The 71,211-nt window shown below is 37.4% G+C and overlaps 4 protein-coding genes across 4 annotated transcripts; 3 read left to right on the top strand and 1 right to left on the bottom strand.

Moving 5' to 3' along the window:
* The first annotated feature begins 2,217 nt into the window (after nt 1–2,217).
* On the top strand, nt 2,218–15,995 carry LOC108990003. Its single transcript, XM_018963830.2, has 9 exons — nt 2,218–2,819; nt 4,132–4,317; nt 11,729–11,821; nt 12,323–12,505; nt 12,581–12,683; nt 12,762–12,947; nt 13,444–14,633; nt 15,009–15,421; nt 15,515–15,995. Exons 1-9 carry the CDS (start codon nt 2,565–2,567, stop codon nt 15,573–15,575), a joined length of 2,670 nt encoding a protein of 889 aa, XP_018819375.2. The 5' UTR covers nt 2,218–2,564; the 3' UTR covers nt 15,576–15,995.
* A 13,633-nt stretch (nt 15,996–29,628) lies between these two features.
* On the bottom strand, nt 29,629–31,170 carry LOC108989954 (transcription repressor OFP1). Its single transcript, XM_018963741.2, has one exon. It carries the CDS (start codon nt 31,007–31,009, stop codon nt 29,816–29,818), a length of 1,194 nt encoding a protein of 397 aa, XP_018819286.1. The 5' UTR covers nt 31,010–31,170; the 3' UTR covers nt 29,629–29,815.
* Nucleotides 31,171–56,438: 25,268 nt separating this feature from the next.
* On the top strand, nt 56,439–56,777 carry LOC108989964. The gene has a single exon (XM_018963753.1). It carries the CDS (start codon nt 56,439–56,441, stop codon nt 56,775–56,777), a length of 339 nt encoding a protein of 112 aa, XP_018819298.1.
* A 12,003-nt stretch (nt 56,778–68,780) lies between these two features.
* LOC108989952 (CBL-interacting serine/threonine-protein kinase 14-like) lies at nt 68,781–70,669 on the top strand. Its single transcript, XM_018963738.2, has one exon. The coding sequence runs from the start codon at nt 69,172–69,174 to the stop codon at nt 70,528–70,530; it is 1,359 nt and encodes a 452-aa protein (XP_018819283.1). The 5' UTR covers nt 68,781–69,171; the 3' UTR covers nt 70,531–70,669.
* Nucleotides 70,670–71,211: the final 542 nt, after the last annotated feature.

The following is a 71,211-nucleotide window of genomic DNA, read 5'->3' on the forward strand; positions in this document are numbered from 1 at the left end:
TAGCCAACCACCACCTGTGAGTCGGCCCTCACTTCGACCTCGATAGCTCCCAATGACCTGGCTACCGTTATTCCTGCCAGTAGCGCCTCATACTTAGCCTCGTTATTGGTAGTTTTGAAACTGAGCTTGATTATGTAGTTATGCTTCTCCCCAAACTCTCTGACGATGTGCACCCCTACACCCTCTAACCTGGTAGGATGAGCCGTCGATGTAGACCTGCTAGGGCTTGCCTTGGGGTGCGATGGGAATTTCTGCGGGAAAGTTTGAGAACTCGGCTACGAAATTTACCAGGACTTGCCCTTGAATCATTGTGTAGGAGAGATACTCAATGTCCAATTTGTTCAACTCAATTGTCCAATTTGTCATTCAGCCGAACACATCGGGCTTCTGCAGTATTTTCCTGAGGGGAACATCTGTGAGTACTTTCAACGGGTGGGCTTGGAAATATGGCATTAGTCGTCTTGCGGCGATGACAAAAGCAAACACCAGCATCTCCATTCGGGGGTGCCTAGTCTCGGCTCCTTGAAAAGCATGGCTTGTGTAATAGACGGGTCGGTTGCACTCATCATCCCACTCCCGTGCCTTTCTGAGGACCTTGAAAAAGGGAAGGCAGCGATTGGTCGACCTTGCGATGAAGCGGCTTAGGGCAGCCACTCTCCCAGCCAGCCTCTAGACCTCATTGATCATTTGTAGTGGAGGCATGTCCACTATTGCCTTGACCTTCTCGGGATTGGCCTCAATTCTGCGCTCTGAGACCATGAAGCCTAAGAACTTCCCCGACTCGACACTGAAGGCATACTTCAGTGGGTTAAGCTCCATCTTATACTTCCTCAGTACTATGAAGGCTTCCCGAAGATCGACGAGATGTTGCTCAGGCTTCTTGCTTTTAACCAAGAGGTCATCCACATAGACCTCCATATTTTGTCTGATATGCTCTTTGAACATCTGGTTAACCAGCTGCTGATAAGTTACACCGGCATTCTTAAAGCTGAACGGCATGACTTTGTAATAGTATAAATTTTCACTATTAACTATTACTTAATTGTTACATGCTTGCATAAACCCTAAATATATGTGGATAGAGCTTTGTTTTCACAAACTTTGACTTGCATAACAGGTCTAGTCAGGAAGGTAAGTAACAATTAAGTCAAAATTTGAGAGAGTACATAATAGTGATAGAAATCTAGAAATCACGATTTTGGTGAATTACCTTAAGCCGTTCGGTTTAGATTTAGACTTCTTATAACATCTAAATACCTAACTCTCAAATCACTAAACTCATCTAAACTCAAAACCTCTTTATACGTGGGACACAACTTTTTTCAACTCAACACCTCTTTATACGTGAGACCCACAACTTTTTTTTTTACTTCCCATAAATACATCTAAACTCATCTTAACATCCAAACACATCTAAACTCATATTAGGTGGGCCCCACATAACCCACTTCACCATCTTAACTCACTATTATTCATAGATAATTCAATATGCTCAATTCAGCTCAACATCCAAACGCAACCTTAGATTGTACTGCAAATAATAATAAAGGAATAAAATCATGTTATTATGCTATATATTAGTTTGACAGAGACATCAGAAGTAGACTCAGATAAGGTGAGGAATTATGCACAAACTAATAACAAGTAATTATTTAGAATTTATTGGATTTAATATTTATATGAATAATTTTAATAACATAATATTTTATGATCATATATATATATAAAGAAATCTAATTTTTCTCTAGAAAAAAAAAAAAAAACCTAATTAGTCACTAAGTCATTTTACCCTAAAAATTAAGAAGGGAATGGTGGATAGGGTAAATCCCTAAAAGAAGGAAATAAAAAGAAAGGGAGACAGGACAGAGGTGTTAAAAATCTAACTATTGATCCAAAAGTCATAAGATTGTGGGATATTAATTTGGTTAAACATTTAATACTCACGTTCATAATATTCTGTCACGTTTCTAAATTCGACATTCATGGAGGCCCGCTCTATCAACACTGACTCAATGGTAACTATTTTTCTTTTTATTAGCTTTACTCGAACATAAGATCAAAGAATTTTAATCCAATCTACAAATAGCCCCTTAGTAACTTTAACTCGTGACGTGATCTATACTCTGATACCAATTATTAAATAACCAACCATTAATTCAAATCAAGATATATACAATCGACGATTTCAAAGGAACAAAAAAGACATACAATCGACAAACATAAATTCCCACTCTTTTTAACTTCTCTACACCACTTTCGATCTTTTTTTCCCCGGCCATCGCCAGCCCTTTCCAAATTCTCGCTCCTCCCTCCCCCCCTCCCTCCCGTCGTTTTATTCCAATTCCTCGGTCGTTTCGTCACTTTCCTTCTCACCCTTTTGATCGCCCGAGATCAAGTCTCATCTCAGATCAACAACGACGATTTGCGTTTGATTTCTCCGTGAATTTCAACCGCCGCGATGGTTGCACCGTCGATTCTGCGCCGTCGGGTTCCGTAACAGTCGCTGGGGTGTCGTGTCTCTAAGGGTTTAATTTGGTAATTTTCTCGGAATTTTGGATTATTTCATGGGCGACATTAACGTTCGGTCGCCTGAACCAAACGGCGCCGTTTTGGAGGAGATGCCGTCGTCATCTTCTTCATCACAGTCGTCTTTCTTCTCTTCGAATCAAACGGAAATTAGTGCCGAGTACTGGCAAAGAGCCGAAGACGCGACGCAGGGGGTCATAGCCCAGGTTCAGCCCACTGTCCTCTCTGAAAACAGGAGGAAAGCGGTTATTGATTACGTGCAGAGGCTCATTAGAAGTTGTCTTGGCTGTGAGGTGAGCTACCGATGTATACATGTATATCTGTGTGTGCATATATTGATCCGTATATATGTTTAATCCGTAAAGATATGCGTAGATGTTTACCATAAGTAATGGGCAATTGTTCAAATTCGATACTAAAAATATTCCACTAAGATTTACTTATGGATATTTTTGCTGCAGCCACTTCCTGATCCCAATTCGAGCTTGTTCAGTTAGCATGCAAAAGAAAAGTAATTTTACAGTGGGTTTTTAGTAGTTTTCTTAATGGGTACAATGAGTTTGAGTAGTGATTACTGTTTGAATAAAGAATCATCAGGCTGCACGGCTCTTTTAGATAGCAAGATCAAAATAAAAAATTTGCTGCACAGCTGTAGGGGTTGGAGACTTGGAATTTGCGTCTAATGATTAAGAGCATGCTAATTAGATCAACACCTAGAGCAGAGGCCTCTCTATTTATGTGCGAAGAAAATATATAAAGATACTGTCTGAGAGAAATTAGCTGAACGGCAAGGAGTATCTCTTCAATCAGAAAACAATTGTCATAAACTACTACCATATGTTGAAGCAAGTATTTCTGCCGTTCAAAAGGCCAGAAGAGATGATTGAGAAGTTTATTTATGTGTCTATGGTTTGGGTATTTGGGGCATATGTTTGCTTTTTGCCGAACTATAGACGAATCTTGGCAACCATGATTCCTATTTAATTGATTTTTTAACGCAGATTGGCATCAATTGAGAACTACAGATCACCCTTCATATGATTCTTGTGTAATGGGTGGTTGCTAGGGTAACGTGATGTGGCTGTCATTTGCAATAATTTTCCCTTTTGTTTGGAGATAATATGAATTAATTTCCTAGATGTTGGTGTTACATGGGGGAACCAATTGTGAGCATGATAAGTTAACAATGTCATTTGCAATAATTTTCCTTTTTGTTTGGAGGCATATGATATTAATGGAATGGGTTCAATTCCTTTTGTTAACTTCCTGGATGTGGGTTTTTTATGTGGGAACCAATTATAATTATGATAAGTCGTACGAGTTTTACATTGCGCTTATTTGACATAGACGGAGGGAGGGGTGGTACGGTCCAGGTTTTTCCCTGGGGTCTGCTCATGAGTGGGAGGGCCTAGGGATATTCAATTCAGCAAATTTTTTGCTTCTAAATTTCTCCATCTAAAGTTTTTTCTACCGTTTATTTTTCCCCATTTTCCTATTATGGTAGCTTCTATATCCTTTTAGAGACTAAAACTCGTGTTATGGACTTTGTTCTGCGTGAGACCTATTCTTAAATGTAGATTCCTTTCTAAATCATCTTTGTTTCAGGTATTTTCCTTTGGGTCTGTGCCACTAAAGACCTATCTGCCTGATGGAGATATTGATTTGACTGCCTTTGGTGGTATAAATGTTGAGGAGGCTTTGGCCAATGATGTTTTTTCTGTCCTGGAACGAGAAGATCAGAACAGGGCTGCAGAGTTTGTCATAAAGGATGTCCAGTTAATCCGCGCTGAGGTTTCTAACTTAATTCCATATTCTTACTAGATATCTTTTCTGATCTATAATTTCACTCTCCTCGATTGAGTCGGACTAAGTTGAGATTCATTTGCTTTAAACTATTCCATGTGTTCGTTGTATAATACCGGTGTACTTAGGGAATGCCTTTTATCAATAAAATTTTACTTTTACCTATAAAAAAAATGATAATGATATTCTTACACCTCATTTACTACTGCCTTACTATCTAGCTATTTTTTTTTTCTTCTTTTTGCTATTTGAATCTTGATTAAAAATCCCAAAATATGACCTTCTTGCATAATCTATAAGAACATAAATTCAATCAACCAACGTAATTATGGAAATTAATTCAAAATAAATTCAATTTTATAAAAATTGACCTTCTTTATTCAAAATAAATTCAATTTTATAAAAATTGACTTAAAGAGCAAAAGAAAGTCAATTTTTATAAAATTGAATTTATTTTGAATTAAATTATGATTACATTTAGTTGATTGGATTCTTTTTTTTCTAGATTATGCAAGAAGACCATGTTTTGAGATTTTTAATTCAGATTCAAAGAGCAAAAGAAAAAAAAAAACTAAGTAGGAAATGAGGTATAAGGGTATCATTACCCTAAAAAAAACTATTCCATGTGCAAAATTTCTGTTAAGTTTTTTTTTTTTTTCCTCTCTTTTCATAATTTTCTAGTTTAGCTTGTATGTATCTAGGAGGTAGCATTTTTAATTGTTAACTAATATTAAGTAAGAAACTTTTATATTTCTCACGTATTCCCCCTTCCTCCAAAGAAAAAGCAAAGATTGTGTAATCTTTGCACTATTGAACTCCATGCCATAGTATCCCCAGGTTCATTTTCTAATTTAAAGGATTTTTCCCCATAAAGGCATGGTTTGATTGTAAAATTTGCTCACCTTGTCGTTTGACATTTATGAATGTGGTTTAGTGATCATTTTGTCATTTGACTCGGATGATAGTAGCTGTAGGATACATTTTCTTGTGTTAGCATCCGCATATGTGCAAAGGTTGGATAAAAAATTGCAATCCTGCATGTCATGGTTGGTTTTATAATGCAGGTAATGTTGAAGAGTGAGGCACTAGCATTTTAGTAGCTTTAGTCTATTTTATTCTTGGATATGGAAAGGTAATATCTATTACCACCATAATTGGTGTTCCCTCCCTCTACCCCCTCCCCCTCCCCCTAAAACTCTGGATGACTTTACGCAGCAAGATGGATCTACAAGTATCAAAACCTGAGTCCTCTGTGTCAAAATGCTTATTGCTGATTGTTGCTGGCAGGGAGTCCTTAAGTTTATCGGCTGGCATGCTTATAAACTTGTATATCTTTATGCTTCTCTGCATGGTCATCAAGTTACTATTCAGCGTAGATCCTTTGCTCTAGCCACTTTATACACCATAGCATTGGCCTAAATTTGTGCTTTAATGCAATTTTTGACAGCATGGCATGAGCTTTACTATATCGAATTGAGTACTGCTTATTTAGTCTGTAGAATCTATTGTACGTACAATCTCTTATTACATTTATGTACCTTTGCTTTTCCAGTAAAGTCACGGCCACCCCGTTGGCAGGTCATGGGCATGCTTGGGCAAGCTCAAATTCTAAGGGGTCCTATGTACAAATTCATGTGTTTCATTTAATCATTTCCTTTCTTTTTATGTTAAAGGTATTATCAATAACGTATTACTGGCCCTTATTTCAGGATGTTCCTTTTTCTCTCCGTACACTTTAGACATTTCTTGTTGTCAATGGTGCTTGGTGGTTGTTGACGGGGATTATCTGTTAGAAAAATGAACTCTTTTAGTTGTTTAGCTATAGAGTCTAAGGTTTTTGAGGTGAGAAGACTTGGGGGTAGGGTGTCCATTACTGAGAAAGGATGGAAAGGAGTGAGCTGCATATGGTTGGGTTTAGAGACTATCAGTTGGGTGGCTAACTCACTGGAGGCTTGTTTAAAGGCTGAGAACAAAGGCTACTACTCAGCTCGGCGGGAAGGTGACAGAGGCCTTACAGCCCAGCATTGCTCTAACTCTCGTGGCTCATATATGGCTTTGGCTGTGTATGGGGGGGGAGGGCGCAGGAGCTACATTCTTATACCTGAAGACAAGGCAGGAATGGGGTGGAGGAAGATGGTGGCAGTGTTGAAGGATATGGGCAGAGTAGCTGTCCAGGGGAGAAACCCATCGCCTGAGATGGTGGAAACTTGGCCATCCAAGTCGTACAAGGAGGCTCTGGAGGTGCCTCGAGCTGTGCAGCGCAATGTGATGGGAGGCCTGCAAAAGGGATTACCTCCTCTTTCGGCAGATACTCAGTGTGGAGTTGGTGTTGGCAGAGGGGTGATGTGACCGAAATAAGAAAAAATTCTGATGGAGTTACGTGAAGTGCAGGAATCGTTGGGGGAGCTAACTAATAGAGTTGGGGAGTTAATACGGTGCGTTGAGGGTTATGATCTGGAAGGAATGGGCTCAGGTTGCCATGTGGGCCTTGGGGACACGGATGGTGGGCTTAAGGGCCAAGGGAAGGGCTTAAGGGCCTTGGGGAAACGGGTTGCCATCTGGAGGAAGAAGAAGCAGGCCACAGGTGGCCCGTCGACGAGTGGGCCTGAGCCACCGTCGCCGGAAACGACGCAATCGACTTCGTCGAAGGTCGCAGAGGCAACGATGGACGTTGCATCGCCGGTGGGTACGGAACCAGAGCAAGTAGAAGAGATTTACGACGGCCTCTGTGCTCACGATGGACTGAATGCTGCATAGACTGTCACGATGAAGGGTATCGGTGCACAGACTACGTCGCTGATGTCAGAGGAGCCGTCGGCGAGCAGCGACAAGGTCATAGAAGGTTCGGGACTTATACGTGAAGTTGCTCTGGCTACTGTATTCGAGCCTATGCCTTCAAACCAGACACAGACAGCCCCGATGATGTGTTTGGAGCATGCTGAACCAGACACAGGTAGCCCCGATGATGTGGTTGAATCAGACTCAGTTATGGGTGGGTCAAGACTCACTATCTTGGCAGGAGCTGATTCTGTCGGTGGAAAGGAGATGGGTACCAGTCAGCTGAGCATTTATGGGGACTCTAGGGGCAGAGAAGAGGAGGAGATGGGTAGCCCAATACCCTTACAGATGCTCCCACCTCATATTGCACCTCGAGCATCAGATTGGGTACTAAAAAAAGTAGAGGAGCTTCATGGTTGGGTGGGGATTTCCTGTGAAGGATACGAAGACCAATTCATGGCTCTCCTAGTAGCCATGGAAGCTGGTCGCTCCACGGTACTGAAGTCGGCTGCTAAAAAGGAGAGAGAATTGAAAAGATTGCAATGCTCTATTAACTATGATAATAAGGAGGGAACCTCGGGGAGAGATAGAGCAAAAGGGAGGGACGTCTCTCTTGTTAATGAAGCCTAAAATCTTATCTTGGAACGTGAGAGGGATCAATGACGTGAATAAACGACTACTTATTAGGTCCCTTCTCCGTAGTTGGAAAGTAGACATTGTTTGCCTACAAGAAACTAAACTGGCACTTATTTCTCTTCGTACTATTAGGAGTTTGTGGGGCGGTTTGCATGTGGGATGGCTGTATTTACCGTCAAATGGAGCTTCCGGGGGCATACTAGTTATGTGGGACAAAAGGGTGGTGGAAAAAATGGAAGATTGCATGGGGGATTATGTGGTGGCATGCTCTTTTAAGAACATAAGGGATGGTTATCAGTGGGCTTTTGCAGGCGTCTATGGGCCTAATCTTGACCGGTCTCGAAGGCTACTATGGGATGAGTTGGCCGGTATTAACAGTTTATGGGACTTACCTTGGTGTATTGGAGGTGATTTTAACGTCACCCGTTTCCCGAGCGAGAGATCAGGTGGCTCGGGTTTCAACTCACCAATGGTAGATTTTTCTAACTTCATTTCCGAACAGAATTTACTAGATATTCCTCTTGGAGGTGGTTCATTCACTTGGTCTAACAACCGAGAACTTCCATCTTGGTCGAGGATAGATAGATTTTTAATCTCTCCGGAATGGGAGGCACAATATCCGGATCTCATTCAGAAGAGACTTCCCAGGTTGTATTCAGATCATTTCCCCATTCTTGTGAATTGTGGGGGCATCAGAAGAGGCTCAAGGTATTTCAAATTTGAGAACATGTGGTTGAAGTCAGAGCGTTTTCTGGACAGAATTAGACAATGGTGGTCTTCTTACCATTTTAATGGTAATGCTAGCCATAAGATGGCTTGCAAGTTAAAGTCTTTGAAAAAGGACCTGAAGGAGTGGAATATACAAGAGTTTGGTAATGTGGACAGTCAGAAATCTGTTCTAATGGAGGAGCTTAAGAATATGGAGGGTGTGGAAGAGGAGAGGGTTTGCACTGAAACCGAGCGGGCCTGCAAATCCCAAGTGATTGCGGACATTGAACGGTTGTCTCTTTTGGAAGAAATATCGTGGCGTCAGAAATCACGAGCTTTATGGTTAAAGGAAGGGGATAGATGTACCAAGTTTTTTCACCAAGTGGCCAACTCACATAGGCGGTACAATACTATAGATACTTTGTTGATAGATGGGGCGGTCTCTTCCAACCATACCGAGATCTCAGACCACATTGTCAATTACTATGATAAGTTGTTTTCGGAACAATTTGAGTGGAGACCGAGACTTGACGGGTTGGTGTTTGATGTTCTTGACCCGCAGGTTGCGGAACGACTCGAGAGGCCATTTGATGAGGTAGAGGTCAGGTCGGTGATTAAGGGTATGGCGGGTGATAAAGCCCCAGGTCCCGATGGCTTCTCCATGGCTTTCTTCCAAACATGTTGGGATGTGCTTAAAGATGACATTATGGAGGTTTTTCATGAATTTCACAGAAGCGGGCGGTTTGAGAGAAGCCTTAATAGTACATTCTTAGCACTCATTCCTAAAAAGCCCGGTGTTGTAGAAGTGAAAGATTTTCGTCCCATTAGTTTGGTGGGTGGGCTATACAAAATTTTATCCAAAGTATTGGCGAACAGACTGAGTAAGGTGATGGAAGGCTTGATTTCGAAGCCTCAAAATGCATTTGTTCAAGGTAGACAAATCCTTGACTCGGTGCTTATAGCCAACGAATGTCTGGAGAGTCGTATTAAATCGGGAGAGCCGGGACTCCTTTGTATGCTGGAAAGATGCGGTTTTGGCTCTAAATGGTGTTCTTGGATCCTGCATTGTATTTCCACGCCTTGTTTCTCTGTTTTGGTGAATGGCACATCCAAAGGTTTTTTTAAGAGCTCCCGAGGTTTGCGACAAGGAGACCCTCTTTCTCCTCTTCTCTTTGTTTTTGTAATGGAAGCTTTTAGCAAGATGATTTCAGGGGCGGTAGAGGGAGGATTCATATCAGGATTCTCAGTGGGAGAGGCAAGGTCAGGTTTGCTTAACATCACTCACCTTTTGTTTGCTGATGATACACTAATCTTTTGTGAGGCCAGACGGGAGCAAATCCGAGCTTTGAGAGCTCTTTTATTATGCTTTGAAGCCGTGTCAGGTTTGAAGGTGAACTTGGCTAAATCAAAGGTAGTGCCAGTGGGACATGTACCCAATGTGGAGAGTCTGGCATCCATCTTGGAGGGTAAGATAACTCAGCTGCCCATGATATATCTTGGCCTTCCATTAGGTGTGGCGTTCAAATCGAAATCTATTTGGGATGTTGTAATAGAAAAAATGGAGAGGAAACTAGCTGGTTGGAAGAGGATGTACTTATCTAAAGGGGGCCGGGTGACTCTCATAAAAAGTACTCTGTCTAACTTACCAACATATTTCCTTTCCTTATTTCTGCTCCCTGCTAAGGTGGCTCATCGCATGGAGAAAATTCAACGGGATTTCCTATGGGGAGGGATCAAAGATGAGTTTAAATTTCACTTGGTGAAATGGGCCACAATTTGTTCCCCTATCAAAGAAGGAGGTTTGGGTATACGGAATTTGAGAACTTTCAATCAAGCCTTGCTTGGCAAATGGTTATGGAGATATCACCAAGAACGGGAGGCCTTGTGGCGAACCGTTATTGCTTTGAAGCACGGGGAATCTTGGGGAGGGTGGTGTTCTAATGCGGTGAGTGGACCTCATGGAGTTGGGCTTTGAAAACACATTAGAAGAGGGTGGGACACATATGCAGCACTTACTTGCTTCAAAGTTGGCAACGAATCTAAGGTAAAGTTTTGGCATGACTTATGGTGTGGTGATCGGGCGCTCAAGGATGTTTATCCACAAGTTTATAGCCTAGCAAGAAGGAAAGAAGCTTCTATCGCAGATCTGATTATCTCTTCCAATGGCTCTTCCCAATGGAACCTCACTTTTCATAGAGATGCACAAGATTGGGAGATGGACGACCTTTCGGCCTTTTTTTATTTTGTGTATTCCACTAGTGTGTCGGGGGAAGGAGAAGACAAGATATGTTGGCGTCCATCTAAAAAGGGAGTGTTCACGGCTCGCTCTTTCTACCATTCCTTAAACTTGCACAACTCAATCCCGTTCCCATGGAAAAGCATTTGGAAGACAAAGGCACCTCTAAAGGCAGCTTTTTTTGTATGGACATCATCTTTGGGGAAGATTCTTACCATAGATAACCTAAGGAAACGTGGCATTATCGCTATAAATTGGTGTTACATGTGTAAGAAGAGTGGTGAGTCCGTTGACCATCTATTACTACATTGTGAGGTTGCCATGACTTTATGGACAGATGTCTTAGCACGGGTGGGGTTAGCGTGGGTGATACCGGAAAGGGTGTGTGATTTTTTAGCCTCTTGGAGAGGTATTAGGGGCAACACTCAAATTGCATCCATATGGAAGATGTTACCTATTTGTCTATGGTGGTGCATTTGGAGGGAACGGAATGCAAGATGCTTTGAAGATCAAGAAAGATCAATGGAAGAGCTTAGAATTTTGTTTTTCAATACTTTACTCCATTGGTCGATTGTAATTGATTTTCATGGCAGGTCTTTTCATGAGTTTCTTGTATCTCTAAGCTAGACATTGTGATCGTGTTCATGTATATGTCCCGTGTACTTGGACACTCTATGTCTCCCTTTTGATCAATAAAAATTTGTTTACCGATCAAAAAAAATTTAACCATTTCCTTCTGGAAGTCCTTTTCACATCTAAGGGCACAACTAGATTGCATGCAGGATTGGGGCTTGCCTTTGTTGAACTATACTATTATTTCCCTCACATTGTGTCTTGTAAAGCTGATAACTGCACCATGGCATGATGCTTCACCATCCACGATGAATGCATGCTTGCATACCTGTCACATCTATAATTTGTTCTTTTTATAAGATGGGCAGTGCTTCAAAATTATAAATTACGCATTTATGTTTCTTCTATTAGGTTACATCTTGCACGTATGAGGTTAAGAAATCTGAGTTTTGGATCTTTTGTTGGCAGGTTAAGCTTGTAAAATGTCTTGTACAAAACATTGTGGTCGATATTTCCTTCAATCAGTTAGGAGGGCTCTGTACACTATGTTTTCTTGAGCAGGTAGCCTTCTGTAAATCTTAATATAAATGCTTGCATAGTAATCAGATGCTTGACTATATAGAGTTAACCAGTTGTATTCGAAGAACTTAACGATTTATCAATTATGGAGCCAGTTCATTGCAGGGAAATACTTTTTTTGAAAATAACACCTTTTATTTTATCAGATTGATTAATTTTTTATGCAGAGTAGAGTCTGTATATTTAAGGTGTTATAATGTTGTATTTTATCAATGTTTTTCTTTGGCTTTCCTTTTCTTTAGGTACAGTTTTGCTAGTAATTTTGGGTACAATAGCAACATATCCTTTTTGTAAAATTTGCAATTTTCATGCTCATTTAAACATGACTACTCACTAACACATGCAGGATGGTTTACAAAGTTGTCATAAAAAGTGTCTACACTAATCATGTGGGTCTCTTCTATGGCTGCCTTTAGTCATCTTGAGTTTGTAGGGTTATGTTGCTTTTGGATTTTAACGTTCATGGTGCTGCTTAATGTACAGGTTGATCGTCTGATTGGCAAAGATCATCTATTTAAACGCAGTATTATCCTAATTAAAGCTTGGTGCTACTATGAGAGCCGCATTCTCGGCGCTCATCATGGCTTGATTTCCACATATGCTTTGGAGACATTGGTTCTATATATTTTCCATCTTTTCCATACATCCTTAAATGGTCCTCTAGCGGTGAGTTGTTGCAGGAGTTAGCACTGGTATGCAACTCAAATGTATGACATGAACTTAACTGTACCTTCTCTTTAGGTTTTATATAAATTTTTGGACTACTTTAGCAAATTTGACTGGGACAACTACTGCATCAGCTTGAATGGTCCAGTTCGCATATCATCATTGCCAGAACTCCTGGGTGAGCAACATCTTTTTGCATGTGTAGCACACTTAATGGTTTAGATGTCTCTTAGTCATTGTTTGGTTCTTTTTGCAGCTGAGACACCTGAAAATGATGGCAGTGATCTATTGCTCAGTAATGATTTTCTTAAGTGGTGTTTGGAGATGTTCTCAGTTTCCTCGAGGGGGTACGAGAGTAATTCAAGGACATTTCCCCCAAAGCATCTTAACATAGTTGATCCACTAAAAGAAAATAACAATCTTGGTCGCAGTGTCAGCAAAGGTATAAGTCCTTTTCCATTACTAGGGTGGGAGCGCCATGGCCTCTTCCTATGTCACATTCAATGTGAACGAAATATTGGAGGTTTGCGTAGCACTAATGATGGAAAGTCAGTGAATTCCTTTGGGATTTTACAAATTGCTCAGAACTTTGAAGATGGATAAGCTAACCCCAAATGTTTTTGTTTTTTTTTGGGGCAAGAATTTTATATCAACCAGATTTTGTTTGAGGATATCGCGTGACAAAGGAGAGATTAACTATTTGAAAATTCTTAAAAACGTGAAGATGAAGTGTGGGTGTAGGTTGCCTGTGTTTTGGGTTGGGGTGGTATTGATTTACATGTAGAGTGACATATAAACTCAAAATCTTGGATATTTTCCTTTTCTTTTCCTGTTTTCTTTTTTGGCATTTTCATAAAACAGTTGACATTTTGAAGTCTCAAACAATGCTGGTTGCCGCTAGTTTGTTGATTGATGATTATGTGGAATGACTTCTGCAGGAAACTTTTACCGAATAAGAAGTGCTTTTACATATGGTGCTCGGAAGCTTGGGCGCATCCTCTTTCGGCCAGAAGAAAACATTGACGATGAAATCCGTCAGTTTTTTTCTAACACGTTGGATAGGCATGGAACTAGGCAGAGGCCTGATGTTCAAGATGCTGTCCCGATGTCTGGACATGATATGTTTGGCACCACATCATTATATTCAGGTACAGATTCACAAGAAGATCAGACAAATTCTGAATTGGAGCAGGCCTGTATAAATGGCATGACAGTGGAATTTAGGTTGGGTTATGAGGTACCAATTCATAGTGGGGTCACTAATATCGAGACATCTGGGACCAGTATGAGCTTTGGCAGAGCCATGAGTGAAAGAACCTCGGCAAATGGGATTACTATTTCAGAACACCGTCTTTCTGGGGATGCCGAAGACCTTGCTACATCCAGAATACAAGATCTTACAATTTCTAATGATGTGACTAAATCTCCCCCCACAGGTTGTGAGAACGGTACATCGCCTTTGGGTAAAGCACATCATGCACCCCATCTGTATTTCTCTCATACATCCGTGGGCAATAATGAAGAGGGAAATAGAGATGAGAAACGTCCAGGGAATTTGGGTTTTACTGATAATAAAGATTTGTCGGAGCTTCAGCGAGTGCCTCTGGAGGAGAAGGCCTTTATTACTCATGGCGACCAGGATGAAAACCAATTGGTGAGTGATAATCAGAGTCTGTCACCTGTTGGATCAAAACCCAACTCTTCACGTTTGAGTTCAATTACTAGGTCCTCCGAAGATCTTTATCCTAATTGTTTTGGTTACTGGACGCTTAATGGCACTAATGACAATCCTGAAGCTTTGAAGTCTTTGTCAGATCTCAGGGGGGACTATGACAATCACCTAAATAGTCTGCATTTTGGTAGGTTGTGCAATGAGTATGCCGCAAGTTCGTCTGTTACTCCTGTGTCCTCACCATTGGTTCCGCAGTTCCATGGCAAGAAGCAATGGGATGTAGTACGACGGTCTGTGCAGATAAATACGAATGTGTTTCCCCAGATGAACACCAATGGTGTTGTCTCAAGGTCAGGTTTGTACCCCATGAACCCACCAATATTACCTGGTGGCACGATATTTGGTATGGATGAGATGCCAAAGCCACGAGGAACAGGGACATATTTTCCCAACACGGTATACTCACACTAAGCCTCCCTATAATCTCTGCTTTTTTTTTTTTTTTTTTTGTAAATAAAAATAATTTATATATATTTTTTATAGGTAATCAAAAAGTTTTATAGGTAATCGAGAAGTTTTATTCATAGAAGTAGGCAAAGTCCAAGTACACAAAGAGTATACATAACATTAACTTAATTAGAGTTTAGAATCGAAAAGATAATACATACATATATATATATATTGTTATTCAAACGTCATTTGGAAACGTTGAGATTTTTGTGGGGCCATGGCTTTGTTGATCTTGGTGGCTGTACACAGCTTTGTTTTTCATTTAGTTTTTAGCGGCTGGTCCAATTATGTTAAAGTGCTTTTATGCTACATTTTTTGTAGAACAATTACCGGGACAGGCCCTTGACAGCAAGAGGAAGAAACCAAGCACCAGTAAGATCTCCTCGGAACAATGGACGTGCCATGTCAACCCCTGAGTTAAATTGGTCTGAGAGAAGCAACCATGAGTTGGCACAAGTCCAATATCCTGTTCATGGTAGCGGAAAGTCTGGGTCTATAGATCACAACTCTGGTTCCCCCCGCAGGAAGGTATACTCTAATGCAAATGGTTCATTGCATCCGTCTGAGAGAGTTGCTGAAGTCAGGTCAAATGGGCAGCTGCCAGTTGAGGGATCTTTGCTAGAAACAAGCTGGCAACAGAACCCTGTCTCAGCCCTTGCTCACAACTCAAGTGGAAGTCTTCCGTCCCCAGGAATGCAAAGCCCAAAACCTGTATTGGGTATGACTCAAGATAGGTATGGGAATATCGCCATCATGTGAATTTTTTTTTCTGGCACTGGTCGACATATATGGGACTTTCTTATAGTCTCCTTGTTTTCAACATGTAGGATTGGTGCACAATCATACCGTTTGAAAGATGAAGATGATTTTCCACCTTTATCCATCTGATTTCAGTGATAAGGGATGATGGGTTCTGTATGGTTAGAGGTTGTATGAATAGAACAGTAAATGCTAACAAAGCACAGCTGAAGCCTGAGCTTCGAACATGGACGGCTGCGAGTCCTCCCCCCCCACCCAAATTTGTGGTTTGAAGGGATCTTTTGTACATTCTCTTTTTCTTTTTCCCTTCAATCTTGGTAGCTGTGTTTCACAGACATATTCGAATATAGGATGTTTTAGATAATGGTTTTGCCCAGGGTTTTTGTTTTCTTGGCCATCCCTTGTAGGTAAAGTAGTACAAACACCAAAAAAAAAATTTGTTGTTGCTGATGTCTGATGTAACTCTTATAGAAGTTGTTTTATGCAGCTTTAATTGATTAACTTTTTGGCTATTATACAATTGGAGATGGGCTACAGCCTAATTTCATCTTTGTGCCTCCATTTTCTTTCATGTGGTATCTTGTTTTTTCAAGTGCGATGAAGATAAATTTTGCTAGTGGCCTCGTTGCATCTCAATGTTTTATGCCATTGTAAATTGCAGAGTGAACATAAATCTCGGCAGACTATATTGAATAATATTGGTCAGCTTAACGAGGGAAAAGCTTAGTATGCTTGGGAAATGAGATCAGATGATAAATCTGTGAATAGTAATGAAATGATTTGTGAATAGTAGTAAAATAGTCTAAGTTATGATATTTTATAATTTTAGAAAAGAATAGAGAAAAAATTGAATAAAAATATTATAAAATTAAAATATTATGAGAATATAACATTTTAATATTATATTTGTTTTGGAATTAGAAAAATTTAAATTATTTTTTTATATTTTATTTGAAAGTTTAGAAAAGTTAAAAGAGGGTACGATTTTTATTTCTCATCAGACATTAAAATAGATGAGTTCGGAGGTGAGGAAGTCAAAGGGATGTGTAATAATAAAATGATGGGAAGAGTTAAGTGGTGAGAAAGCCAAAGAGAGAAGTAGTAAGAAATCAATAACAAAGGTTTTCTCTCTCTCTCTCTCTCTCTCTCTCTCTCTCTCTCCAGTGAGTTGGTAATAAAAAGGGTAGGAAACCTTTTGTTTTCAAACTTCTTTTTTTAAAATCTTAATGTTAAAAGATCGATTATTGTTATAAAGACAATACAATGAAATATTATTTTAGCATGTCAAGGATTGGAATAAGTCAATAAAATGAAATGAAATGATGAGTTGCTTAACAAAATATAAAGAATATGTGTTTAGAAATTGTGTAGTTCATAGATTGTATAAAATAAATAAGACCAAAGTTTACATGATTTGGCACCATGACTTAAGTCCATGGGATTTGGTGCAAAAATTTCACTATTGAGTAGGTGTTTAAAATAATATCTGAGCTCCCATATGCCATATGTGCTCTTTTTTACTAGGAGAAAGGAAGGAAGAGAAGAGAAAAGGAAAATTTTATACACCATACTACTATCTCACTTTCATCCTACTAAGTATGATGTGACACATTTATCACTATTAAATGATAATTTATTATATATTTTTTTATAATCTAATGATGATAAATGTGCTACATATTATTTAGTATGATAAAAATAAGATGAGAATGTGACGTATAACATTGCTCGAGAGGAAAAACCAACCTCTCTTTAGGGCTTTCCCAAGAGAAAGACCACTCATGCCATTGCCCAAGGCCCCCACCTCTTGCACTGCCCCTAAAAAAAAAAGTGTGCTTTTTTTAAAAAAAAAATATATAGAAATCATTACATTAGATAAAAAAAATTTAAATGAAATTACTTCATATTAAATAATTCTTAATATGTGCAATGCCCCTTGTTACTAAATTTCATACTTAATACCAAAAGATTATACTTAATATAATAATTTATTTATTTATTTTAGATAAGATCTCTAAAACTTTACTAAATTGAAGTCTAAGACAAAATTCAAAATAACGCCTCATTTTAAATTCTTATATATTTAAATATAACATTTAAAAAGTTTGTCTAAACTTTAAATAAAGCCTCTTTTTATTTAAAAATCTAAATAATATTGAATATAATAATATATATTCCATTGTATTATAAGTGAAAATGCCACATTTTAAATTTTACCTAACTCAAGCTACGAAAGGAGTGAAAACTAAAGAAAAAAGTCAAATGATAGCCACAATGGATAATGATTGATGCAGTCATTGTATTGATTACTTTGAAATGTCCACTTTAAACAAAGGAGAGAACAAATGAATATCGATCCCTTGAGAGAAAGAGAAAACAAGAGTCTATGATCAATGCGTTTGTCTCTACTAACACATGTACTTCATTAGCACTTGACTCTCTCATTTTTCACCCACTAAAAGATCGAGCGAATTCAATTCTTCACAATTTTTTTAAAAAAATATAAATGAAAGGAAATTGTTATATTTAGACAAAAAATGATGGTACATTTGTGAATCTTTTTGTTAATAAAATCTACGTACGTATGATATTATCAAAATAAAGTACTATTACTCATCATTCTTTTATCATTATCTCATGATATAATATTAAATGATTAAAAATTATTTATTATGTTTTATTTACAATCTTTTATTTAATGTCACATCAAAAAATATTGAGAGAATATTCATAAAAATGATGATAAATAATTTTTTTCAAATAAAGATAATGTGAAAACGAATTGTTGCTACAATTTGGATGTCTATTTTTTTTTTGATCAACATTTGCATGGCTATTTTAATTTGCGGCTGCTATGGGCTTTAATTTTGCTGCACCATGAACTTGAGAATATATAATATTAGATGGCAAGCACACAATTAATTAGTTATTAGTCGGAGACCTTTGCAATATGGCAATATATAGGAATATATACATTAATTAAATAAAAATACTACGTGATTAAGTCTAATTTGAATAGTGAGTTAAGATGAGATGAGAATTAGAAAGTTGAATAAAATATTATTTAAATAATATTTTTTAATGTTATTTTTATTTTTAGATTTGAAAAAGTTAAATTGTTTATTATATTTTATGTAGAAGTTTAAAAAAAATTATAATAATTAGATAAGATGAAATAAAATAAGTTGAGGTGGTTTTATTATGCAAACCAGGCGTAAGTTAGCATGAGAGGGAATAATATATTGAGGTGATTTGATACGTGTGATTATAAAAAAAAATAAAAATAAATGGAGGATCATTAATGTCTTTGGAGTAAGTGATCAGCAATGTCTTTTATGAGTTTATTATTATTTTTATCATTATTATTATCATTATACGGCTATATATATAATAGTAGGTAGGCTACAGCCACAATTATATATTTTCTGTCGTTATCATTTTCCGACACGAAAACAACAAATAATATTATATCATACGAAATATTCTTAATTAATTTGTACATAGAGAGACGATTCCAGCCGATCAGGTGGCAAGTTTTCTTTTACACCCACGAATAAGACATTGTCACGTATAGATTGTATTAAAATAAACAATAAATCACATACAGATAATCATAATATTTTATTTTCTCCATTGCTCTTCATCTCTCTCTCTCCTTCCCACCCATCGTCCTGCTCAGATTTCTATTGAGGAACTCATAAAATTTGTTCTTATCAAAGAGCCCCCCACCTGAACCCACAACCACGCACAACTCTTATACTTCCTGTGCTTTCATAGATAACACTCATATTGTTTGGCACTTGCTTTGTCCAGCATGTGTGAGTTATCATTTCTTCATTATTTCTATCCATCTTTTTTTGTATTTTCTTTTTATTGTTGTCTCCATCTCTGTCTCCTTCTTTCGGTTGATCTCTGCATTTTCTATTGCAATCCTTTCTATCTTCATCTCAAGTAATGGCTAAAATCATTTCCATCTTCATCTAAAAAAGAGACCATTTTTCAAAACTGAAAAACTAATTCAAATTTAGAGGGGAAAAAAGGATCAAAAGAACCCATTTACGCCATTCCCAAGTAAATTTTTTTTTTTTTTTTTTTAAGTTTTAAATATTCCCAATGAAAGTTTTCACATTGATTTGTAGTTGATTCAGATCCTTCAGACAGTAGGAAATTTTAAATTGAAAATTTCATCGAACTTATAGTGTGCTAGACTTCTATTGAAATCCAAACAATATTACCATACTTGTTGGCACGACAACCACATGGACATATTACATAGCAGATAGATCTAAGCTAACCTGGATGAACGGAGAGCTAAGGTTTTCAAGAAACCAACGATAAACATGTCTCTTTCTGATAGTCGAAATAGTTACTTTAGTGGAAAATATGATAGAGAGAGAGAGTGGGGGGTTGCATACGTAGGGTGGAGAGAATGAGAAAAAAGATGTAAAAATAAAATGAAATTATGTACATATTGGATGTAAATTTTAGGTTGTATACATCCTATGTGGTGGATTTCTATTGGTTGGTGTCAAAATTAAATTTACAACGGATCGATTTAGAGCTTTTTCCTTATACATATGCAACTTCTCGATCTGTTCATGAACCAAAGCAATTAGCAATACCACTTTAATATATGTATATATATATATATACATAACAATAAACATCAAATAAACAAATAACAACATTATTGTGGCTGTAGCCTAGGTACCGATTCTTTATAATATAATCAGTCCATTTCTTTTTCTTTTCATTTTTTCCCTGAAAGAAAGCGATCGAGAGATATAATATATATATATATACATGACTGCATGCATGCATGTAGAACGTACGCACATACGTTCGGTGATCAGGATCGAAGATGTAGTGGTAAAGTGAATATATCGTGGCGACGAAGCAAAGGACGCGCGGTTTCGGTTTGATTTTGGCGTAGTGTGCTGGTAGTGTCGGCGAGGCTCAAGGAGATGAAACAGAGACAAAAGGCAGGGGACAAAAACTCAGAAGAGTCAAGCTAAAGGACATTACGGCAAATATAAAAGCCGGAGATTCTGGCATTCTTTTTTCGCTTCCTGTCGCCATTGACATCTACCTCCCAAAACGAAATTTCTACGAGGCTGCTAGCTAGCTGTTTTAGTTTTAATAATAATAATAATAATAATAATAATAATAATAAGTATATAATAAATAATTATTTAATAATAATAAATATATCACATTATATTTAATAAAATAAAAAATGAGATGATAATATGATTTATAAATTTTTTTTAATAAAAATAATATTCTCCGAGTAATCAGTCCGATCCCTAGCTACCTAGCTAGCTGCTACATAATTGGCTAGTCCGTGTTGTAGCTAGTTACACGCCCACTCCTCCTCAGCTTTACAGTATTATTGGCATTATCATGATGCCATCAGTCTCTCATGACTGCTATGAAGTACTGATGATAAATAGAGAACGCGTTACGGCCAGCAAGGATGGATAAATACGTTAATTGCCAAAAGAAAACTCACAAGAAATTTCCATCAAAAATTAATTCATGATGTCAGAAGGGGCCCCGGGCGGTAAAGGGAAGGGGGTACGTGCGCGCACGTGTTGCAGACAATTAATATATCTGGGAAATCTTAAATTTGGTCCATAAGTTGGCCACAGACGTCATGAAACCTAACCTAGCTACGGAGAACAAAGACATGCATACGTGAGATCATTTGCTATTCATACGTACGGGAGTACTGGTCATGGTCATGATCATGCGAATCATCAAAAGTACTAGATTAAACTTTATATCGACTATAATGCATTTCCCTTGGTCTTCAAAAGGTGAGGCTCGAAATTTCGAATGCAGACAATGAACCATTATCTTGAGGAACTAGTCCTTGCAATTTTATCCAGCCAGTTCCTTAATTAATGACATCCTATGATAAAAAGGATAAGTCGATGAGCATTTCTACATATGGAGAGACATGAAAAACTGGTTTATTTGTTTTGTTTGTATAGTCTAGCTAACAACAAATTCACAGCTCCCTCGTATAGATTATTCAATCAATTCAAGATCTCCATTTTATTTGCCTTTAAGTTGTTAGCTGGTTTGTTTCTTGGTATCAGGGCAGCCGGACAATATTTTTCACCAAAGCATAGCTCCCTCCTATAGATTATTCTATTAGTTACAGCTCTCTGGCCATTTCAAATTGATTAGAGAAGATTAATGAAATTGGCATAAACAATCTGATAAACCAATAGTGGGTGTATTACATATATAAAAGAGGATCATGACTACACTTGATAAATATACTCCTATAATATTCCACTACCTTGACATGTGTCTCTTTAAAGCTGGCCTTTTCTCCTATCTCCTTACATTTGATAAATATACTCCTATAATATTTTGTGGTTATTTTTTGGCCGTTCAATCTATTTTGTGGTTAAAGAATCATACCATCATGGCAACAAGAAATATCTTAAAGTAACTTGATATCAAGATTGCAAGCAAAAAGTCTTTGCACCTGAAAATTAAGAAAAATAAGCAAAAAGTCTTTGAAATTATGTGTATTATTTTGAAGGTTCTTTGCATTTATATGATGTCATGTCTATTTTAATTGTGCAATCATGCTTATTTTATAAAAAAAAAAAAAAATTATAATAACGAAAAGGTTAGTGACATGTTTTGATTGTTGATCCCTATGTGTTGATTGTTAATGTTAGTGGCATGTTTTTGTTTTAATCTCAGATTTGTTGCTTGTTTTGGAGAATGTCTTCCTCTACTCTCTCAGATTTTAGTGATACATGTCCTACCCTATCGGGGCCTACCCTAACATTTAACCCTACACCTAGCACTAACCCGGACCCTAGTCCTAACCCCATGGAACCTTTCCCTGCCCCCAAGTCCACACAAAACAAGAAACTTGTTTCTATAGTTTGGTCTCACTTTACCAAATTAGAGACTCCAATAACCCTCAAATAAAGTGTAACCATTGTGGTAAACGCTATAAATGTCACTATAGGAAACATGATACATTACAATTAAATGTGCACTTAGAAGAACAATGTAAGAAGAGTTTAATATTGAGATCTTTATAAGAGAAGAGTCAATCTAGACTAGAGATTGGACTAAAAAAATAGCGGATGAGAATAGTAGGGGTTCTATGTTGAAGGGATATACTAAGTATAATCTCGATTAGCTTAGAAGAAAGTTAGCTTATATAGTTATTATGAACGAGTTACCTTTTCAATTTGTGGAGGGGAGATGATTCCAAGAATATTCCAGTTACTTGGAACCTAGGTTTAATATTCATTCTCGCCGCACTGTGGCAAATGATATTAAAAAAACATTACCAAAAGGAAGAGGATTTGTTGAGGGGCCAATTGGCGGGTCAAGTTGTAAGCCCCATTATCGATACTTGGACATCCATCCAAAATTTTAATTACATGTCTTTGACTGTACATTTCATTGGTTGTAATTGGACACTACATAAGAAAATTATGAAGTTTTGTCTAATTTTTTATCACAAGGGTGAGACGATTAGGAAAACCTTGGAGGTCGTAATAAAGGAGTGAGGGTTGGCATGGGTTTCGACGGTTACTATTGATAATGCCTTGTCTAACGATATCGCATTAGAATATCTTAAGACCTATCTTAGAAAAGCAAATAAGACAATCTTGGGTGGTGATTGTTTGCATGTTAGATTTGCTGCACATATTTTGAATTTAATTGTGTATGATGGCTTGAGAGATGTTGATGACTAGGTTGCACGAGTCAGAATGGCTGTAAGATTTGTGAGATATTCTCCTACTAGATTGGAGAAATTCAAAATTGTTGTAAGGAATGCGAGCATAACATCCAAGAATGGTCTTTATACTATTGTTCTTATAAAATAGAACTCATCTTTCTTGATGTTGAAGGCGGCCTAAGAATATAAGGCAGCTTTTGAATTATTGAATGATAAAAACATCCAATATGTCAGATATTTTAATGAGCACGATGGATTAAAAAAGCATATTGATGATGATTTGAAGGTGGTTGCTATCTTTGTAGATTTTTTAAGACTTTTCTACGAGGTGACATTAAAAATATCTGGTTGTTTGTACGCTATATTCAATGAGTTTACTCAATAAATATGTAGGGTGAAATAAGAATTGAGAGATATGTGTATGAGTGACCATACTAGGATGCGGGAGATGACATTGATGATGAGGGTCAAATATGACAAGTATTGGGAGGATTTGAGTATGCAAAATTATTTTGTTATATTTGGCTATTGTTCTTGACAACCAACTCAAGATTGATGGCATGGTATATAGTTTGGGATTTGTGTACGAGGCCGCATGGGTTGAGCTTATTGGGGGCATGGTTAGAGACACCATCGATAAATTATTTGATGAGTTTATCGTAATCAAGGGTGGTAGCGCACCTACACCTACACCTACACATACCCAATGCCTACTCCAGAAGTCGAGGCGGGGAAAAAACGTAGGTTGGTGTAGGCCCAAAGCCTTTCACAAAACCCCCAACTAGTCCGTCAATTTACAGAGGCGAAGTTGGAGGTAGACCGATATTTGGCAAGAGATCTTCTCCTATATACAGAAGGGTTTTATATATTAGCTTGGTGGATGATCAATGTCGTGAAGTATCCTGTTCTTGGAGAGATAGCCTGCAGTATTTTGGACATCTATATTAGCATCGTAGCCTCAGAGTCGGCCTCTAGTACTGGAAGGCGCATATTAGATCCATTTCAAAGTTCTTTGTCTCCTACCATTGTGAATGTATTGATTTGCATGCCGAATTGGATCAAAGAGACTCAAATTCATATTCCAAATGTTCTTGAATTTAATGAGGCTGGCGAAGAGGATGGTGGTGATCAGCCTAGATCTAGTAATCATTGATTTCATTTTATTATTTTGATTTATTTTATTTATATTCATTTCATCGGTATTAATTTTAAATTTAATTGTTGTAACCATACATGATATGACATATACCTCCGCTGCAGTATGACTTCACCATATTGGACTCTGACCCACCATTGTCAATTTGCCATATGTTTGCGCATACTACAATTTGTATTGTCCCTTAATTTTTTTTTCGTATTTATACAATTTTTGGTATCTAATTGTTGTTATAAGTGTATTGTCATACATTCATATGCGCACCTCAAGTCTCAATCCTAATTCCAAGCCGAAATTCAAATTATATATTCTTAATGTCGCATCTTGATCCCCATCTCATCTCGGTGAGTTAGATTTTAATTTGTAATTTTTTAATTTGTTTCTTGTTTATAATTCTAATTTATCTTCATATTCAATTGTTAATGTTTCGGATTTATGATCTCACGACTCACAGCATGTAGCACTAAATTCTATTTCCACCCTTGGCCACCCTCCCCAAATGTCAAAGTCAAAGTTCAAAATTCCTGATTGTCATTTTTATAATTTATATTCAATTGTATTTAGATTTTACATATTCAATTCTTTATAATGTTGATACAATCACAATGTCCCTTTTATATTTGTAATTATGTTCTCTTAATTTGTATTATTGTAATAGTTTAATTATTATAGTTTTATCATAAATTTTATTATTATAAATTGTAATAACTTAGGAGTTATGACTTATGAGTATTAGTAGGATATCTGCCCCCGCACCCCCAGATGGGATACCTTGCTCCCGCACCACAGGGGCGGGTGCCGGGGGAGAAAACTTCACCCCCATCCCATGACAGGCGGGGGGCGATGAGGGGTGCCCCCGCACTGTATGGTGCGGGTAGCACCCCTACCATCAATGGGTGGCCTAATACGTGAAATATTTAATTAAATGAAATAGAGTGTAAAGTCATCGTTCAAACTCAGGACCTCTGCTCTGATACCATGCGAATCACAACTTATCTCAAAAGTTTAAACTAATGGGAAGAGATAAATGTTATTATTTATTTTATATCTTAACAGTTTGTACTAAAAATCGTTGCATAAAATGAATACAAATGCATTTTGAATCAGAAGTCCTCATTTCAAAAAAAAATATCATACTTTCTCATGTTTTCTCGCCAACCAAATGCTCGAAATCTCATTGTTTCTGCTACGTATCCATAGAAAAATAAATTACTGCATACTAAAAATTGTTTTATAAAATGAATACAAATGCATTTTGAATCGAAATCCTCATTTCAAAACAAACATTAGACTTTTCCACATTTTCTCTCCAACCAAATGCCTAAAATCTTTAAACCCATACTTGAAAAAGTCCCGCTCAGTGCAAAATCTATGCCGCTTTGGTGCTCGGACACAACATCAATGATTCCTTCTTAGAAACCAACGGGATATTGTGACCCAAAAAGGATTTCTAAAATCAAAGAAAGGGAGATAGAAAGAGGCGTGCGCCAAAGGAAGGAGATAGAGAGAGAGAGAGAGTATCCTTTCTTCTTTCTTTCGAGACAGGACATAGCAGACCACGTCAGACATTAGTGTGAAGCAACTGCAATAGTCGACTATACCTAGCATAATTAATAAAAGTAACTTTACAATCTAACGTACAACTTCAAGCCACATTAATTTGTAAGTTTATTTTTGTATAATCTTTTGTGACTAAAGTACTTTTTTTATATGTAATAGGACGAGTGGATGGTCGCTAAAATATGGACGAGTTGAGGATAATGCTACATACAATCCTGGAGCTTGCAGTACCCACATACTTCTTTTAAAAAAAGTGAAGGTCAACATTAAAAAAATATTTTCTTCATGTGGATTACAAATTTACCTACTCTTTTTTAAAGAGAGTACGTAATGACTATACATTCCAAGACTGCAAATATCATTTCTCTTTAAATAATTATTCGATCACAATATGAGGATTTTTTAGGAAAGTGAATGACATATATATGATACATACAAATTAAAGTGATCATCAATATTCAATCATCCCAACTTCCATCATCCTTCCATCATCTTATGATGTGGCATTAGGTGATTGGAAATTATTTATTATATTTCATTTGTAAACCTATCATTTAATGCCACATTATGAGATGATGAGAATGATGAGAATTAGAATGATAAATATATTTTTTCTTCGATTTATCACTTTTAAGCCTTAGAAGTTGCATTCTGGCATCCAGAGCATTCAGGTGGAGTACTCCAATCTGTTGGGCATTTTTATTACGGAGCCTAGTTTTATTTGCGGGGTGGCACGGTTGATGACTTAATCTGATAAATATTCATTGCGATTTCTAATTAATTTTTAATGAGAGTTGAGTGATCATGGAGAGGAGTCTTGGACTGACAAATAATATTTGACCCTTTTTTGCTCTAAACTTAGCTAACTAATTAATATAAAGATTACTTGTAATGTATTCTTATATAGTCTCATACAAAAAACCGTAGTATAAGAGTGGCAACTCATGTGCGCCGGCCCTAGTATTTTAGAGAGAGAACCTCCAACTTCTCTCTAACACCCAAATCGAAACCAGCTAGGGTGGGTGGGGAGAGAGTAGTCTGTGTTTGTTTTTGTTTGCTATTTCAATTCAAATAAAGGAGAAACGCCGACCTGAGGTTTTTCAGTGGCCCACCATGGGTTTTCTCAGTCGCCGATCTTCTAGACTACCGAATGCAGCGCCAAAAGGAACAGCGCGTAGCATACAAGCGGGTCATTGTGCAGGCGTGGCTTCCACGCACCACCGCGTGAAGGCTTTTGCTGCCGCCAAGCACAGCGTTTCTAGGGCCAACGACTCCAGTATCATCAAGATCGATTGTCCAATATATTCCTAGAGTGGTGTGTGTCCTTCACGCGCCACTATAGCATCCTTGGCCAGTGTATTTTTGCTTTTTGTAGTGTTTTCAAGTGTTTGTAAGTTTGCTCTTTTTTTTTTTTTTTTGGGGGGGGGGGGGTTTGCCATTCTTCTCCTTTGGAGGATGAGGGTTGGATAACTTTTCCTCCGTTGGAGATAGCAGATGGTTATCTCTATTTTTTTTAATTATTATTTTTATATAGAGAGTGATATTCTTAGATAAATCAGTTTTGTCAGTAGAGTTTCTAGAAATTAAGATAATATCCGTTGCAAAGAAATTAGTGTGCAATGAAGCTTCCAACAGATGAGTAGTTTGACTTGTAATCTAAGTTTTTCTCTGTATTAACCAGTTACAGCTGTAACTTCAATTTTATAAATAAAATAATGTCCATTTCTTAATATATATATATACACAGTCTCATACATTATGAAACCACGTAAACCGTGTGACTGATTCTAATATTCATTTATTCTCTTAACGTTTCTAATGCAATCAATTATGTTAGTTAATAATGGTAAACTTTTTGCGAGGTTATGACATTGTAGTTAAAGTAGCATGCATGGTGGGATGTGTTATTAAAATAACAGTCTTTTTTCTTTTCTTTTTCACCTATTACACCTTTAATCAGTATATTTTAATACAGTACGTAGTCTAGCTTTTAAATACTGTTGCAACCTTAATTATAGGGATTACGGTAGGGATTTGCCTCTTTTCCCGCGATACAAGCCACCTTGATTTGTACATCTTTCTTTGAAAGGACTTGATTTGTACATCTTAAATCTCATTAAGAGTGTGAAAAATATAACATGGTTTTATCATTAGATCTTCTGGTGGGGCCTCAACTGTGACATCTCAACCAAATAAATCACATCTGTTTTCTCGAACTACATGGGCACTAATTAGATGAAACTCATGTCAAGCTGTAAGGTCACGAGTTTCCTTAACGTCATTAACCATCTTGAAAAATTGGATTTTTTTGTTTTGTTTTAATCTCTTTGTAAAAATATCACTTTTACTTTATTATCAAAGGCACGGGACACAACTCATGATCTCAAAACTGAGTGCGATCGAGTGGCCTCATTAGTTTCAATTGGGGCGTTTAATTTTGGCCAAGTACAACTGTAATTATTATATATAGATAACTGCTACAGATATAAAGAGATTATATAAAAAAAATTCATAAAATATTTCTCATATATGTTATAACAAGCTCATGTGCATGGGACATATAAAAAAGAGACAACTAAGATATATATATATATAAGAATCAAAGAAAATGAAACTCTTTTCATATTAATTAGAAAAATTTTAGACATAAGCTTTACACCCTACACACTCATTTAAAAATATATCATTTTATTTTTTTTATCCACGTAATGAAAATGATTTTAGACATGTTTGTAAGTAAAATAGAATAAAAATATAAAATAATATATTTTTAAATGAGTGTATGAAGCTTATAAATAACACTGCTCTATTAATTAATGGTAGGTGCGACGAGCTTGAGCCTTTCCTTGTTCCTCAAAGAGACGACACTAGATTCGATGTTTTCTTGTTGAGGATTGCCTGAGACTTTTTACTCGTGTTGCTGGATATGTGGTACGTATAAGGTAAGGTAGAATTTGTATTGAAGGGTAGGCAGGCATGTACAATGATCATCCATCTTCCGACTCAGTACTCCAGTCCTTAAAAATGCTTTTAGTCCGTGTTCTGAGGTTTGGAAATTTGGAGTACTACTGCTGCTTTTGAAATCTTCGAAGCAACTTTAATGTCAAATTTCAACTTTAAACGACAAAGCTAGAAATTTTTAAAGCCCTTTTTTTTCTACGCTGCAAAGCTTCTTGCGGTTTCACACTGTTTGCAGAGATTCAAATTTACCTTTTCGATGTTTAATTTAAACTATTTTTCACCTTTGAAGATTTTGAATTCACAGCTTTTCCTCTCTCTCTCTCTCTCTCTCTCTGTGTGCCACAGAGTGATCTAGTGGTGGGGAAGGGAGAGTACTGCATATACTACTCGGAAAAACATCTTGGTTTCTGAAATGAAAACTGCTTCTTGTCCTGAAAGGGCATCGCCTTTTGGCCAAGAAAACATATATTGATTGAAGGCACTGCCAAGCATCGTACGTGAGGGTCCCTTGACCTGGTTTTGCTATATAAAAGCTTGACGAGTATTCCCCAAGTAGCCTTGATGCAAGCAAGTACTGAAATTTAGGGACCAAAAAAATTTCTTCTTGTTTTTTCTTCTTTTCCTAGGAAGGAGACGGAGAGCTAAACAACAAACGAAAGAATACATACCCTATAAAGGCCAACTTCAGTTATTGAGACTCTGAAAAAACAGAATACGGACGAAACTCCTTCCATATATTTGCATAAATCAAAGGAACTCCATATGCAATGATCCACTTTCACCATATTAGTAACTGTTAACCTATTTCCATGTTCAATCCAATATTCGATATAAGACTATTCGTTGTTTAATTTGATGTGAGATTCATGGGTTTAAGCCACAGAAAATCAGAACTTCAGCAATAACTAAAAGGGTTTTATTAGAACATATGTCATATGTAACAGAAGCGGTTTTAGACACAGATTATTACTTGGGTTGGACGTCGGTCAGATCAAACCAGATTTGCTTGAACACCTTGATAATGAGTTCATGGTATTCATCTGAATTTAAAGAAAGATAACAGGCAAGAAGATCTTCGAGGTCCTTTGACGCCTTGATGTTGTTCTCCACAATCATCTCCACCATCGATTCCCTGAAATCCCTCTGAGGATCAAACGACGACTTCACGACTGCAAAGCTATCCGAAAGGCTCCTCCGCGAGCTTGAACTCGAAGCACTCGATGAGACGCTTCTACGATTTTGTGTCTGAATCTTTCTACTCGCAATTCTCGGGGAATGGATTCTGAGCCTGACTCCTGGAGAGGTGATGGAAAATCTTTTTGCAGAACTTATGGTCCTCTGCTCATCCATACTAATTCTCTCTTCCTTCACAACCTTAACCGATAGAGACCCATGAGCATTTCTCTCCTCAAATCTGGCTGAGCTCCTCCTCCTATACTTGGTTGGCTCTTGTGTTGCCGTCTTTTTCAGATCATTGAATTCAGCTGGCTTGGTTATAATAGGAGGAAGTTGATCAAGCTCTGATAAGGAATCAAACCCATCTAGCTTCTCAAACTTGCCAGAAAAAGGCTTATTATCCACGTCGATAACAATGTCAGCAGCATTGGACATAGCTTTGCAGCCACAAGTGCTCGACCACGGAACCATTCCATCAAAAGATTCAGTAGCGAGAATACGGTCAGACCTGAATTCGGGCTCAAGAAAATCTGGCTCCGGTGAGCTAAAAGGAGAGGATGAGTACTCGGGTGGGGAACCAGATTTGGTCGAGACTGAGTCAAGCGTGGCACGGCAGCTACAACGAGCAGAAACAGAGGAGGTGACAAGCTTGGGTGAAGACCTCAAGGTTCTTTTCTTGACTCTTTGTTTGGATGATTTTCTTGGTGGGTCAGGAAAATGGTTGTCTGAGACTTCTGGGTTTATGGGAGAATTATGGTAGGTATGACTTGGGATAATCTCCCTAGTGAAGTAGTAAGATTTTCTTGGATGATATAGGTGGGGTTGCTTTGGTTTGTATGGCTTCGTTTCTGAACCTGATGATGACTGTTTTTTCTTCTTGGAGGAGGGTGTGTTGTGGTGGTTTCTGACTCTGCCCATATTCTTGAGCTTGTAAAACCAGGCATTGGGGATCATGTCTGATAACCTGAACCTGTAGTTACCCATGAAAACACCTCATGCACACGCGCGTGCGCAACGATGTGTATGGAAGTTCTAAGCTACTAAGGGTCCCCTGTGATTCTCTCTCAAGTGTGAGCAATGACATGAAGAGGATGACTCCAACACCATCTCTGCTTTGGGACGGAGAGAGTGTATGGATAAATAAATTGGGAGCAAAGGCTTTTGGAATTTGAGGTAACGTTGGGGTCCACAAAGGACGAAAAAGTTGATATAAAAGAAAAAGAAAAAGCAGTGGGCCACGTAGGGTCAGGCACAAAATACCTTTCCTCTCTGTCTCTTTTCCATGGTTTCAACTTTCTTTTCCATCCCTCCATACATAGTAGTTTACTGCATAAATATCCTATAATTATTTAAAAAAAGTATATAATTTATTATTAATTTTTTTTTCTTTTAAACTACTGGAAAATTTCTGTTTCTGGCCTCACTATTCTATTCAAGTTTGCTTTCCACTGGCCGTATATAGATACTTTTCATACGTATTTATTACGGCTAATGCAAGAGTCTTCCGTGCTCCAAACCGTTTGCTTTACAATGTCTTATGTGGTCTTCTCGACCTCCACGTGTTATTTTTATTAAGTTCGTGATATTCGAATGATGACCACATGAATTATGCATCCCAATGACCAGTACTCAGAGTGTGTACAACATACAATAAGTGTACAAAAATAATATTCACAGCGAAGAAATAAAAATATCTTTCTTTATTAAGTACCAGAATTGTTCAAAAACAAGAAAATATCTTAAAAAGAATTATACAGTCATCCGACAAAAAATTTAAATAAAACAAATAACTTAAGGGAAACAAATCCCAAAATGCTAAACAACAAATCAGCAACTCAAACTTCCGGCGAAGCTGATCTCTCGGGTTCATACTCGGGCTCTGCGTCAGACTCTACGACACTATAAGGGAACTGTAGGGTAAAATACCACAATGAGATTATGACATCTCAGCAAATAATTAACCAAAACAACATCCAAGATATTTAAAACACATTAATGTAATCACACGTCCCCATACGGACAAATATACATAAAACAAACCACATTCTTTTTTTCAAAAATACACTTTTAATCACTCACGCCAAAAATCTCATTTGACCTAGTCATAACCATTATTTAATTATGCATGCACCACGGTCTGCCCTATGGACCGTCCGCACACCTTGGCTCTCGTCGTCACACCACGTGTAACGTATGTGCATGAGACTTCGTAACGAGCGATGTCCAGTTCCGCGCCCAGTGCGTACATAGCCAAGCATCCTCTAACCTCGCCAGCCAAAAGGTCACGGAATCAATACAAGAGCGTTAATATCTCGTCCGTTCATGTCCTTGTCCTACGACAACTCAAGAGACATCACATCAGTTTATTATGCTCCCAAGTGACCAGAGGAGTTCCACCGAGATAATGCCTCATCTCGACTTAGGGTCGTGATACACAGACTCCCACATATTCAATCTCAATTCCAAACAGATAACATGACATCATAGCACAATTTATTAAAAATGATAAATGTGCATTACAACATAAATTGGATGACATATTAAATTACTCATTTATAAATTTATAGCAATTACAAATACATAGTTTACAACAAATTATACGCATAATCTCGTCCTCTAATCCGGCCCAAGGCCCAACACCAACATCAACTGCAATAATTTTCAACACTTCAACGGCCCAAGGCCCAATTCCAATAAACCAACAGTTTATCAATAAAAGCCAATACCGTTATCTTAAAACTCATGAATTTGCGTTGGAAAATTACATACACGAAGATGAGAATTTCTGAAAGATCACTCGAAAGGGGTGTTGCTCAAGGTGGCGACACACGGCAAAAACTTAAAGATTTTGGGACAACAACTACCAAAATCGATTGAAGTTCACAACCTTTGAATAGAGGTGATAAACGGTCCGGTCGGACCGAACGGACTGACTGTTTCAGTCCGGACCGAGACTTAGACCGGTCCCGTCTGGTCCATATTTTAGAGGACCGAAAACATTCGGTCCAGTCCACGGTCCATGGTTTTTTCGGACCGGACCGGACCGAATGAAAAATAAATAAAAAAATTTATATATATTTTATATATAATAATTGTACAATTAACAATATAAATTTTTAAATATATTATTAATACTTGTTAATATTCTATAAATTAACAATATTTTATATATATCTTCATCTAACCTATCACTATTAACAATATAAAATTTTAAATATGCTATTAACACTTGTTAATATTCTATGAATTAATAAATATATAATATCAATTAGTTAATTATATAAATTATATAAATTAATAATATAATTTTCATCTAATTTATTATCATTGACCATATAAAATATTTTTTTATTGAGTTTGTTACATAATCCACATTAATAAGTCACTTAATTTAATTTAGTATTTTAAATAAATTTTTTTATTAATTATTTAAAAAATTAAAAAAAAAAAAGGCCGGACCGACTGGACCAGACCGAACAGATAGCTATCGGTCCGGTCCGGTCCCTTTGGGTGTTCGGTCTGGTCCGATCCAGAAAAATGATGGACCGAAAATTTTCGGTCCATCGCCGGACTGGAACGAACCGGATCGAACCAGACCGTTTGCAGCCCTACCTTTGAACAAAAACAGAGCACGGCAACACTTCACAACCTCTCGGATTCACCCACAAATTTACAGAACAAATCACTAAACACCTAGAGATGAAAATAGTTTAGACAATAGAGGAAAGAAGAGGAACTCCAAAGAATATATTTGCAAAAGCCATGACCTATTTATAGGCCAAGCACGGCGGTTTGCGAGGTTGCGTGTCGCACAGGCAGAGAAGATGAAAAACGGCAGTGTAAGCCGTGGAGGAGATGTGTGGCAGTGAGGGTCACGAGATTAAGTGGTGGCTTGACAGCAAATGAGGGATGGCGTTGCCAAAGGACATGAAGGCAAGCAAGGAAGCTCGAGGTGGAAAGTGGTGGCCACGTGGAGCGACAGCTGGACAGCAACCCTTCGGAGTCACTACCAAATGACATGGAGTTGCCATGAGGTGGAGGAGAGAAGGTAGGGGTAGCGGCAGCAGGTAGAACAAGTAGAAACTGGAAAATGGTAGAAGAAAAGAATAAGGAAGAAGAAGAAGTTGCACGGTGCAAAGAGAAAAATTTTGAAACCCTAAGGGATTCACACCAAAACGGCGCCGTTTGGAATAAAGGGCTGGGTTACAAGCTTTAGCACGGGCTGGGCCAAATCCGAACGGGCTGGGTTCATTCCAATCACACGGCTGGGTTCCAATGGGTTCTCCAAACTCACAAACCCACGGCCCAAAGAGAAAACACACACACACAGCCCAGAATAAAAACACACCAAAATAAATTAAAATTATCATAAGTAAAATAAATAGAATAACACACTTAAAAAAATACGGAATTATAAACATAAGTAAAATTAGAGATCTCACATCTTACATGCATTGCTGCTGGACACTCATTTATGGGGCCTCTCTGCATTTCTTGCAAGAGTAGTAGTACTCTTCCATGTCAATGGGACCTTCTTGGGACACCACATATTGCCAGAGTCGTAACTAGATAGAAGTATCATGTGCTATTTATGCGCGCAATTGCATCAGTTCATTCCAAGCATTCTTTTTTCTTGTTTGGAGATAGAGAATAATGGTATAAAAATATACAAAAGATGAAGTAAAAAAAGACAGATAACGAAAGCTACTTTGGGAATGCAAGTTCGCTGTCAATGTGAATCAGCCATATACAAGTCCAACACATTTTTAAGAAATAACTTCTGTTTCAAGGGCTTTGATGGTGTTATTTTTCTTCTTCTTCTTTTTTGTTTCTTTTTTTGAGTGGGGGAGCGGGTTTCAATCTCCAGAACTCCCTTTTAGAAGCTGGAGGTTATGCCAATCAGGCCTTTGGCGATGGTGTTATTTTTCTTGATCTCAATAATCTCGCTGTAATAATGTGTCATCGGGCTATGGATGACAAGGGACTGTTGTCTTTTAAGACTAGGAACGATAACTCTCTCTCTCTCTACATATATATATATATCTAACAACTAACACGGACCCAATATTCATGAGTCATATGCACACGAACTAATTGGAGAGAGACATTCTGTGATTGTAAAGTCTGCAAAAGGCCCCTACTCAACTGGTCAACTGGTCCCCCAACTCTGCCCTTGCAAAACCAACACTACAGCCAAATGCCACTTACTACCTTCAATCTTTGCTGAGTTTTACAGTGGGGACCGACTTACAAGTTACAGGTTCTGTTTTTTTCTTTTAACCAGAGTTGCATGAATTAAAAACAGTTTAAAGAATAGAAAGGGGTGAAGTTCCTAACAAACATCTAAATCCACCAAATCCATTTGGTATAGTTCGTCTTATGGACTGAAAAGACATGATTGGAGAATGTGGCAAGTTGGACACAACAGAGTAGGAAGACTTTGAGCTGTAGGAAAAGAAACTAGTACAACCAATAGCACCCAAAGCAATGATATCAAACCAAATATTATCAATTACCTGCAAAGACGTTCAGAATGCTGCAAAAACCAATTCACCACCAACATAGAGTCGAGTTCTACTTCCATCTCAAAAGTACCCAAACTGAAACTATAACATAAGCACAAGTTATTCTTCAGAGCTGAAAGTTCTACTCAAGTGTTAGTACGTGCCAATTCCAAGATACAAAGAAAAACCAAACACAAGGATCCACCACAACCTTCCTCTCGAGGATTACCTCTACAAACATCAACAACATGAGGATGCAGGCACTTGACATGAATAGGTTTCCTCAAGTTGAATAGGACCGATATTAAAGAAGTTTCAAGAGTTATCTCCATTTGGGAAGAAAGAACGGCTTTTGGCTTAATCTGAAATTTATAACCCACAGCCACCAATAGACCTGCCTCATGATACCAGAACCCTTCACAAAGAGTACCCTCAAACCCAGCTCGCTCTATTCCTTGCAAGCCATATTCAGTGATTTTTCTTTCTTCAAAGTAGGCTCACTGATTAAGAGAAATTAATTTGCACATAAGAGAAGCCAACCAAGAGGCACTGGTGTAATGAGGGAATGTTTGCATGCATCTATTAACAAACCTAAAACTTCATCCATCAAACATCAACTGCAATAATATCCCAAAATAATGTGTGAAAGGAACCTGAGAAGCCAAAGGAGATGAATCAATATTCTTGAATGCGTATTTATTCCATGTCTTGAATGTTTGCTTCCAGCTTTTCAATTTAGAAGTCATACGACTTAGATCAGATAAAGAGGTTAGAACAATCAGCTTCCCAGAATTCTTTAACAAATCTGTAAGAACCTGGATGAGAAACCACATTCTCTGGAATTTAGAGGAACCTTGTTTGCTGCTTTGAGAATTTGGAAAAAAAGAAGAGGATGATCTAGAGCTAGTGTGCCCCTTCAAGATGGATGAGGAAAATGTTTGGAAACCAAAAATTCCAAACTATTTTAGAAGGGTTCTGTCCAGCCTCTCCCACAACCTTTGTCCTCCTTTCACGTGACACAAAAGTGAATTTGGAGCCTACGAAACACAACTCTTTTAAAGCATCACTACCAATAAAATTTGAAAATCCATAAAAGATATCACAGAGGATACTTATCAGATTAAGTCATCAACTAGGCCGCCACAAACAAAACCAAACTCCACACAATGGGCTAGGTACGAGGAGGTATACGGTGTGGAAAGACCGGTGAAACAATCGCGGATACAAGTATCGCCCACTATCTCCTTCGACGACGACAATTGTAGAGGAGTAGTTTATCTGCATGATGATACGCTGCTGGTGACAATGCTTGTGGCAAACTACACCACACGAAGGATATTAATTGATAACGAGACTCTACTGATGTGCTATTTTGGGACGCATTCACCAGAATGGGAATTAAAGTAGACCAATTGCACCCTGCATCAACTACGTTGAAAGGTTTCACAAGAGAAGCGGTGCAACCCATGGGCTCCATCACGCTACCAGTGTCAGATCCCCACATTGTCACCATCATGAAAAATTTCTTCGTGGTAAGAATCCAATTGAGTTGAGTATTACGACAAATTTCCTCATATTGTCACCGTCATGACAAATTTCCATCACGCTACCAGTGTCAGTAGGGGCAAACTCACAAGTGGTGGTCGGCCAAGTCATGGGAGAGTATCTAGCAAAGGGAGAAAAGTTAATAAAGTACCTCCATCAGGTGCAGGAAGGGTGTAGTCGCCTCCAATATTTTCGGATCGAGTTAACAATTGGAAAGCTAATCGGTTAGTGCTAGCATCTTTGGCGAAGTAGGAAAAAACTTTGCCGTGGAAAGTAAGCGTCTGGACAATCGACACACCAACTATAGGAACCTAGATCATGGAGGTAGGAAGGCATACCCCGACATGAGCAGATGATATAATCAAATATTTGACGACTAAAAACCTTCTTGCCTCCTGTGAGGAAGCAAGGAAGGTCAGGGGCAGCCCGATTCACTATAATAGATGGAACGTTATACAAGCGAGAATCCCCAGCGCCATTACTAAGATACATCTCGAAAGAAGAAGCTGACTATGTTATGAAAAAGGTGCATGAAGGAGTATGTGGAAATCACTCAGGAGGGAGATCCCTCGCCACGAAAATCCTGAGAGCAGGATACTCTTGTCCAAATGCCCTAAAGGATGCATGAGAACTTGTAAAAAAAGTGTGCCCAACGCCAACTGCACGCGCCGGTCTCGAACTGTCCTCTTGAAGAGCTGAAGTCGTTAACCTCTCTTTGGTTGTTTGCTCAATGGGGCATAGACTTGGTCAATACTATGCCTCCGAGTAAGGGGGCAATAAGTTCATCATAGTCACCATAGATTACTTTACCAAGTGGGCCGAAGCCAAGGCAATGGCAACGGTGACTACCCAAATCGTCACTAGGTTAGTGTGGAAAGCGATAATATGTAGATTCAGGATACCACAAAACATTATCTCCGATAACTGAAAATAGTTTGACTCTGAGCATGTGGTGTGCTGAGCTCGGGATCAAGGTCAAATATTCATCTCCAGGCCACCATCAAATGAACGTGTAGGTTGAAGCAACCAACAAAACCATTATAAGAATATTCAAGAAAAGATAGGCAAGAAGAAGGGGACCAGGGAAAATGAACTCCCTGGAATCTTGTGGCCATACATAACAATAATGAAAACATCAACTTGCAAAACACCTTTCACCTTGGCCTATGGAAGTGAAGTAGTGAAACCAGTGGAGGTGGGGTTACCTAGCCACAGGAGGAAAAGCTTCGACATCGAGAGAAATGACACAAAGCTAGAAGAAAATATCGACTTATTGAAGGAGATAAGAACAAACGTGGAGGTAAGAATGGCAGCCAACAAAAGGAAAACAGAACAATATTTTAACAAAAGGGTGAGGCCGAGGTCTTTCTAGGTGGGAAACCTAGTCCTAAAGTAGACCGGGGTAACTACAGCAGAAGAAAGAAAGTTAGGGCCACAATGGGAAGGGTCATACATCATGGTAGCCAGTCATCGCCTTGGATCTTATCGCCTTAAAGACATCGCGGGACGTGAACTGCCCCACCCTTGGAATGCTGAGTTTTTAAGAAGATACTACGTTTAACTTATGGTGTATTAATTTACGTACAATAAATATATTAATTTGATTGAATAGCACCTTGTTTTCTTTGATTGCTTTATTTTATCTTATTGCCTTAGTAGTTGCCAAGCTAACAATCTTTTCACCAAGGTTACACAATCGAGGAACTCTCCCGCTACACCTCTCGCTAGAGTTTTGCGGTCGAGACACTCTCCCACCACACTCTTTTCCCCAAGGTTACCTAGTTGAGGAACTCTCCTGCTACATCTATCGCCAGAGTTACGCGGTCGAGACACTCTCTTGCCAAACTCTTTTCGCCAAGGTTATGCATTCGAGGCACTCTCCCGCTACACCTATCGCTAGAATAACGCAGACGAGGCATTCTCCGCTACAATCTTTTCACCTTATGTTGTCAAGAAACTCTCCCGCTATACCTCTCACTAGAGCTACGCAGTCGAGGTATTCTCCCATTATACTCTTTTCGCCAAGGTTACGCAGTCAAGGAACTCTCCCGCTACACCTCTCACCAAAGTTATGTAGTCGAGGCATCCTCCCATCACACTCCTTTCGCCAAGGTTACCGGAGGGAAAAATATCCAAGCTAAGAGTGTTAAAAAAAAGAAAAGCCAATCACCATGGAACCCAAAGCAGAGCACAACATGAATCAAAAAAACAAAACACAACGTTAAGATCAAGACAATTCAAAATATACACAGTTTTAATCCAACATATACACATTTTTCACTAGGATCTAATCCAAATGCAAAAGTTAAATTTTTTTCTTCAGAAACAGCAACGAGGAGGAAAGGTGTTCGGCATCGTATCTCTCCCAAAGGAATCAAAAACATGGTAAGCAGTGGATTTGGCTCGGATTTACTTCCAGTCTAAGGCGCGAAGATCTACCTCGGGATGATTAAGTAGGAATTCTCACAACTATTTAATCCCGAGCTTGAACCTAAGACCCCAGGCTTGGCCTTGAATGGTGTAGGCAGCATTCAATTGAGGAAGAATGCAAGCAACCTCACTTTGAGAACAAGCTAACTTGACGTTCAGCTCGGTCACCTTCAATTCTGACTCGGACAACAATTTTTTGTGGGACTCCAAGATTTGGTTCAATTGTAAGTAATGGTGATCATGTTCCTTCAGTTCTTTCTTCGCCCCCGCCATATCCTGTTCCACCTTGGCTTTCTCGCTTTCAGCTATACTCAGTCGGGTATTTGTTCCCAGTGTCCTTCTGGGTTCAGTAGGCGAACAGTGTAATCAACTTTCGCTTTCTCTCTCCATCTGATTGAGGTATGCTGCCAGACTGTCCCGTTCAGCTCTGCTTCACGTCGATACTGACTAGTTTCTTTTAAGGAGCTATCCACCTCTGATCTAAGTGAATCAACCTGATTGCACAAGAGGCAACCTCATCCTCAACTTTAAGAGTGCAAGATCCAACTCGGGGTAATTCTTCAGTCATCCTTTCCTTCTCAGTTAATGCGATGATGATAGCACCATGAGCGCTGCCGATAAATGATCGCATGGATTGGTTCTTCTCCTCCAGTTCCAAGCGGTCCTCAACCAATGTAGCCACCAGTCAATCAACTCCCTGAGAACCCCACCAAGTCAAAAGCAGCGGGGTAAGGAGAATAAGAGCTTTAAGAAAAAGGAACTTACAGGTAAAAAGATGCTCCAAAGGTTACAAACAGTGGAATGAAAAACCTCTTCTCGATGCGAATGTGAAGACCGAGAAGAACCACCTGGGCAAGAACCCGACAAATTATGAAAATCAAGGACTTTGAAAGACACACTAGCAAAACCTTCCGAAGTAGTAGTGTCCTGGACAGGCATAGTCGAAGTTATGGACGGATTAGAGGAGATAGGAGGTAGAGTACTTGTATTCACTTGAGTAGATGTTCCTGTTGTCTGACCAGGAGAGATCATTGTGTCATTCTCCTGAGCAAGTGATTCTCAAAAAGGACGGGTGAGAGGGTTGTCCACCGGAAAGGTCGAAGAGGGCTCACCACTCCCCTTGGGAGAGGAAGGTATCGGCACCCTACTTCCACTGGAGGGGGATAGGGTAGGAAAGACAAATGACGTGTCGAGAGTAATCCCACCCAAGATAGTTGAGGCAATAGGTGAGCTAGATACAACCGCAGTAGCCCCAACCAATGGGCCCTCACAATCTTTAACTCGTAATGACTCCCTTAAGCCATCTAAAGGAGGAAAACTGCTTGATACGGTACGATGGACATTTAGGAAGTCTGGGTTCAAGATCGCGATGACATCACCCTCATCCAAATTAAGGTCATCTTATGTGGCCACTAGGTGGGGGAAGTCTGTGGAGCTACCTCAAAAGGGGAATTCAGCAACAACACAGATTCAGCCTTTATCACCAACTCCAAATCAGCCTCAACTTGGGCCATGAGCTCATCAAAGGAGTTGGTCGTGGGTACTTGAGCACGACCCAAGCCCTTTCCACCACTTGCCAAAGGTGGTGGTGGGGGCCCACCTCTAGTGGAACTGGATTCATCTGAAGGCTTTACACCCAAACGAGCTTTTTACTTTTTCTTGCCCCATGTCGTTGGCTGTGGCCCCCTTTTTAAAATGCCCACTGATGAAGGGGCACCCAAGAATTCAAGACCAAGAACATGTGCCTTTCTAGGCACCATAAAAAAACCTATCGATATTAGAATGGGTCAAAATAGTATCTCGTTAGGTGGGATTGCGATTCGGGTCTACCCAAGATTGTACCAACTGGATGCGAGCCTCCTCTCGGGCAGAAATAATGATCTCAAAACCACGCTCATTGGGAACCGGGGACCATGAAGCCATAATGGGGATCTCATGATTCGCAACCTCATCAGTAGGAAACTCCCAACCATCCCTATATACAAAGAGAAATTTCCTTTGCCAATCCTTGGCATGGGAATATTAGCGCTCCAATTGAACCAGTTTGTTGTGAGCCCTAAAGCTACAAAGATTTCCTTCCATGATTGAGTGTTTATTCAATGTTCTTAATGCTTACAACTTTCTACCTAACTATTGTTCAATCTTTTGGATTGCAATGAGACCAAGAGGTGATTTGTGATTAAAGCTCTAGGATTAAACACCATTAGTTGAGCGAAAGTAGATATGCTTTACCACGACTAGTGTGATTTTCAAGAAAAAATCGAAAAACTTAATGAGTCTCCAATTAGTTAAATTCACATAGAGATTTGGAGATATTTTTGGTATTGTTCAAGAGAAAATATTGAATAGTTAAGGTATTTTTATCATCAACTTGGAATAATTAAGATTTTATAACAAGAAAGAATAAAATGTGTGAGATTTGCTAGGTGAAGTCAAACGCTCTAGATCTATTCTTATTATTATCAAAATCTTAATTTTAATGTTTTTGTCTTCAGTTTAATTTAGATAATCCATTTTTCAAATTTAGATTTTTTAAATAGTAATTAATTAGTCAATTTCAATACTCAATAGCATAATTATTCCCTGTGAGTTCAATAACCATTTTCTTCAAAACACTTTACTACTTGTTACAATTTTGTGCACTTGCAAATATATTTTTATGCGAACAGTTTCCTTTTAACCCTACAAATATGGAAAATGAGGCCCTCTCATTCAAGCCCAAGAGCCCTTAAGCCATGAACCCACACACTTGCCCATTTTAAGCCCACAAGGCCAAAAGCCATGTTTTGGTTTATTTCACTATTCAACTTGAAAGATCAATACACCATACAATTAGTTTCCTTAAGCCCAAATCATACTCTAAGTACCCAAATTAAGTTTTGAAAGTTGGCTAAGACCATTAACCATCATACTTTAGGTTAATAAACTTTAAATTATGTTTTGAAACTTAATTTTGTTTAATCTTCTCTTAAAACATTTAATTCGATTTTTCTTGAATTATTATTTCATTACATCATAATTAAATCTTGTCAATACCCTAGCTAAATCTCCATGCATGTCATTAAGGAAAATGACATATCAAATCCAAACCTTGCATCAATCGGCTTTGTGTATTGTCCTTTGTATGCTTGGACTGTTTTGCCCTTAGGCCCAACATTTTGTGGTTTGTCCCCAAGGGTAATATGGTCCTTAAACACCTCATGAGACCCATTCAAACCCAGATTGAACCTTGGACGAAATTGGTTACATAAACCAACTCAAATGACCAAACCGAGTGCACCTTGGTCTAGTTTGTGTAGGAACCGATTGTGTTGGAATTTAACCAACCATCTGTCATGGTTGAGCAGCCACCCCATGCCACCTCCTTCACCACCTAGTTCCCAAGGGGCCCATGAACATTATGAGAAATTTGACTCAAATTCTCTTACCCAAAACCATCCAAAAATAGAAGCTCAAATATGTCAAATAGAAGCCACTTGAACCTGCCGGTTAGCATAGGTGGTTTGCTTGCATTTTTGTCAACTAAACCATACCCCATGACCTAGAAACCACTGTAGGACCATTATAGCCACAGTAAGGAAGAAATCATGGTGGTTTCAGGCTACTACTCCCCCTGCACAAGAGGACATAAACTGATGAAGGCAATCTGAAATTTCAGCAACCACTCTCCATTTGCATCATCTTTTTTCAAATTGCACCTCCATGATCACTTGGCAACCAACCTTCCACTTTCTACCACCAGAAAAAGCCTTTAAGAAGTGACATTGCACCTGCACAATTTAGCCATGATGATGAGTCAAAAGGATGAGTCAAGACAATGAGCAAAAGTGTCCAAAGAAAATCACTTTGAACCCGTCAACCCCGTGATTGGTTTTGTTAGCTTTCCTATTATTTCTTCTGCACCATGACTTGACCAACCCCCATAGGAGTAATGTGTCAACTATAGAAATGAAATCATGGTGGTTTAGGGTGCTGCTTTGGTTTGCACAAGATGACACAAGTGATGGAGTGAAAATCTGAAAATTTCAGCTTCTTTCACCACCTTCCACTAATCACCTTGGACCAAGGCCAACGTCCCCTCCCTTTGGTTGTCTATAAAAGTCCCCTTCACCCCCCCCCCCCCCAATTTTCTCCACACCTCAGCTCTAAGCTTTCTCTTGAGTCTTGAGAACACTTCACCCTCTTAGAGATCAAAAGAGTAAAATCGAGTGAGTTATTAGTAAGTTCTTGCGTGTTCTTGTGCAAAGCTGTTTTTAGTGCTTGTAAGGCCACAAAATTTGTAAGTTTTCTTTAGTTTGATCTTATTTAGCATGTCAAGCTTTGTTTCCAAGTGTTGGTACAAAATTCGATTGAGTTTTGAGAAGATTATCAAGTTTAGTTCAAAACCGAGTCAATTAAGAGATGGTTTGAATTATTAAATGATTTTAAGTGGAGATTTAGCTATGGAATATCTTAAGCATGATTTGATATGATTTATTATTGTCTTATAATAATCATGGAATGTTTGATTTGTGATTGAAAGCATGTCATGATAGGTTTTAGATCTATCTTGTTTTGATCATCAAGTATGAATCGGTTTTGAATAAATTTGAGATTTAAGATATTTTAATCATGATTAAGTATTGAGATGAACTTGATTACTCAATAATTAGCCTTAATTATGTCATTAAAGATGTTAATGATCATTTGTGATTCAATAAAATCTTATATGCATGCATTTATAAGGATCAATAGTTGAAAACACACTTAGGCATCAATTAGAGTGCATGCCACAGGTTGGAATTGTTTGAGCAAGTTCCACTTTGATTTTTGAAAATCTAAGAGCATAGATGGTTTTAGAATTCCAAAAATATGAAGTCCATAAATTTTGAAGTTTGTTTGTAACTAGTAAAAATTTAAGGCCTTAACGACAATTTTTTAGAGTCTAGGGGTATTTTTATAAATATCTATTTTTGAAGCCTTTGATTTTAAACCTCAACCATAGAAATATTAATCCTAACTTAGTACGCACTTAATATCACCTGCTACGATATTTTTTTTATTATTCAGGAAGTTTGTAAGTTGGCCTCTAACTTACACCTTGACAGATTATTTATGATTTATTGATAAATGCCTCATTCATGTTTCAATTATCACATTGAGCATAAAATTTCATGTTATATGATACATTGAGTGTATATTTACATGACATGTGATATTTCTACTATTTTAGCATATTGCATTTATAAATGTCATTTTCACATGAAAAACTTGTTATATATGCACATGTTATGAAACATATTTTTCAACTTAGAATGAAAATAATTTTGTCACGACCCTAAAGGGTAGGATGGAGAATTATTCTAGTGGAACTCGTCTGTCAATTTGGAGTGTTTAAGAATAGAGTGGTAACCCCTAAGTTGACAAAGAACAATCAACAGGTTTCGAATGGGTTCTATTTAAAGAATGTCGGAGCAAAGTCAATATGTTATGACACCTAATACTGGTGGGTGTACACGTTATGATGTTATGTTATATTACCAATGTATTGAGAATAAGTCTATAGACAACGTAGTTTCAACGTGAGTTTTACTACAGTCACTGGCATATACTCACAATGCACATGGGAAACTGTGACGATACTACACGTTATGATTAATTTATGAATTGTTAAAAATGATAAAATGTTATGATGAAAATATTATTTTTTTGATGTTTAAAGTAAAAATGTTCTTTGAACGTAAATATATGTCTCCGTTTTTTCTGAAAATGTTGCAGAGTCTGGATGGGAGAGACACGCACATTTTTCTGCATTTCATATTTATCATTCTTTATGCATAATTTATCTTTGTACTATAGTACTATACTATAGTACTATAATATGTAATTAGACATTATAGTATTACATATTATTTTTACTTTTTAGTATCTAATTACACGTTATTATACTATAGTATTACTTGCTATTATATTATTCTAGTGTCTAACTTATTTATAACTTATTTTTATACTAGACTTATTTCTAGTGTCTAATTACATGTTATTATACTTTAGTAAATTGGTATTATGTGTTTTTAACTTATTATATTAGACTTATTAGTTATTTCTATACTAGTGTCTAATATACTTTTATACAAAATTTTTACTATAATGTCTAATTACATGTTATTATACTAATGTCTAACTTATTTCTAAATGATCAATTATATACTAGAGTTTCTAGTGTTTAATTACATGTTATTATATTTTAGTAAATTAGTATTATGTATTATTAACTTATTATACTAGGCTTATTTAAATAGTAGTGTCCAACTTAATTTTATACTTTATTATGTATGGTAGTAATACTATAATTTTTACATATACTAAACTATCGTTAGTCTATTTATATTATAGTATAAGTATATTATTTTATAATAATTAGCTCTTATTAATATATTATTGAATTTAACTATATAAGTTTTAGCTACATAACTTCATAATTATACCAGTATATATGATAAATATATAGCTAGATAAATACATATTTTTATAACATATATATAATATCGAAGTCGGAGTATAAAGTCAAATCAGATTGGAGTCAGAGTCAGTCCAGTGACACCTCCGACTCCGACTGAAAAATTAAAAAAGGAATCCACCCATTGCGTCGCCCTAATCTTAATGGTTTCCTTTTGACTGTGCAGGCACGCCCGAAGCTAATTTGAATTAATAAGCTAGTTGTGTGCTAATTGATTGCATGCATGCTTTAGGCTGCGCTTGGGTGTTGAGCTGAGTTGAACTGAGTTGAGATTTTATGAATAGTAGTGAATTGAGTAGTAGAGAGAGTTATGTGGGGCCCATCTAAACTGAGTTTAAAGTGTGTTTGGATGTTAAGATTAGTTTAGTACTTTTTATGAAAAATTGAAAAAGGTTGTGGTTTCACGTTTAAAGATGTTTTAAGTTGAAAAATATTGTAAGTCCCACATGTAAGAAGATTTTGAGTTGGAATGAGTTTAGTAATTTAAGAGTTGAGTGTTTTGATGTGAGATTCAACTTAAAATTAGACTAAACTTAGCTGAGTTTAACTGAGTTTGAGAACCAAACACAGCCTTAGTACATACGTAGTTAATTGTTTGAACTACTGTTGGATCTCTCACTCTACCGGTCGTACGTACCTAACGTCCTCTACAAAATAAGGCTAGGGTTCAAAATTCAATTCATCTCAACTGATCTCAATTTATCTAATTATTATAATTTTATTAAATTCTTAAATTAGCAAAATACAATAAATAATTTAATTTTTTAAAATCTAAAAATAAAAATAATATTTTAATAATATTTTATCCGACTTTTATTAAGGCCTCCAGCCACAAGGACAACTCTATGCCACATTCCTCTCCTGTGTTATAGGTCCTTAGCCACAACAATGAGGAAAATGCCACTGCACCTCACTCCACCAATGTGTTGCAGGAAATCAAGTTTGAATGCTCTGCAAGAGCCTCTGCCAACAACAATCAGTGCAACATTTCCATGCCTAGTACCATCTAGAATATTCCTATGTAATTACTCTACTGATGTAAATTGTTTTGAGCAATTTGTGTAAAGGGTCTCCTACTGAGAGAGTGTATATACATAGGAGCAGAAATACATTGTAAACATGGAATAGAAAAATTGAAAACAAAGTCATAAAACAAAAGCTTTCCAGCTACACGTTTATTCAAACACTTTGTGTGCACAACTATTATTCTTCTTCTTTGCTTTATCATGGTATTAAAGCAGTGAAAGGACTCATCGTCCCTCTTCCTGCTTCGAATCTTGGATATGGCTTCTCCCGAAAATTCAAGTATCTCTTCTCCATCTCGCCCACCCGCTCCTTCCTCCTCTATTCTCAACTCATCTTCTTATTTCATCACTATCAAACTTACCCTAGAAAATTAATTATTTTGGAATACACAAATTGTGCCATTTCTCAGAGGGCATCAACTGTATGAATACGTTGATGGCTCCTTCCTTGCGCCCCCTCCCATACTTGATAATCTACCAAATCTAGCCTATACAAAATGGGTTTTAATAGACCAACATATAATCTCTGCTATTAATGCTTCCTTTCCAGATTTTGTTCTTGCACAAGAACTAACTTGTTCTATCTCTTAGGAGGTTTGGTCTACTCTACAAGCACAATATGCAGCACAATCCACAACACATATAATGCAAACCAAATACCAGGTTGCTACTCTCAAGAAGGATTCTTCCTCAATTACAGAGTATTTTAACAAATCTACCTCCCTTACATCCTCCCTTAGGGTTGCTTGTCAACCTCTCTCCCCATCCGAATTCACCATCTACCAATCTTGTTGTCATTGGTTCTGATTATGAATCATTAGTTACATCACTCATAACTCGACCACATACCCTTTCCACCCCACAGATTTACAATTATTTGTTGAATCATGAATCTTGTTTGTCACATCAAACTAACAATTTGCTTTCAGGAACCTCTCTTGTAGCACATGAGACTTCAACTCTCCCATTTGTTTTCCCCTCAAATCGTGGCAGAGGCACTTATTCTAGAGAATGACGAGGCCCTAGCCCTAGTAGAGGAGGTCCTCAACTCCCTTTTAGTTGAGCTGCACCACAACTCTTCCGTCAAGTATGCCAGAAACTTGGCCATACTATGTTAACTTGCTAGCACATATTTGATCAAGCTTATCAAGCCCCACTACCATCCTCTTTTGCAGCCAACTACACGACCTTACCCCACCAATCACCTCAAAATTCTCCCTCGACACCACCATCCCATACTTGGTTGCCTGACACCGCAGCCACCAACCACTTCACATCAGAATTCTCAAACCTCAACTCAAACTCTATAGGTCTCGATCAAGTTAGTATTGGTGATGGGTCAACCTTACCTATTCAAAATGTTCGATCAGCTCACCTCCACTAAAATTTGGGCAAATTTATTCTCTCTCAATTGCTTCATGTTCCCTCAATTACTAGAAATCTTATTTCCGTTCGTTAATTTTGTTTTGGATAATTCTGTCTTTTTTGAATTTCATTCCAATTCTTTTTTTGTGAACGATTTGTGCACTCAGGCAGCTCTACTTCAAGGCCATGTTAGAAATTGATTGTATGAACTTCCATCGGATGTCATGACCACACCTTAAGCATCCATTGGTGAAACAGACCTCTCCCCAAACTTGGCATAACCGATTTGGTCACTCATCCCCTAGGACATCTTTTACTATCCATAATTTTCATCTTCCTGTAGTCTCTAAAACACCTATGTCATTGTGTCTAGCTTGTCCACAAGCAAAGTCTCATATTCTTCCCCATCCTCCCTCACCATTTAGGTCTCTTAAGTCTTTTATTTTACTGTTTTGAGATGTTTAAGGACCGATTCCTGTGCCCTCCTCCAATGGTTGTAGGTTTTATATTTCTATCATTGATGACTTTTCTAAGTATGTTTGTTTTTTTACTTTACAATCTAAATCAGATGTATCTACTATTTGCTTGGCCTTCTTTACATATGTTAACAATTTATTTTCATAAAAAATTAATTCCATCCAAACCGACTAGAGGGGAGAGTTTCGGCCCCTTCAAAAAATTTGTCAATCCCTTGGCATTCACCATCGTGTCACTTGCCCATAAACTCACCAACAAAATGGAACGGTTGAACGTCATCATTGACACATTTTCGAAATCGAACTCTCTTTGCTTTCTCATGGCTCGGTTCCCCAACGATATTGGGCCGAGACCTTTCAAACCATAGTTTTTTTTAATTAATTGGATGCCCACTTCAATCTTGAAAAATCAATGTCCATTTTAAGTTATTTTTAATCAATCTCCTGACTACACCTTTCTACGGACTTTTGGTACTTGTGTTGGCCCAACTTAAGTCTTTACAATTGTCACAAATTGGATCTCTACTCTCAACCATATGTTTTCATTGGTTACACTCTGGATCACAAAGGTTACAATTTTCTTCACATACCCACGGGTCGCATCTACATTTCCTGAGATGTCCAATTTCATGAAACCACATTTCCTTTTGCTCAGCCCAGCCTAGAAATTCCCCACCCCTCGCTGCCTACACAGTCAGGTATCTCTAAACGGACCATTCCACATCACCTCCTAAGTCCATAGCCCATTACAAATTACCACAGCCCACAGTCAAATTCAGCCCCTGTCTTCCCATCTATTTCAAACTCTAACTCCCCTCAGCCCAACATCTCATCTACTCCCACTCCTATCAACCCTCAACCACACTCGGCCCAACATCACTTACACTCTCCAACCCAACCACATCACCTCCCGAGCCCCATATCAATTTATCTTGCTCTTTCGTCTCCTAGGTCAATTCCCTCTCCTTCGATACCTCATCAGACTGTGACATCTCCTCTCCATTCCACTCATCTTTTGGTACCTCATCCAAACACTACATCCCACCCTATGCAAACCCACTCTAAAAATCACATTCATAAACCCTTACAGCACACAGACGGCACTGTCCCATAGCCCACTCCCAAAACCTCTCTCACTCATCTCTTGGTTTCTTCTGTTGCTCCCGACAAAAGTGTACAAATGTCCAATCTTGAAGAGCCACAGTCCTTTACCGAAGCCTCTTAATACTCTGTATGGCACGAAATCATGGCGACTGAGTTCCATGCATTCTTGCATAATCACACATAGGACTTGGTCCTGGTTTCTTCCTCTTTCAACATGCTTGGCGCCAAGTGGGTACTCAAAACCAAACGCCATGCTAATGGCACCCTTGAGAAATGGAAGGCACGCTTCGTGGCCAAAGGATTCATCAGCAAGCAGTTTTGGATTTTACAAAAACATTTAACCCTATTGTAAAACTAGTCAATATCCGTTTAATCACTTCAATTGCAGTATCTTTTAGGTGGTCGTTGCATTAGTTGGATGTCCAAAATGCATTTCTACATAGAGACTTGGAGGAGGTTGTCTACATGCAACAACATCTAGGGTTTGCAAATCCGGATTATCTTCATCATGTATGTACGTTACGAAAATCTCTGTATGGTCTTAAACAGGCCCCTAGGGCCTGGTTTGCTAAGTTGACAATTGGCTTCTCTCCTTAGGATTTTATGCATCGAAATCTGACACTTCACTTTTCATTTAATCTACTGCATCTGATGTTATCTTTGTATTAATCTATGTGGACGATATCATCGTCACAGGGTCAAATCCAAAATTTATTTTTGATTTTTTCACAGCTCTAAAAGTCTCATTTCCAGTAAAAGACTTAGGTCATTTACATTATCTTTTAGGCATCGAGATTACTCGTGATACACACGGCTTGTACATGTCCCAATCCAAATACATTTATGACTTGTTAACGCGGACAAATATGCATAATTCTAAATCTGTGTCCACTCCCATGTCATTAGCTGCTAAGTTATCTGCCCTTGATGGATCTTCCTTTGAAGATCCTCATTTATACCGTAGTGTCATTGGGAGCTTACAATATCTGACCTTTACTCGGCCAGATATCTCATATGTTGTCAATAAAGTCTATCAGTACATGCATTGTCCTAGACTCTCTCATTGGCAAGCTGTGTAACGGATCCTTCGCTACTTGCGTCTGACTCAAAATTTTGGCCTTTATTTTTCTGCTTCCTCATCCTTTTCCTAGTCAGCCTTTTCTAATGCCGATTGGGCCGAGTGCCCTGATGTTTGTAAGTCTACTAGAGGATTCTATGTGTACTTTGGCTAGCATTTAATTTCTTAGGGATCAAAGAAACAACCCACCGACCACTGAGGCCGAGTATAAGGCTCTTGCTAATACTACTTGTGAAATTATTAAGTTACAATCCTTGCTTCCTTGCTTGGGGAACTTAATATTTTTCTATCTGATCCACCAACTTTGTGGTGTGATAATCTTGGTGCAACATATCTCTCTGTTAACCTTATTTTATACTTTCGCACCAAACACGTTGAACTTGATTATCACTTTGTAAGAGATCATGTAGCTGCCAAAACACTCAAAGTGTCCTTTATCTCAAGTAAAGATCAAATAACTGATATCTTTACTAAGTCTCTGTCCACTGCTCGATACAATCTACTGCGATCCAGCCTCACTATTTCTTAGGTGCCCCTTGGATCGAGGGGGGCTATTAAGGCCTCTAGCCACAAAGACAACATTGCACCATGTTCCAGCCACAAAGACAACTCTCTACCACGTTCCTTTCTTGTGTTGCAAAGAGCCTCTGCCAACAACAGCCAGTGCAGCATTTCCACACCTAGCACCATCTAGAATATTCCTGTGTAATTACTCTACTGATGTAAATTGTTTTGAGCAATCTGTGTAAAGGGTCTCCTACTGAGAGAGTATATATATAGGAGCATAAATACATTGTAAACATGGAATAGAAAAACTAAAAATAGAGTCCTAAAACAAAAGCTTTTTTAGCTACATGTTTATTCAAACACTTTGTGTGCGCAACTATTATTCTTTTTCTTTGCTTTATCAACTTTCAACTTTTATTTCAACTCACTATCTTAACCTCCCCTAAATCTTCGATTATGCATTCCATCCCATCTTTAATAAGATTATAAATTAGATCAAGGATATCACTGATGCCCCCATTTGGTTTTACAAATGATTTCAACTCATTTTATTTCATCTCAAAATTTAAACAAATACTTTTCACTAACAATATTTTATTCAACTTTCATCTCAACTCACTATCTAAACCTCCCCTAAATCTTCGATTGAGCATTCCATCCCACCTTTAATAAGATTATAAATTAGATCAAGGATATCACTGATGCTCCCGTTTGGTTTTACAAATGATATCAACTCATCTTATCGATCTCATCTTAACATTTAAACAAATACTTTTCAATTTCAAATTTTCAAATTTTTAAATTTTTAACATTTTCATTTAATCATATTACCTAATCATTATAATTTTTTCAAACTTCCAAACAAAACACAAAAAATAATTCAATTTTTTCAAATTCCAAATTAAAAGTTATATTAAAAATTATATTCTAATAATATTTTGATTTTATAATATTTGTATTCAAAATTTTCTCTCTTCTTTCCCAAAACCCCGTAAAACATCTTATCTCAAACAATTTCATTATTATTCTCAAACACCACTATTCACAAATTTTTATATCATATTGTGTAACAAAATGAGGCCTAAAAGTCTAAAACCCGGCCGGTAGCTAAGGTAGGCTGGTAGGTGTCTTATAAGTATATAAAATTTTGAATTATTGCATGCATGTTTTATTTGCTAAGTCATGAAACCCCTTTGATTTTTAATTGATCTATCGCTCCAAGACTGAAATTCCATGCATGAAGGTTGGGCTTATAACAACCCATGCATGCATGTCTATAAGGGTTTACTTACCCGACCGAGAATATTATATTTAATTCAATTAATTAATTAATGATGCTAGCTGATAACATGACGTCAAAGCAGCCTCTATAATTTTTTTGTTACTTTTGTCTATGCTAAGTGTTCTTATGTTGAGAGAAGAGAACTTTGGCATGATTTAGAGGAGTGGACTGTTTTGGATCAGCCTTGGTTAGTTTTGGGTGATTTTAATGTTATTCGCAGGGACTCGGAAAGAGTTGGTGGGAATCCTCGGCCTTTTATCTCGATGCTTGAATTCAACGATTGTATTGATCGTTGTGGTCTGTTAGAGGTTTCTAGTTCTGGCCAGCGCATGTCGTGGTGTAATGGACATGGGGGAGTGTCCAAAAGTTGGGCTAAATTAGACAGAGTGCTCATGAATAATTTTTTTGCCAGTACCTTTCCTTCTGTTCATTTCAATTATTTGAGCCGAAAATCTTCTGATCATTGCCCAATGGTTGTTTGCTCGAATCATACAGCTTTGTCCTATGGCCCCTCTCCTTTTCGTTTTTTGAATATGTGGTGCTCACATGATGGTTTTCTTATGTGTGTGAAGGAAGCTTGGAACCAGCAAGATACGGCGTCTGGCCTTCTTAAGCTCTCTATTCGTCTGAAAAGAACCAAGATAGCGCTTCGTGCCTGGAATAAAAATGTTTTTGGTAGGGTGGATGTGAATATTCGTGCGTTGGAAGAGAGGTTAGAATTTTTAGATACCCAACTTCAATCTGGTTTTTCTGAGGAGATTGAGGATGATTTTGTGGCTACTAAGACCGAAATTGATATATAGGAGAAAAGGGAAGCTTCTCGTCTTGCCCAAATTGCTAAAAAGAAATGGTTGACTGAGGGGGATCAAAATTCAAAGTTTTTTCATTCAGTTATTAACCAGAGGCATAACAAGGGGCATATTAGTAAAATGGTCCTTGCTGATGGGAGAGTTTTGTGTACTGCTGAAGAGGTTCATGAGGAGGCCGTGATTTATTTTCGTAACTTCCTTTCTGATGTCTCTACGGTGGATCACTGTGACTTGTCGAGGATTATTGAGAAGAAAATTTCAGATGAAGAAAATCTTTGGTTATACGCGGTTCCTTCTGAGTTGGAAGTGAAACAAGCTGTTTTTTCTATTCCGAAGAATAGTAGCCCGGGGTCTGATGGTTTTGGTTCGGGCTTTTATATGTCTTGCTGGGATATTATCAAAGAGGATGTGGTAGCGGCTGCTGGAGATTTCTTCAGGGGTGTTCCTCTATCCAGGTTTTATTCTTCCTCTTTTATTGTTCTTATCCCTAAAGTGCCTGAACCTTCTGGTTTTGATAAATTCCGTCCTATTAGTTTGTGCTCTGTGGCTTATAAAATTTTTTCTAAGATTTTTGTGAATCGTCTTAATTCTGTTCTTGATGTTTTGGTCTCTTATGAACAAGGTGCGTTTATTCCCGGGCGTAGTATTTTTGAAAATATTACCCTTGCTCAGGAGATGGTTCAGTCGATTCATAAAAAATCTGTTGGTGGTAATGTTTTGATTAAACTTGATATGGCTAAGGCTTATGATAGGGTGAATTGGGATTTTTTATTGAATGTGATCAGGGCTTTTGGTTTTTCTGATTCTGTTTGTTAGATTATTGCTAACTGTGTGCAGTCTCAATGGTTTTCTGTCATGATGAATGGTACCTTAAAAGGTTTTTTCCAGTCTGCCAGGGGTCTTCGTCAAGGGGATCCTCTTTCTCCCTACCTTTTCATCCTCATGGAAGAAGTTTTGTCTCGGTTGCTCAGGAGTAATTTTCAGGATGGTCGGATTGGCAAATTTAGCCATCCTATTGGTGCCCCTTTGGTTTCTCACTTACTTTATGCTGATGATATCCTTATTTTTACTAATGGGGGTAAGAGGTCTATTACTAATTTGCTGCATACGCTTGATACTTATGAGAGGTGGTCCGGTCAAAAAATCAACAGGGATAAATCTGCTCTTTTTCTTTCTAAGCTTATTTCTAATTTACGTAAGAGGAGTTTGCTGAGACTTACGGGCTTTAAGGAAGGTAAGTTTCCTACTACTTATTTGGGTGTGCCGTTGGTTTCTGGTAGATTGTCTACCCGGGTTTTTGAGCCGTTAATTGATAAAATCAGAAACAAAGTTGCCGGTTGGAAGTTTAAATTGTTATCCTCGGGTGGGAGATTGATTTTAATTAACCATGTTTTAAATAGTATGCCTATCCACTTATTATCTGTTATGTGTGTGCCTTCCATATCTTTGTCTCGTATTCATGCTTTGTTAGCTAATTTTTTTTGGGGTGAGAATGATGGTAAAAGGAAATATCATTGGAGGTCGTGGAGGCGTATTTGTGTGCCTACCAAAGATGGTGGTTTGGGCATGAAAGATCTTAAAGAGGTTCAAAAATCTCTCCATATGAAGTTTGCTTTCCGTATTTTGTCTTCTAACAATCTTTGGTCTGATTTTTTTCGTGCAAAATATATTCGTCATAGCCATTTTTCTACTTACAAGGTGAAGCCAACTGATTCTAGATTCTGGAGATCGCTTGTTAAGGTGCTTCCGGAAGTTATGGACAATGTGAAGGTCCTTGTGCGTGGTGGTAATGCTTCTTTTTGGTTTGATAGATGGTTGGCTTCAGGCCCCCTTTCCATTCGGGTGGATGAGATTACTAATAACAGGCTGCGTCTTCAAGATTGTTGGTCCAATAATTCCTGGGATGAGGACTTACTTAGGGAACTGGTTAGTGAGGAGGTTGTTGAGGAAATTATTCAGATGCCTATTAATGTTATTCCTGGTCCGGATTTATTTGTGTGGAAGCCTTCTACTGATGGCCGGTTTTCTACTCGTACAGCTTGGGAGGTGGTGAGAAAGAGAGGACAGGAATTACCTTGGCATGATTGGTTTTGGCACCAGCTTCTTCCTAAGCGTATTTCTATATGTTTGTGGAAAATTTGGTTCAATTGTCTGCCTGTGGACGTTCAGGTTCAAAGTAAAGGTGTGTCTCTTGCCTCTGCGTGTGACTGTTGTGAGAGGAGGTGTATGGAAGATATTGACCATATTTTTTCTATGGGGGCAGTGGCTTTTGAGGTCTGGTTGAAAGCCAGTACTGTTCTGGGTATCCCTTGTAGTTGCAATCTTCCTTGGAAAAATAGAGTAGCTGGCTGGTTTTCTTATGCTAAAAAATCCTCTTTTAAAGGTACTCTTGTTGGCTTAATTCCTTGTATCATCACTTGGTGCCTTTGGAAGAGACGTTGTAAGGCTAGAATGGATGGCAAATATGATTCGGCAGTGATTGTTTGGAGAAGTGTTCGAGTGTGGATTCAATCTTTGGCGAATAATATTAATTCTGTTAGTCCTTTATCCATGCACGACTTGAAGATTTTGGAAGATTTTAATTTAGAGAGGCCTCACATTTCTATGCGTCCTAGTAAAATTGTTAAATGGTCCAGGCCCCCTTCGGGCTGGGTGAAGCTTAATTGCGATGGGAGTTGTAGAGGTAATCCGGGTAATTCGGGAGGGGTGGCATTATTAGAGATTGGAATGGTCTGGTTAAAGGGGCTTTTTCTGCCCATTATGGGGTGGGAACGAATAATGGCGCTGAAATGAAAGCTATTCTGGATGGTATTAGATTGTGTAAACGGCTCCATTTGATTAATGTGATTATTGAAAGTGATTTTCATATTGTTGTTGATTGGCTTTGTAAGGGTAAATGCTCTGTGTGGTATCTTTGGGATTTTTGGGAGGCTTTGCGCAAGGAACTCGAGGGGCTTAATTTTGTTGTGGTTCATCAATTGCGGGAAGGTAACAGTGCAGCGGATTTTCTTGCTAGAGAAGGAGAAATGGGTTTGAATGTCACGTATAACGGCAATCAAGATTTTCCCAGGTATTTAAAAGGTATTGTGCGGCTGGATTTTCTTGGCATTCCGTACTTGCGTTGTTAGTCTAAGGTCCAGGTTTGTTTTTGTTGTTTCTGGTTATTTAGTTTTTTATTTGTTAGGCTTGTTTAGATGCTTTTTTGTTTTGTTATAGGCCTGTTTAGTTTTATTTTCGTATTTTTTTAGGCCTGTTAGTTTCTGTTTTGTTGTTTTTCCGTCTTGCCGTTTTTGGTTCTTAGGTTGGTTTGTATTTGGGTGGTTTTTGTTTTCTTTTCTGTAAACTCCCTCATACTTGGCTTGTATCCATGGTATTCCTCCGCTATAAGTGAGGGCTTATTAATAAACTTGGGACGGGGCCACTTCCATATGGCTACCGGCTCTTTAAAAAAAAAAAAAAAAAAAAAAGCAGCCTCTATAATTTAATTGAAGTTTACGTATCAAAATTAGGAGGGATCGATTGGGACTCCTTTTTGGAATGCATCGAAGAGTACTAAAAACTTTTGATCAATGGAAATGGAAATGGAAACTGACCAGCCTACCAGCTTAATTATATATAATTTTAAATTCCTCAAGCCTACTCCTAGCTAATTTCTTAATCACTAGCTAGCTAGCTAGCTAGGTTCTAGATTGAATATTAGAGATGATCATCAATCAGTAAGAGTTTGTTTGAGAACACAACTGTTATAAGATATTTTTAAACTACTTCATTATTATTCATTACTATTTACAAACTATTTCGCAACTATTCACAGATCATCTAAAATACTTTTAATATCCAAATAGAATCTCAATTAATTATTTGAGATTACATACACAAAACTAAACCTATTTTTTATTTATAAATATTAGGTGCTTTTTTCTGGTATATATGAGAGAGCAGTTCCAACTGTTGTATACTTTTATCCGGTCATGGACAAGTCAAAAGGAGTTTTTGTTATTGGCATTGGGTGTCTGGGAACAGCGTCCTTACTAATCTTGAGGGTTCACGTACAAGCCTTCGGCAAGAAGTTTCTCACAAGTGTACATCGGATAACTCAAGGAGTGTCCTGACTAAAGAATTTTTCCTTGAATTAGTTGAGAATTAGCTGAGAAGCGTCCTAACTAATCTAGGGATGTATAGGCCCTCAGTAAAGAGTTTTCTGTAAGTATACCTTGAATAATTCAAGGGAAAAATCTTCCAATCCGATGACCCCTATAGATTGTTTGCACCCAAGAAAATTTGAACCTTAGACTTAAGGGAACATATCCCCATAGTTCAAGACATTTACCACTTGAGCCAACCCCTAGGGGTTAGTTAAAAGGACATAATGTGGCAGTATCACCAATAGTTGTGCAAAGACAATATCCTACACATGCATTCATCGATCTTATCCACACAGAGTAGAACAAGTATGCTAATTATTAAAACAAGTAGCCTATGAATGGTCATTGTTGACATCGTGTTTTGCAAGCCTAGGCAACTCTAAGCAGGCAGTGCCACGATGTGAATTATTTGAAGCCCTCGGCAGTGTTCCAGTGCGATTGTACGGTGTCGGTTCGTACGTCCATTGCGGTGAGTGGAAAATAAGTGCAGGAAAAATAAAGAAAGATGGACACCAAGATTTATGTGGTTCGGCAATATGCCTACGTTCACGGGGTTTGGGGAGGGAAGTCTCCAATATAATATATTTGTTTACAATCACTCATGGATCCTCATATCTCACTATATAGAGAAGGTTGGAGCTCTTCGAAAGAGACTACTGAAGAAGAGGATGATCTGATCTAGGGAGTATTGAGTCGGTCTCCAAAGTAAAGGTCGTCAATTCATTATATCTATCCATCCTTTATGTTGTGTGGACATCCCCTTTAATATGTTTGCCTGACCTTTTACTGTACATGCAGCCTGCCATGAGTTGGCAGATCTCCCTTGCGTGAACACTTTGTCTTGTTCCTCTGACCCTCTAACAGTTATAGCTCTCATATCCCTCTTGTCTCACTGTTGTCTCTTTCTTGCTCCATTTTGTCTCTAGTGATGGCTTGGTGGGCTGGACCCAATTTATGACCCACGACTGTCCCACTTCGTTAACTTTGCATGATTATTTGTATTGGAATTTGGTTCGGAATTAAAGGACTTGAATTGTTTGCATTTTCGTGGCATTAATTAAATTTGCATGTGGAAGTTGGAGAAGTTATGGCTAGCTATACGCAAGCAAACTCCTCCACACATGGTTCGCCAATTTCTTGAATGTGGACATATATGAGCAAGCAATAGTGGACTAGCGGAACCAAAATCCTTTAAATCAATTAGCAACACCTAGTTTCTCACTAAAAGAATTAAGAATCGAATCTTTCTTCTCCATGTATAAAAAAAAAAAATAGTAAACGCGTGAGATCAATTGTGAAACATGATTGAATTTTCAATGGACAAAAATAAATTAAGTCCATGATTATATATTAATAAGGAAGCATGCATATAATATATCACATTTATAAGTAGTATATATAATATATATTTTTAATTTTTTTTTAAATATTATGAAACTCAATATAAAATAATTAAAGAAGATATATATAAAAGCTTTAACTTATCTGTAGACTCATCGATTAAGGTCTTATCTACTCCAATCCACATGGTTGGCTAAGTTCTTGCATGGCGCTGACGATATATTATATGCAAGAAAACTCCATCGATCACATGGTTTTCTTTTTTGAATATTGTGTATATAAGCAAGTAATTAATGGAGGGGACCAATTATGAAACAACGAATTTTCAGGATATTGTGACCAGCCAGATAAAGTCATGTATACGAACTGATGCATATACATACATACACATACACATATATATAATGAGGCCAGCATTGGCCACGATATTTATCTTTAAAGAAATTTTATATGGAAGCCTTACATCACACACTACTACCTTATATATATTAATCAACACGTAGTTTATCATTTTCGTCATTCTATCTTAATATTTAAATATAAGGATAAAAATGATAAATCACATGTTGCTTAAAATGATGTGTGTGGTGTAAGACTTCTTTTTAACATTTCTATACCCTTCATCAAATGGTAATGGGGAGGACGTGGCCATTATTGCCATTTAGATCAAAATTTATTGTCAATTATTAATTAACTCAATATATATATATATATATTTATAATTTTATATAGTTTATAATTAAACCTCGTCCTTAGCATTGCACCATCATTGATCACGAAAGGACTAATCACCCCAAAGATAAGATGATCAGTAACTGAAACTGATCATCGATAATTAACATTGAAATAATGTATCATTCTTATATTTTTGTCGTTATTAAAAAAATAACAGATCCATCGTGATATAAAATCGAAAAATTCTATTCATAAAGATTACACACCACACACTATTTTTTTTTATAAAAATACAGGACAAGATTCCAGAATTAGGGATCTATATATCTGGTGCAAAAGAACAAAGTCCTTACATGACTTGTTAATTATCATAATCATAATCCATGCATGCAGAGAAACAAACGTGAATACGCAAGATCATATGCAAGGAAACATAGTTACTATTTTTGGAGGGGTTTAATTAATCAATGCACGAAAGTGCTTAATCTTTGAGCCAATTAATTAAGTGGCCGGATATTATATACACTCTTTTCATCGCACATGCAATACATGTTGAGAACGTAAGATATTGACGTAGAGAACATGCTCCAACCCGGAAAGGAACGGCGCCCGATGCATTCATGTAGATCGAGGATGATGTGTAAAAGCTACCTTATTCATGTTCCTATAATGCAGAAACGGAAATGCTAAAGTTCTCAAAAGTGTTGCTCATGCAGAGCCTGCAGCTAGCTAGCATGCATGTGGCGCTAATTAATTACCTAGAAAATCTCACACGTACCTACGTCATGCCGTCGAAGGATTCTGTCCAGGCCAGCCACCACTTTCACATGCATGCATGGGTACGTGTATACATTTCAATGGACCATAAATGCTACATGGTGCGAATTAGATATACAAGATTTTTAATTTTATCACCATCACGCACCAATATTAACTGATCAATATTTTAATCGTAAAAAAATTTATAAAAATAAATTTATAAATTATATGACATAATATATTAGATTATAAATTTATTTTTATTATAAAAAATAATACTATTATGTTACTGCTCATATATTTAATTTTTTTTTAATTTTTTTCTTTTACTTACTAATTAAAAAAGTGAATACTAACATATTGATATATTTTAAAAAATATATTTAAATATGTTAAAAAATGTAAATAAATAAAGAAATAAAAAATAAAATTTATACTAATAAACATGCCCATCGGTCAAATTAGATTTAATATATTATATGAACTATATCATTTTATAAATTTATTTTTATAAAATCTCTTCATCGATATTCATCCGTTCAAAAGGCTAGCGTAGATACCATATTATACGTATACTCAGAATCACAATTGTACTTGTGTTGTGCATGTTGATGTTATCCTGTGGTGAATCTGGTGATCATATATATATATAGAGAGAGAGAGCTCTACTATTTATAATTTCTACATATCATACATCATATTTATTTTTATTTTTTATTTTTCAAAAAATTTTTTTAATTTTATTTTTCTTAAACTAATTAATTTCTTCTACTCATCATCCACACCCCACACATTTAGTAAAAAAAAAAAATTAAAAAATTATATATGGTGTACAGTGTGAGGATGATGAGTAGAATTTTTCACACACACATACATATATATATATATATATATATATTTATCACTGCAACAAGGAACAACCTTTTGCATCGATTAAAATTGCCCCAAAAATATAAAACAAATCGCAGATAATTAATTTCTTCCAAATCTAATCGCCGCAAAGTGGACACAACTAAAGCATTTCAAAAGGTTTATGGCGACAAAACTAGTGTGGGTCACAAATAACTCTAATATTTGCAGCGAATTCTATCGTTACAAACGTGTTTTAATTTAGACGCAAAAAACTGAGTTGATGGTAAAAAAAACACAATTGCATCAATATGTTTGTGCTGCAATTAAAAAATATCGCCGTAAAAAATAATTATTCCTGAGCTGTTCTTAGTGTTGCGAATAGATATCACTAATAGTGCCGCAAATATAAACAGTTTGCCATGGTTAATATTGCTATTTTTAATACTTGACCTGGTTCTCGCAAGTATTTCTTAACCAAGCTGCAAGTATTTAATATTTGTAGCTAGAAAGATCTTGACAAATGTGTTATTTTTGTGATTGAAAAGACTGAGATCGACTATGCGGTCAAAAATACATTTGTGACTAACTAGCAGTAGTGTCGCAAATATAAACAATTTGTCAAGAAAAATTTATTGCCAACTCAGAAACTATTGTCACAAAATATATAAAAAAAATTAAGCAATTACTCTAAGTACTTGCTTTTTATTTTAACCAATTACATTATATTATAATCCAAAAAACAATTACATTATATTATAAGTGTGTAAGTTTAGATTTCTCAAGGTACATCAAAGTACAAAACCTGTCATGATCATCCATGACTCTGTTTAGTTATTGTTGACCGGTGTGCTTGAGCCCTTCAATTGTCATCTAAGAAAGGATGAAAAAAGAGCATTACCATGCCAAAATAAGGGGCAAGGTGAGAGACAGAGAAACCCAACCTGACAGCTAATTAAAAGCTTTTAAGGTGAAGAAGATTATAAAGAAAAACATAAGATCGCCGGCAGCATAAAATACAATCTCCATAAAAAATTCAAAGCTACAAAAAAAAATTATTTAAAAAAAAAAACCATAATGTTTAAGCTTGTGTTTAGAGTGCAGAGTAAATAATGAGGGAAAATAATCACTTTCTCCCAAGTACCTTGATTTAATATCCATAGCATTGTTTTGCCACTGCAATGTGCCCTGTAGTAATATCCTCAATTAAAATTAATCAACATTCTTACAACTCCATGAAAAAGTAACATCAGGATAAAGTTTATAAATATAGTAGACTAAAACTCAGACTATAAAATGCATTCAATTGATCGTGATCATACTTCATTAACCCATTTGGCTTGCTAGATAAGAAAAATGTACAAATCTTATCGTAATCTCCATTACTCTCAATCCATCTATGTGGTTTGATTAGGCCATGAATGTTAGACACACAACTTAAGCATCATCTCAACATGAACACTGCTGCTATTAGGTCAAAATCATCTCCAATCATCTACTTTGTGGCGCCCCTAGCCCCAACTTAGGATTTGACGGAAACTGAAATGCCGGGACATGCAACACCAGGGTTACTTACCCCTTGTACATAACAGATAAGATGCAATGCACCTACAGATAGCTAACAATATGCAATATATCCCAGCGGAAAGTCAACTTAAGTCAATTTTAAGGAAATAATAGTCATGGTATCGAAGCATAAGATCCCAATATTTTTGCATAATTTCAAATAGTCATCATAGTTGATATGAGTTTCTAAAGAACACCCAAAACACCGGATCAAACATTTTAAAAAATTAAACAGACGATCATTTCCCAAAAGTGGTCTCATCTTATTTTCAATGAGACTCGGGCTTCACTCACTTCTCTAGAGTCCAGTCCTTGTCCCTATCATGGGACCTTTTAAATTTTTTATGTATTCAATTATATCAGTGATTGCTCTATCAATTGTTCGAGATGGTCCAAAATGGAAGGCTTAGACGAGCCTATAACCATCTTAGGCACGATCTTCTCTAGAGGAAGTATTGTCTTTTTGCGTTATGTCATTTACATTGGCTAAACCTGTCATAGCTTCTATCATTCTGAATCAGGAATGATAGTGGGTTAATACAACAGTGAGATTTTGAGAAATCTTAGTAAGTAAACAAATAAGGTGCAACAGATATTATAAGCATATGAAGCAAACTTAACAATGAATGCATGAACATGAACTTGTATATATGCTCTTGACCTTTCAAAGACTTTGTATAAAAACATGACTTTCATAACCTTGAGTTTCGAAAACATGTTTTTTTCATTTCATACTTATGAGCTCGTAGAATTTCTTGACTTATAACATATCATATCATGACATAACATTAGATACCTCACGGCTCCTCTATGCACCGTGTGTTCCCTGCTAGTTACTGCATCAACCATTAACCATTTTGACCAAGGTGACTACGTCTTAACTTTCATACACAGCAGCTCGCATTTCGCCTTCACCATAGGTGCACCCACTAGCTTTAGGTGAGATCCCGCTCCGGTATCCATTTCTTTTAGGTACCATTCGAGATCAGCCGACAGTACTTCGTCGACCCAGGGGTATCCCTCCATTTTAAGCATGCCTGAGAGGACATAGGAGTTTCATTAGGATATTTCCCCCATCCCAACATTTGGAGTCATGATAAAAACTTTACCTTTTAAAAAGACTATTTTCCTTTCATAAAGAAGTTTTCACAATCCGAATGCATGTGACATTACAATAGACCTTAGAACTTTCATGAGACACATGAAATACCAAAATGCTTCGTCATAACCATGAGATGCCTTTATCATAATAATCATAAAAACATTCATTCATAAAATACATATCGCGTTACGGCTTGAAAATATTAGAATATGTGAACATGTTCCTTTATACTTACTCAAGGCATGCATATCCATCAAAGGCATACATTCCAATCATCATCATGTAAGGGCCGAAACACATAAAACCCTAGGCTAACCAAAACATCATTCGTATCACATCAATCTTAAGACACCAATGATCATGCTTCATTCATGGGGTTGGCCGAAACCTTTTATCTTAGTAGACATGCATTTCAATCAATTTTCATGAACTTAGCATCTTCTAAGACATTGAACAAAAATCTTTAATAACAATTTCTCATGGGTGGCCGAAACCCTTCCTTGTGATCATGGACAATATTTTCATGGGTTTAGTCCCATACTAAAACGTTTGAGTGACAATCATTCATGTGTAAACCAAAATTGTAAAAACCAAACTCTAACATGGCTTTCTTACTCCCTCATTCATATCATATGCATCTTCCTTAAACCATTTCATTCATGCTTTAAAATAATCGTAACAAAGAAGTTCATAACACATGGAAAAACATCAAATTCCAAACAATCATACGAAAACCAAATCAACCAACAAGTTAACAAACCATATGAATAAAATATCCAAGTACAAGTTAAAGGTATACTTACAAAAATCCGAAATTTATTTTTATTATAAGCAAGCCAAAAAATCATATACAATACTAGTTAGGATCCTTGCTCAAGAAAAATCCTAACCATGTGTTTAAGTGTAGTACTTCTTACACCTTTTTCTTTCCAAGAAAAACCTCAAGGTTCTTGGACCCTTCCCTCTTGAATTCGAAACTTGCCCTCCAATAGAAACCCTAGCTACAACTAACTAGTGCCGTGACCCTCTTTCCTCAAGACACCATATTTTTAGAGCTTTAAGACAAGTAAGGTTATATTATATTTCTTGAAGAAAAAACCATATTCTAACCATGTGAGTGTTGGCATGTTTCATGTGGAGTAATCTTTCAAAATACAAGCTAAATCTATCTAGCTCAAGTGTGCGTGTGTGACAGTATAAGTTCTAGATGAACTTGACTCAAACCGAAACTTCCTCTCCATCCAATCTATGCGTGCTTATGTGTGTAGTAAGGAAAAGTTACTCCATACCTTCTAGTCTCTCCTCTTGAAAACATCTCCTAACTTTGCTTAACTTCCAAGTGATGTTTGAATGAGAAGAATGTATGGTGGAAAGTGTTCAGATGGTGAGAAAAATTATGGAAACTTGGGAGGAATTGTGTAGTGACCGAAAATCACAAGATAAACATAAAATGGCCAAAGGTCCTAGGATTTTTGGTTTGTCCCATTTTATAGACATTTCAAGAAGCCTCTTGCACGAAACAAGCTCATGCATGGTTGCCAAGTGGCGTATAGCCCTATTACCTATTCTTTCTAGCTCATCATTGGATTGAGTTGAAAAACCCTAAGACAATCTCTTGCATGTGGCGTCCTCTCCCTCAAAACCGAATCTCTCTTCCTCTTTTGTCATTTCTTTTTATGTCTTGGTTCAATGAATTTTATGGCTAAAGAGTCTTTTACTAAACTCATGTTTCCCTTCATCTCTTACAATTGTGCATGTGTGTCAAGTGGCATGTGGAGTGTGTGTGCATTGCATGGGCTGCCAAAACCCTACACTTCCCTAGGAGATTTTCTTGTCACCACACTTTTTTGGACAAACAAGTGATTGGTAATTTTTGGCACAAAGTACCTTGCCTTAGCCGTCCATTTCAAGGGATTTCTACACAAAGTATCCTTCTAGAAGCCTTGGGCTTGTAGCCTTCCTCCAAGCTTGATCTTGCTTCTTTCCAGGAAAACGGTTTTACCTACCTTCATGCATGGAAGATACTTGGCTGCTCCCCCATTGTTGTCGTCCATGGCCTTTCTTAGTTCTATTTTCTTATATTCTTAATCATTTCCTTCTAGGTTCCTTTCCCCATGGCGACATGTGTCAAATGCTTCATTTCACAAGCAAAAATCTTCATACATGCGTGACACATGGCAAAAGTGCTAGCTTTTCCTATGATAGGCATGTAAGTCAAAAGTTCTAGCTCCTTCTCACCTCTCTTCCCTTATTTCCATTTAGATTTATCAAGTCCTACTCTTAACCTTATTGGATGTCAAGCACCATGCATACACCTCAAATTGCGCATGAGCCCTAATTGCATTGGGTTTTAAAACCCTAATTTCCTACAAGGCCGAAACTCTCATGGGCTCTTTAAAAAAAATTATACAAAAGCTTAGAAAGTCTTGATTGTCACACACTTCATATGTTGTATTGTGTCTAATTTTTCAATCAAACTTAAATGCCCACAAAGATAACCTGAAGCTCATAAAACATGTACAAAATCAATTATCAAATTCCATTCCACCCACTTCCTAATCCTCAAGGTTAGAGTCCTCATTTTTTTAAAAAAAAATTCTCAATAAACTATGAATGTCTTCAACAAGTCATAGGACTCACCATTAAAACATTAGAAACAATTTTAAGCATCAATAGATCGGGAACACCATAGGGGAAGAACATATGAATTAATACGAGAAATAAGAATAGAAACTCATAAGGCTACCAATTAAATATAAATGTTATCTCACCTAATCAAAAAGAAAAAAAAAATATAAAAAAAAGGTAAAACAATATACAAACTAAAATAGAGGAAAAAAACAACATGCCTGAATCAGAAGAAAATAAATAATCAAAACCCTCATTGAAGAACAAAATAAGTGTATAGCAGAAGAGAACACTCTACTCACCATATCCACTCCACAGCTCAGTCATAATCAACTTTTTAGATCAAATCTGTTTCATAAACAAAAAGCCTCTCAACAATGCAATCCTATTATTGTCTTTGGTTGTTCAGTAACGAGAGAGAGAGAGAGAGAGAGAGAGAGAGAGAGAGAGAGAGAGAGAGAGAGAGAGAGAGAGAGAGAGAGAGAGAGAGAGAGAGAGAGAAATCCATATATGATTTTGAAGCATCCTTGACAAATCTCATATGCACAATGCTCACATGAACCTAGAAAGCTTGCCCAAAACCCTCATTGAAGAAATCAACAAACAAACAATAATAAAACAAGCTCACAAGTAGCAAAAGAAGACAACTCAAAAAAACACAGCAAAAAAGTAACAAAAATCCTCTTCCAAACCGTAAATGAACACAAAAGAAGACCTACTTCAAAGAAGATTAGTGTCTAGGTCGCAAGTGGAAATAAACCATAGAAGATGACCTCCATCCATAGTTTTTTTAGAAAGAGAAAAAGGTGGAGAGTGAAATGGAGAGAGAGGTGCAAGAGAGATCGATGAGAGAGACTCAGACTCAAACTAAAAATACCTAAATTGAATTTGAAAATAAAACAAAACTCAAAAGACAAAAAAGTCAACGAAAAAAACCATCCCAAAAAAGGAGAGGACAACTTACTTATGTGTTGGAGCGTGACAATGGCATACAAGAGAGAGAGAGGACGTCGGGATGGAATTTGAATGACAGAATGAGGGAGAGAGAAAAAGAAACAGAGACATAAACCCTGGGGCGGGGGGAAAGAAGAAAGGATTTTCTTTTTGTTTTTAAAATCTACCTTTTGCAGCGGTATAATGTCGCTGCAAATAATTGAATAGTCATAAAAAATAATTAAATATCATATAGACTATTTAACGACAAATTAGCATTGCTGTAAAACAAATCAAAGTGTTGGAATCACTTTTTCCATCCAAATTATTTGCGACAATAATTTTAATTTGGTGGCAAAAGATTATTTTTAATGACAACTTTTTACTCATTGGAAATAAAATGACGAGAATGCAAAAAATATTGACTTTTTGCGATCAAATTAAAATTATCGCAAAAACATTGGTCACAAAAAAATTATATTTTTTATAGTGATTTTTGCAGCAACCAAAATAATAAAAAAAATTTAAAACTTCACCTCAATAAAAAAAAATATATTATTGGAATCGCCGTATGATAACATTTGTGATGAAATTTAGAATGAGTTTAATTCTGCCACAAATTATATTCTTTAGCATCACTTTAAATGTCGACTGAAATTGCTTTAGGCGCAAAAGGCTTTGTGTATAAAGCATGACAAAAAGCTCCCCCGCGCGCCCCATACCGCCCGATCGAGTTGCTGGCCGTGCTGCATGTGTTTACATTACCGATTTGGCATACTGCATTAATAAAATCATAATTTCTACCTGTTTTTGTGGACACGTAACATGTGGTCTGCGTGACTCGTTCTTCCCCCGCCACATTTCTAAGGACTGGTCTGATTGGTAAAATTAAATTATCTTATCTTATTTTATATAATTATTATAATATTTTAAATTTTTATATAAAATATAATAAATAATTTAATTTTTTTTAAATTTAAAATAAAAATTATATTATAATAACGATAAAAGAACTTATTTGATTTTATATATCTCAGTTATGTAACCAAAGGTTCGGTTGTGTTTGGATGTTGAAGTGAGTTGAGTTGAGCTGAGTTGAGATAATAAAATATTGTTAGAATATTATTTTTTAATATTATTATTATTTTAAGATTTAAAAAAATTGAATTATTTATTATATTTTATATTAGAATTTAAAAAAATTATAATGATGAGTTGAGAAGAGTTAAAGTACCAAAAGCAGCCGAAAAGTCCAGTCCGATATTCCGCACTCTGGTCTATTTATCATCACGTACACTTTCTTAGAATATTCGTAACAGTAACCGTGTTTTTCCCTCAACAGTACGTACACTTAGATGGACCAATATTTTTTTCAGTAAAATATATATGTGTATATATATACATATTCGAAGACCGTAACAACAACATAAGCTTCGTTTCCTCCCAGCAGCTACCTGCTTCGTCCCATTCCTTCCCTTCCCTTCAACAGACAAACTACCAGGCCCTTTTTCGTCTCTCTCTCCGATGCCGGATATTCAGATCATGGTCCAGGATTCCGCCTCTGAAACTCCGTCTTCGTCGACTGGAGATCCGGACTTGTCCTCTTTGGAGGTGATCACTCTGTTTGGGAAATACGAGCTGGGGAAGCTGCTTGGCTACGGGGCCTTCGCCAAGGTGTACCACGCCAGGAACGTACTTACGGGTCAGAGCGTGGCGATCAAGGTGGTGAGCAAGCGCAAGATTGTCAAGGGTGGTCTAGCTGAAAATATTAAGCGGGAGATTTCCATCATGCGCAGGCTGCACCACCCTCACACCGTAAAGCTCTTCGAGGTCCTCGCCAACAAGTCCAAGATCTTCTTCGTCATGGAGTTAGCCAAAGGCGGCGAGCTCTTCGCCAAGATCACCAATGGACGATTCAGTGAGGATCTCAGCCGTCGTTACTTCCAACAGCTTATCTCCGCCGTCGGATACTGCCACTCTCAAGGTGTCTTTCACCGGGACATCAAGCCCGAGAATCTCCTCCTCGACGAGAACTGGAACCTGAAGGTCTCCGATTTTGGACTTAGCGCCGTCAACGACCAGGTCCAACCGGATGGCATGCTGCACACCCTGTGCGGAACGCCGGCTTACGTCGCGCCAGAGATTCTCTCCAAGAAAGGCTACGACGGTACGAAGGCGGATGTCTGGTCATGCGGCGTCATCCTGTACCTACTGAACGCAGGTTACCTTCCGTTCAACGACCCCAACCTCATGGTAATGTACCGGAAGATCAACAAGGGAGACTTTCGGTTCCCGAAATGGACGTCTCCCGATCTACGCCGCTTCATCTCGCGCCTACTAGACGCTAATCCGGAGACGAGGATCACGGTCGATGAGATCATCCGGGACCCTTGGTTCAAGAAAGGGTATAAGGAGGTTGAGTTCCACGACGAGAAAGATGACGGTTTTGCCCTGAAGGACCACGGGGACGACGAGAACTCCAAGTACGTTAACGCTTTCGATCTGATCTCGTTCTCGACCGGTTTCGACCTGTCCGGTTTCTTCAATGACCCCGAGACTTCGTTGGGCGGGGAGCGATTCATGTCGGAGGAAAGACCGGAGAGGATAATCCAGAGAATCGGAGAGATGTCTGAGACGGAGAATGTGGTGGTGAGGAGAAAGGATTGGGGAGCGAAGCTGGAGGGACAGAATGGCGATCTGGTGGTGACAATCCAGATATACCGGTTAACGGATAGTCTGGTGGTGGTTGAGATACAGGGGAGGGAAAGGGCCGTTGGATCTGGTCAACAAATTTGGAAAGACAAGTTACGGCCACAGCTTGCTGATTTGATCTATCAACGGTCAGTGTCGGAGGCTGGCCGTGATGGTCAAGGTCCTGCGTAATTGACATCATATATAAATCGGGAAGATTAATGTAGAAAGAAAGTTACATAAAAAAAAATGTCTAACGTTGTTGTTTCCAACGTAAATATCTTGATAATCATTCAGATAATTATCAATGAAAAATGATAACTATATCACACGTACTGTGAACAGTTGTTAGGATAATAATTTTTTGAAATAATTTTTTATTTAAAAAAAAACCATATTTTTAATATAAAATTATAGAATAAATTATAGAAGTCAGTGCTGTAAGATTGTCATTATCAGCCACAGGGTCCACTGTCATAAAGTCACTCACCAAATAACTTATTAGGGTGAGTTTGGTTATCAAACTCATCTCAACTCATTATTACAACTTTTTCAAATCTCAATATAAAATATAATAAATAATTTAATTTTTTCAAATTTTAAAATAATAATAATATTAAAAAATAATATTCTAACAATATTTTATCATCTCAACTCAACTTAACTTAACTCACTTTAACATTCAAACACAACCGAGGTAGGTTTTTGCATCTTCATATACAAAATTATATTTTTTAAAAAATGATTTTATATATGAAAAACTTGTCTAATATTGATTTATATATCTTAAAATTTAAAGATAAAGATGAAAATAAAGAAGTAGTGCTCTTAGCACGAATAAACAAGCTGACTAGTAATGTCAATTCCATTCAA

The sequence above is a fragment of the Juglans regia genome, chromosome 4 (genome assembly GCF_001411555.2).
Source record: "Juglans regia cultivar Chandler chromosome 4, Walnut 2.0, whole genome shotgun sequence".
NCBI lineage: Eukaryota > Viridiplantae > Streptophyta > Magnoliopsida > Fagales > Juglandaceae > Juglans > Juglans regia.

Coding starts and splice junctions, on each gene's coding strand:
- LOC108989954 (XM_018963741.2), bottom strand. CDS start 31,009: ATGGGTAACTACAGGTTCAGGTTATCAGACATGATCCCCAATGCCTGG.
- LOC108989952 (XM_018963738.2), top strand. CDS start 69,172: ATGCCGGATATTCAGATCATGGTCCAGGATTCCGCCTCTGAAACTCCG.
- LOC108990003 (XM_018963830.2), top strand. CDS start 2,565: ATGGGCGACATTAACGTTCGGTCGCCTGAACCAAACGGCGCCGTTTTG. Junction 11,822..12,322: donor CACTATGTTTTCTTGAGCAG/GTAGCCTTCTGT, acceptor CTTAATGTACAG/GTTGATCGTCTGATTGGCAA. Junction 12,506..12,580: donor CCTTAAATGGTCCTCTAGCG/GTGAGTTGTTGC, acceptor CCTTCTCTTTAG/GTTTTATATAAATTTTTGGA.
- LOC108989964 (XM_018963753.1), top strand. CDS start 56,439: ATGAAAGCTATTCTGGATGGTATTAGATTGTGTAAACGGCTCCATTTG.